Consider the following 72089-nt stretch of genomic DNA (forward strand, 5'->3'; position numbering starts at 1 on the left):
TTATATTATATAACTAGGTAAAATAAGCGCGCTTCGCACAGTGGTAAACTTCGTCTATTAACTTGTGTCTCTTTTGAGTTTAATGAAAAAACATATGACCATTTGAATTGACATCTGAGCAACTCCATCAAAATTGTTGGTGGTACTAATTTGCAATGTCAAAAGAAATTGTTACTTCTTTTTTTGAGTTTCGAATAGCACATTCAAAACATGTAAAGCTTTGTGAATATTAATCTAACATAATAAAACATGTTTATTTATGTTGGCTCTGACTAATTTGGATCCATGAAAATAGATATTATAACTTCAATACAATATGCATTTTGTTTTTGACCTTTATTTGATAGAATATGAGAATGTTATGAAACTGCCGTCATTATTTTTTTGCGGGATATTATATAGAAATACACTTAAGCTTGACTTCAAATGATACTCTTGTAATGTATCTAATTTTTCATAAAATAGCAAATGAATCATTAAAAATGTGGTAAAGCACTGGCTATCTTAATTCTTTTCAAATATAACTGAAAATACCAATTTCTAAAAGTATTTCGATTAATACTTTGACAATGCAAGTATTTTCTATTTTCACTTACTAAAATACTTTATTTGCCTCAAATGTTATCGTTATTTTCCTCTATATGAGATATGAGTGAATTTGGAAATAATGTCCTTAATTTACCACATAAATGCTTGAGTGTGGGTTCATACGTGAAAATAATGAAGACAACACTACCGGATGAAACATCTTTAATTTACAAAAGTTTGTCAATATGTTACATTCTTAGTCTATTTGGTTTGATTGTTTTGAGAAGAGAGATATATATTGAATAACTACAATTTTATTTGAACTTGAAACATAAATAGGAAAAAACATGAATACAACTAAAAAATTATCAATTAGTTAAATATAATAATCCCTCACAAATTAATCAGATTCGAACATTGTAACTACTTTATAACAAAGACTACGTAAGAACAAACAAAAAGAGAAATTCCAACTAACCTTCATTGTTTCAACAATAGACAAAGATGAAATAACATATTTTTTTTACATGTGTTACAATCGTAAAAGATAATGCAAAGTAAATAGTCAGTACCTCAGTTGAGGATTGTAAAATTGCCAAGCTTCATGCAATGCGGCTATGTATTCAAATTTTAAAGGTTGAAGTGCACTACTTCAAATTCATTGACTATGTTAGCTTAAATGTCAACCACTACTTCTTTGACCTTCATTTCTTTATGCTTTTTATCTTGCTTGATTATCTCAAATTACATCTGACCACAACGATCCCATGCTTTTCCAAGTCCCAAACTACGGACTGCAAAATCACTTGTTAACCAAAACAATCTGCCTTCACAATTCAATGGGCTTCAATAGTAAAAATCAGACAAAGCAAAAGTTATACAAGAGTAAGCAAACTGAGAAGCTCCAAATATCCTTCTTTCACTGCGTATGCATGTTTATAGACTTATTAATTATCCGTATTAATTTTACCCATGATGGATATGTTTTTGACTTGGTACACCATTTACAGTAAAGGTATCTTGTATGGCCAAAGAAAACGCAAAATGTATGTGATATACCTTGTCTCTTCTTACAATTCTATGACATACATTCTGAAATACTTATTCTAATGTTCAGATTCCCTCTCGCTGAAGCTTATTACTATCGACATACTATATTAGATACGCAAGGAAAGTTACAAAAAAGAACATTGCCAAGGAAGGAATAAAATCTCTTGTCGTCTCCTACACTTATGCATCAATGATTATTAAAAATTACCTAAAAGTTGTACAATTTTGTAGCAATGCAAAAAGATTGAAAATGAAAATTGCGTAAATTTTAATCAGACCGATAGCAAATCATGTAATGAACTCTAGTTTACTCTTCGTTTTCAAAACACCATTATAATATTGTGGAATAGTTATGAGTTTCTAGGGTATATTTTAAATTGAAAATAGAGGATAAAAAAAATATGAACTACCTTGTAGATGAGTCATAAATGTGATAATTAATAAAACCTACATACATTTTCATTGCAAAAAACAATTATATTGGAGACAGATTCAATGCAACCCCAAATTCCGCTCACAAAAAAGTAATTTCTACTTACTAAAAATAAAAACTACTCAATTGATGAAGGGTAAAGATCCTTGCTTCCCTGAATAACAGTTGTAAAGAGAAATAAATAAGGTAGTGGGTATTTTATTTAGTAAAAAAATAAACCTTAGATTTTGATTGTATATTCATTTTTCTTTTTTGAAAACATATGAGACATTGACCTATAAGTAAAGGAAAAAGTTTGTGCAAATTTACATAGAGAATGAACATGGTGAAAATTTTAAAAATCAGCACAAAATTACCCGGGCTTCCGGGGTGAATCTACTAATTCTTAAAATTTATCGGACACTAAAACTAAAGCACTCTAGTATCTTACATAAAAATTAATAATGTAAACAAAAATGAAAATTATTACATCTTATCATTTAACCAAAATTACATAAAGATAAATTGATGACGGTAAAATACATACCAAGATCTCTAACATAAGCAATGTGTCACTGAGCCACTAACCTGAGCACTGTACACAAATATAGAATTTTGAAGAAGAAAATAAAAAAAAAAAGATGTTCAAGATTTTCGTTGTTTTTAAATGAGAGGGAACACCTCTATTTTTCGAAAAGAAATAATTGTATAAACAAATACTTATTATGCCTTATCGGAAAGGTTGTGACTATTTACAAAGGTTTCAACCCTTTAGAAAGGTCACAACCTTTCATAAAAGTCACAACTTTTCATAAAAGTTGCAACTCTTCTTTAAAGTCACAACTTTTCGTAAAAGACACAACTTTTTATTAAAGTTACAACTCTTCATTAAAGTCGCAACTATTTATAAAAGTCATAATTTTTTATAATTGTCACATCATTTCATGAAAGAAGATGACTATTTTATGGGTAACTATTCTTAAAAGACGTAACTATTAACAAAAATCACAGTTTTTCATAAAAGTCACTTATTTTCATTAAAGGATAACGCTATTTTTGTAAATAAATAAATTTAGAAGAAAATTCTAGTTTGTGGAGGCTCCACGTAGGCGGGCCTAGGGTTCTCTTTTTTATAAATATATGATTTTTATTGAAAATAATTATATTGTTTACATTCTTACTCTATAACTCTAGTATCTTTCCTCTCTGGACCTCATTTGTATATCTAGATGGAGTATGATATAATAATTCAATTTGTATTGTCAACTAAGGCCTTAGGCCCCCAAACTTGTTCAGATGACCCTGGTTGTTGGTTTTATTACTAAAGGCTAAAATGTCTCATTTTACACACACCGACAAAGAGAAAAAATATTGTGTGATATGTATGGTGAGTTTATTTAAATATATTCTTTATTTTTTTCCAATATTATTTTATACTAAACTGGGGTACAATTATCTGTTATCAAATAGAGAACAGAAAGGAATCATATCAATTTTTACTTTGCATATTTACAGTGTTTTTTTTAACTATTGAACTTGTTCGTGCTTTGAGCGTTTATAAAAATGATAAGCAATGAATAATTTTAGAAGTTCGTCACGACCCAAATCCAAGCCGTGACTGGCACCCACACTTACCCTCCTATGTGAGCGAACCAACCAATCTAAACCTTAACATTTCAATGTAACATCAACATAAAGTAATGCGGAAGACTTAAACTCATTTGTAAAAACCAATTCAATAACTATTATTTCCCATAATCTGGAAGTCATCACCACAAGAACATCTATGATCAAATTTCTAAACTAAGAGTATTCTAAAAGCTAAAACAAGTAAAAGCTACTCCATGCCAGAACTTCAAGGCATCAAGACATGAAGAGGAAGATCCAGTCCAAGCTAGAAGCATTAGCTCACCCTGATATCCGGAGTAATGAAGACTGGCTAGAGTTACTGTTGAGTCGAAGATGACGGCACGTTTGCTGCACTCCACAAATAAACAAGAAGAAAACAATAAAAGTAGGGGTCAGTACAAAACACGGGTACTGAGTAGATATCATCGGCCAACTCAAAATAGCAATCAATATATACCAAGTAATATCATAAAATCAACTATGATACTCAACATGCAGCAACAGCAAGTACTATATCATTAACAATTACCGTCAAGTTCACACATGAGGACTCAAGCCTCAATACCGTACTCATTTTGGAATTATGTTCATTAGATTGAGTATATTAACATCTTTTAAGATTCATTATCTTTATTTCTCTTTGTGTCGGTACGTGACACTCCGCTCCCTCATATTCAATAATCCTCTTGTGTCGGTACGTGAAACTCCGATCCCCTAAATCTACGTGTCGGTTCGTGACACCCGATCCCCTAATACTACGTGTCGGTTCGTGACACCCGATCCCCTAATTCTACTTATCGGTTCGTGACACTCGATCTCCTAAATCTACGTGTCGGTTCGTGACACCCGATCCCCTAAATCTACGGGTCGGTTCGTGATACCCGATCCCCTAAATCTACGTGTCGGTTCGTGACACCCGATCCCCTAAATCTACGTGTCAGTTCGTGACACCCGATCCCCTAATTCTACGTGTCGGTACATGACACCCGATCCCCTAATCTCATGCTATCAACTCATCAAGCCTTCTTTCTTACCAAGGCATCATTAATCCCAATATTTTAGTTCATCACGCCTTCTTATATACCAAGGCCTCATTATTAACAAAGAGATTAGGATTTTGCAAGATTTGGGATTCAATAACTTTATCATGCTTATATAATCATAATTATATAATTACATTCATGCAAGCATACAATTAAGCACATAGCAGGGTTTACAATATTATCAATACATATCGTTCGCTATTAAGAGTTTACTACGAATATCGTAAGAGAAACCATAACCTACCTCCACCGAAGATTCGTGACCAAGCAAGTAGTTTCCCAAGCTTTGTTTCTCTCTTCCTCGTTCGATTCTCCCTCTTTCTCTTGTTCTTTCTACTTTTCTTTATTCAAACCCTCTTTCTTTTACCCTAATTAGTATATAATTAAGAATAAAAGATGACAATAATAACCCACTAATTAACTTAAGGTTACCTCTTTTAACCCCCAAGTAATTAGACTTATTAACATTAACCCTCTAACTTTATAATTAAAGTAGGAATAGTCCAAAACGTCCCTTAAAACGTGTAAAGAAATACGACCCAGACTGGGATTTCGCAGTCTGTGACGGCGCGTCGCGCCTGCGACAGTCCGTCCTACTGCCCGTTACAGAGTTCAGAGACTCAATTTCTCTGAAGAGTCTGTGATGGTCCGTCCTGCCATTTAGTCACGAAGTTCAGAGAGTCGATTTTCAGTACCCAATTTCAGATTTTCTAAGTGTTTTGAAACGAGACCCTACGACGGTCCATCATGCCCATGACGGTCCGCCGTGAAATCCGTCGTTTCTGCCAGCTTTTCCAGAATTGAAATCTGCTGCTCAAAATGACTAAACAGGTCGTTACAATAGATACCAATTAACCCATCGTTCATCCCCGAACGATCACAAGAAGGAAAACAAGGGCAAAAAAGAGTACCTGAATCTGTAAACAGATGTGGGTATTTTTCTCGCATATCCACCTCCTTCTCCCAAGTGGCTTCTTAACCGGGTCAATTCTTCCATTGAACTTTGATGGATGCAATCTCCCTTGATCTCAACTTGCGAGTTTCTCTATCTAGAATGGCAACAGGTTCCTCCTCATAAGACAAATTCTCGTTAAGCAAAACTGAATCCCAACAGATAATGTAGTTTCCATCCCCATGGTATCTTTTTAACATCGACATATGGAATACCGGATGCACTCCGGACAGTCCTGGAGGAAAGGCTAAATCTTAAGCCAACTCCCCTACTCGATTAAGTACTTCAAATGGACCAATATACCTTGGGCAAAGTTTACCTCGCTTACCAAACCGCATCACCCCTTTCATTGGCGAAACTTTCAACAAGACTTGTTCACGCTCCTCGAACTCTAAGTCTCTAACCTTTCGATCTGCATATTCTTTCTATCTACTTTGCGCCGCTAGAAGCTTTTCTTGAATAGATTTCACTTTCTCTATCGAATCCCTCAAAAGATCAGTACCCCAAGGTCTAACCTCGAATGCATCAAACCACCCAATGGGGGACCTACATCTCCTACCATACAATGCTTCAAATGAAGATCCATATCAATGCTTGAGTTATAGCTATTATTGTATAAAAACTCCGCTAAGGGTAAGAAGCTACCCCAATGGCCACAAAACTCTATCACACATGCGCGAAGCATATCCTCCAACACTTGAATCGTTCGCTCATACTAACCATCGGTCTGAGGATGGAACGCAGCACTAAGGTCCAACCTAGTACCCAATTCCGCATGCAATGTTTTCCAAAACTTAGAAGTAAACTGCGTACCTCTATCTGATATGATGGATAGTGGAACCCCATACAACCGAACGATTTCTGAGATATAAAGCTTGGCTAACTTCTCGGCATTGTAAGTTACCTTAACCAGAATAAAATGAGCAGACTTAGTTAAACTATCAACAATCACCAAAATAGAGTCGTACTTACCCATCGTCTTTGGAAGACCAACCACGAAGTACATTGCGATTCTCTCCCATTTCCATTCCGGAATGGGCATCCTCTGAAGTGTTCCTCCGGGCCTTTGGTGTTCATACTTTATTTGTTGACAATTTGGACATTTGGCAATAAAATCCACAATATCACGCTTCATTCTACCCCACCAAAAGATTTAGGTCACGGTACATCTTGGTTGCACCGGGATGTATAGAATACCTTGAACTATGAGCCTCTGTCAAAATAGTGTTGATCAAATCATCGACGCGGGGTACACATACCCTTCACTTGATCCTCAAAACACCTTCCTCATCGATTTGTGCTTCCTTAGCCTCTCCTCGCAATACCTTATCTTGGATTCTGCGCGGTTTCTCATCATCAGACTGTCTTCCCTTAATCTTGTCAAGAAAGGAAGATCTTGCCTCCACAGAACCCAACAATCCTCCCTTCTCATTTACTTCTAATCTCATCAAGTCATTAGCAGAGTCTGAACCTCTCTATCCAATGGGCGTCTGGAAGCTTGCAAGTTAGCTAGACTTCCCATGCTTCCCGCCTTTCTACTTAAAGCATCCGCTACAACGTTCGCCTTCCCCGGATGATACAAAATAGTGATGTCGTAGTCCTTCAGTAGTTCCATCCATCTCCTCTGTCTCAAATTAAAATCTTTCTGAATAAAGACATATTGTAGGCTACGATGATCCGTATAGACCTCACACTTAACCCCATATAAATAGTGTCTCCATTGCTTTAATGCAAACACTACCGCGGCCAATTCCAAATCATGAGTTAGATAGTTACGTTCATGCACTTTTAATTGTCTTGAAGCATAGGCAATCACATTCTTCTCTTGCATTAGTATTGCACCCAAATCCGAATAAAATGCATCACAATAGACAATGAAATTCTTACCTTCCACTGGCAAGGTGAGAATAGGTGCGGTAGTCAACAAAGTCTTGAGCTTCTGAAAGCTTTCCTCACACTCATCCGACCATACAAATGGAACATTTTGCTTAGTCAAGTTCGTCAGTTGGGAAGCAATAGAAGATAATACCTTGACAAACCGACGGTAGTAGCTAGCTAACCCAACAAAGCTCCTTATTTCTGACACATTAGTAGGTCTTACCGAATTCTTTACTGTCTAAATCTTAGAAGGATCCACCATCACTCCATCCTTAGAAACCACGTGCCGCAAGAAGGATACTGCATCTAGCCAAAACTCACATTTAGAGAACTTGGCATAAAGTTTTTTCTCCCTCAACATTTCTAATACAATCTTCAAATGCTCCTCATGTTCCTTCTTACTTTTAGAGTATATCAGTATATCATCAATAAATACGATCACGAAGAGGTCCAAATATGGCTTTAAAATCCCGTTCATCAAGCTCATGAACGCAGCAGGGGCATTCGTAAGACCAAAAGACATCACTACAAATTTGTAATGCCCATACCTCGTTCGAATAGCAGTCTTTGGCACATCCGTTGCCCGTATTTTCAATTGATGATAACCGGATCTCAAGTCAATCTTAGAGAAGACACAAGCACCTTGTAACTGATCGAACAAGTCATCAATGCGAGTAAGAGGATACTTGTTCTTTATGGTTACCTTGTTTAGTTGTCTGTAGTCTATACACATTCGAAAACTCCCATCCTTCTTCTTCACAAACAATACCGGAGCACCCCAAGGAGATGCACTTGGTCTAATAAAGCCTTTTTTTAACAACTCTTGAAGTTGGGCTTTTAACTCTATTAACTCCGCGGGAGCTATTCTATAAGGGGGTATAGAAATGGGGCGATTACCCGGTTCAAGATCAATACAGAAGTCAATATCCCTATCTGGTGGCACACCAGGAAGATCTGCAGGGAACACATCCAGAAACTCACGGACCACCGAAACCGACTCAAATGAAGGTACTTGGGTAGTGTCATCCTTGAGATGTGCCAAGAAAGCTAAACACCCTTTAATAACCATTTTCTTAGCATGAAGAAAGGAGATTATACGCACTGGATTGGAAGTGTAGTCACCCTCCCACACTAACGGATCTGTCCTAGGCTTGGCTAACGTCACCGTTTTAGCATTACAATCCAAAATCGCAAATTGCGGAGAAAGCCAAGTCATACCCAGGATTACATCAAAATCATCCATTTCTAAGATAACCAAATCTACATAAGTGTTGCTCCCCACAAAGTTCACCAAACAAGACCTATATACCTTTTCAACTACCACAGACTCACCCACCGGAGTAGAAACACGAATAGGCATATCAAGTAATTCACAATGTAAATATAGACCATTAGCAAATGATGAAGATACATAAGAAAATGTGGATCCAGGATCAAACAATACAGAAGCCATGCAATCACAAACCAGAAGATTACCTGTGATGACAACATCAGATGCCTCCGCTTCAGACCGCCCAGGGAAAGCGTAACAATGGGCCCTATCGTTTGTCTGTCCATTGCCCCTACCATGTTGTGATGTAGCGGCTCCAGTTTGCCCATCACCTCGGCCATTTTGGTGACCACCATTACCTCGACCACCACGTCCTCCTGAATAACGGCCTCTACCATGACCACCTCTACCTCTAACCATTGGGGGTCTATAACTCTGTTTTGGACAATTCCTCCTAATATGTCCAGTCTCCCCACATCCATAACACTCTCTAGAGTCAAGCATAGGTCTCTCAGAGTAGTGTTGACCGGTTTGAGGTGGACCCCCAACTACAGTCTGTAGTGAAGACTGAATGGGTCGAACCGAGTAACCTTCGGAACCCTGTCCTCTAGAGTAAGAACCATTAAACTCACCTCCTTTTCGAAACCTCTTTGATGTCGATGCCATGGTGAATTCATCTGGCTTCACTCCTTCCATCTCTACCACGAAATCTACCACTTCTTGGAAGGATTTTGCCGTAGCCGCTACCTGTAAGGCTGAAATCCGCAACTCTGACCTCAACCCCTTCACAAAACGACGAATCCGCTCTTGTGGACTGAAACAAAGTTGAGTGGCATATCTAGATAGTGCACGAAACTTAGCCTCATATGCATTGACCGACATCCTACCTTGCTTTAGGCTCAAAAACTCATCCCTTTTCCTATCCCTCAAAGTCCGGGGGATATACTTCTCCATAAACAAACTAGAGAATGAGGCCCAAGTTATAGGTGGTGCCTCTGTTGGTTGACACTCAACATGTGACCGCCACCACATTTTGGCGTTCCCTTGAAACTGATAACTCACGAACTCAATACCGAACCGTTCTACTATACCCATCTTGTGTAGTAGCTCATGACAGTCAATCAGAAAATCGTAAGCATCCTCAGATTCCGCACCCTTGAAGACTGTAGGTTTCAATTTCAAGAACTTACTGAAAAGTTCATGCTGATCATTTGTCATTATAGGCCCAGTAGTCAGACGTGGAAACGTGCCTATGTCCAATGAGGCATCCATACGAGGAGCCATAGTGGCAGCATGTTGTACCTCTGAAACCGGAGGTGTTGGTGCAGATAACACTGGAGGTGCCTGACCCTGATCAGACAACCCACTAAGATAAGCGAGCACCTGATTTATCATCTCTGGGGTAGGCTCGGGTGGCAATCCCTCATTCTGCACTTGTTCATTTTCCCAATCCTCCCCTTCTCTTATTACCTCCTCAGTCGGTGGAGGAGTCACTGCCCTAGTATCATATGGACTAGGTGCTCGTCCTCTTCCCCTAGAGGACGTCCTCCCACGACCTCTACCACGGCCTCTTGCCTCTGCTCTTCCTCGAGCTACAGCCCCAGTGGCTTGCTAAGATGCACCCTGTCCCGCTGGTGCTAGTGTTGGTGTTGGCGTAGTTGTTGCTCTAGTTCTAACCATCTCCCAAAGAGAGTAAAGATGGTCAAATACCAATTTGTATCACCAAGATACCAATTGGATTCAAGTAATAGCACGAAAGTAGAAAGAAAGAATGGAATTTTTCTAAAGTCTTATAGCCTCTCAAAGAAAAGTAAAGGCGTCTCCCTACCGTTCCTTAAGACTCTACTAGACTCGTTCTTGGGTGATGAGACCGACGAATCTAATGCTCTGATGCCAAGTTTGTCACGACCCAAATCCGAGCCGTGACTAGCACACACACTTACCCTTCTATGTGAACGAACCAACCAATCTAAACCTTAACATTTCAATGTAACATCAAAATAAAGTAATGCGGAAGACTTAAACTCATTTGTAAAAACCACCAAAATCTGGAAGTCATCACCACAAGAACATCTATGATCAAATTTCTAAACTAAGAGTATTTTAAAAGCTTAAACAAGTAAAAGCTAGTCCATGCCGGAACTTCAAGGCATCAAGACATGAAGAGGAAGATCCAATCCAAGCTAGAAGCATTAGCTCACCCTGATATCCGGAGTAATGAAGACTGACTAGAGTTACTGTTGAGTCGAAGATGACGGCATCGTTTGCTGCACTCCACAAATAAACGACAAGAAAACAATAAAAGTAGGGTCAGTACAAAACACAGGTACTGAGTAGATATCATCGGCCAACTCAAAATAGAAATCAATATATACCAAGTAATATCATAAAATCAACTATGATACTCAACATGCAGCAACAGCAAGTACTATATCATTAACAATTACCGTCAAGTTCACATATGAGGACTGAAGCCTCAATACCGTACTCATTTGGGAATTATGTTCATTAGATTGAGTATATTAACATCTTTCAAGATTCATTATCTTTATTTCTCTTTATGTCGGTACGTGACACTCCGCTCCCTCATATTCATGAATCCTCTTGTGTCGGTACGTGACACTCCGATCCCCTAATACTACGTGTTTGTTCGTGACACCCGATCTCCTAAATCTACGTGTCGGTTCGTGACACCCGATCCCCTAATTCTACGTGTCGGTTCATGACACCCGATCCCCTAAATCTACGTGTTGGTTCGTGACACCCGATCCCCTAATACTACGTGTCCGTTCGTGACACCCAATCCCCTAAATCTATGTGTCGGTTCGTGACACCCGATCCCCTAATTCTACGTGTCGGTTCGTGACACCCGATCCCCTAAATCTACGTGTCGGTTCGTGACACCCAATCTCCTAAATCTACATGTCGGTTCATGACACCCAATACCCTAAATCTACGTGTCAGTTCGTGACACCCGATCCCCTAAATCTACGTGTCGGTTCGTGACACCCGACCCCCTAATTCTACGTGTCGGTTCATGACACCCGATCCCCTAATCTCATGCTATCAATTAATCAAGCCTTCTTTTTTACCAAGGCATCATAAATCCCATTATTTTAGTTCATCACGCCTTCTTTTATACCAAGGCCTCATTATTAACAAAGAGATTAGGATTTTGCAAGATTTGGGATTCAATAACTTTATCATGCTTATATAATCATAATTATATAATTACATTCATGCAAGCATACAATTAAGCACATAGCAGGGTTTACAATATTATCAATACATATCGTTCGCTATTAAGAGTTTACTACGAATATCGTATGAGAAACCATAACCTACCTCCACCGAAGATTCGTGACCAAGCAAGTAGTTTTCCAAGCTTTGTTTCTCTCTTCCTCGTTCGATTCTCCTTCTCTCTCTTGTTCTTTCTATTTTTCTTTATTCAAACCCTCTTTCTTTTACCCTAATTAGTATATAATTAAGAATAAAAGATGACAATAAAAACCCACTAATTAACTTTAGGTTACCTCTTTTAACCCCCAAGTAATTAGACTTATTAACATTAACCCTCTAACTTTATAATTAAAGTAGGAATAGTCCAAAACGTCCCTTAAAATGTGTAAAGAAATCCGACCCAGACTGGGATTTCGCAGTCTGTGACAGCCCGTCGTGCCTGCGACGGTTCGTCCTGCTGCCCGTCACAGAGTTCAGAGACTCAATTTCTCTGAAGAGTCTGTGACGGTCCGTCACACCTGTGACGGTCCGTCCTGCCATTCCGTCACAAAGTTCAAAGAGTCGATTTTCAGTACCCAATTTTAGATTTTCTAAGTGTTTTGAAACGAGACCCTGCGACGGTCCGTCGTGGGGTTCGTCGCTTCTGCCAGTTTTTCCAGAATAGAAATCTGCTGCTCAAAACGACTAAACAGGTCATTGCAATAGACACCAATTTACCCATCGTTCATCCCCGAACGATCACAAGAAGGAAAATAGGGGAGAAAAGGAGTACCTGAATCTGTAAACAGATGTGGGTATTTTTCTCGCATATCCGCCTCCTTCTCCCAAGTGGCTTCTTCAACTGGTCAATTCTTCCATTGAACTTTGATGGATGCAATCTTCCTTGATCTCAACTTGCGAATTACTCTATCTAGAATGGCAACAGGTTCCTCCTCATAAGACAAATTCTCGTCAAGCAAAACTGAATCCCAACAGATAATGTAGTTTCCTTCCCCATGGTATCTTTTCAACATCGACACATGGAATACCGGATGCACTCCGGACAGTCCTGGAGGCAAGGCTAACTAATAAGCCACCTCCCCTACTCGCTTAAGTACTTCAAATGGACCAATATACCTTGGGCTAAGTTTACCTCGCTTACCAAACCGCATCACCCCTTTCATTGGCGAAACTTTCAACAAGACTTGTTCACCCTCCATGAACTCTAAGTCTCTAACCTTTCGATCTGCATATTCTTTCTGTCTACTTAGCGCCGCTAGAAGCTTTTCTTGAATAGATTTCACTTTCTCTATCGAATCCCTCAAAAGATCAATACCCCAAGGTCTAACCTCGAATGCATCAAACCACCCAATGGGGGACCTACATCTCCTACCATACAATGCTTCAAATGGAGCCATATCAATGCTTGAGTGATAGCTATTATTGTATGAAAACTCCGCTAAGGGTAAGAAGCTATCCCAATGGCCACCAAACTCTATCACACATGCGTGAAGCATATCCTCCAACACTTGAATCGTTCGCTCAGACTGACCATCGGTCTGAGGATAGAACGCAGTACTAAGGTCTAACCTAGTACCCAATTCCGCATGCAATGTTTTCCAAAACTTAGTAGTAAACTGCGTACCTCTATCTAATATGATGGATAGTGGAACCCCATGCAACCGAACGATTTCTGAGATATAGATCTAGGCTAACTTCTCGGCATTGTAAGTTACCTTAACCAGAATAAAATGAGCAGACTTAGTTAACCTATCAACAATCACCCAAATAGAGTCGTACTTACCCATCGTCTTTGGAAGACCAACCACGAAGTCCATTGCGATTCTCTCCCATTTCCATTTCGGAATGGGCATCCTCTAAAGTGTTCCTCCGGGGCTTTGGTGTACATACTTTACTTGTTGACAGTTTGGACATTTGGCAATAAAATCCACAATATCACGGTTCATTCTACCCCACCAAAAGTGTTGATTTAGGTCACGGTACATCTTGGTTGCACCGGGATGTATAGAATACATTGAACTATGAGCCTCTGTCAGAATAGTGTTGATCAAATAATCGACGCGGGGTACGCATACCCTTCCCTTAATCGTCAAAACACCTTCCTCATTGATTTGTGCTTCCTTATCCTCTCCTCGCAATACCTTATCTTGGATTCTGCGCAGTTTCTCATCATCAGACTGTCTTCCCTTAATCTTGTCAAGAAAGGAAGATCTTGCTTCCACAAAAGCCAACAATCCTCCCTTCTCATTTACTTCTAATCTCATCAAGTCATTAGCAAGAGTCTAAACCACTCTAGACAATGGGCGTCTGGAAGCTTGCAAGTGAGCTAGACTTTCCATGCTTCCCGCCTTTCTACTTAAAGCATCCGCTACAACGTTCGCCTATCCCGGATGATACAAAATAGTGATGTCGTAGTCCTTCAGTAGTTCCATCCATCTCCTCTGTCTCAAGTTCAAATCTTTCTGAGTAAAGACATATTGTAGGCTAGGATGATCCGTATAGACCTCACACTTAACCCCATATAAATAGTGTCTCCATTACTTTAATGCAAACACTACCGCGGCCAATTTCAAATCATGAGTTGGATAGTTACGTTCATGCACTTTTAATTGTCTTGAAGCATAGGCAATCACATTCTTCTCTTGCATTAGTACTGCACCAAAACCCGACTAAGATGCATCACAATAGACAATGAAATTCTTACCTTCCACTGGAAAGGTGAGAATGGGTGCGGTAGTCAACAAAGTCTTGAGCTTCTTATAGATTTCCTCACACTCATCCGACCATACAAATGGAACATTTTGCTTAGTCAAGTTCGTCAGTTGGGAAACAATAGAAGAGAATCCCTTGACAAACCGGCGGTAGAAGCTAGCTAACCCAACAAAGCTCCTTATTTCTGACACATTAGTAGGTCTTACCGAATTCTTTACTGTCTCAATCTTAGAAGGATCCACCATCACTCCATCCTTAGATACCACGTGCCCCAAGAAGGACACTACATCTAGCAAAAACTCACACTTAGAGAACTTGGCATAAAGTTTTTTCTCCCTCAACATTGCTAATACAATCTTCAAATGCTACTCATGTTCCTTCTTACTTTTAGAGTATATCAGTATATCATCAATAAATACGATCACAAAGAGGTCCAAATATGGCTTTAAAATCCCGTTCATCAAGCTCATGAACGCAGCAGGGGCATTCGTAAGACCAAAAGACATCACTACAAATTCGTAATGCCCATACCTCGTTCTAAAAGCAGTCTTTGGCACATCCGTTGCCCGTATTTTCAATTGATGATAACCGGATCTCAAGTCAATCTTAGAGAAGACACAAGCACCTTGTAACTGATCGAACAACTCATCAATGCGAGGAAGAGGATACTTGTTCTTTATGGTTACCTTGTTTAGTTGTCTGTAGTCTATACACATTCAAAAACTCCCATCCTTCTTTTTCACAAACAAAACCGGAGCACCCCAAGGAGATGCACTTGGTCTAATAAAGCCTTTGCTTAACAACTCTTGAAGTTGGGCTTTTAACTCACTTAACTCCGCGGGAGCCATTCTATAAGGGGGTATAGAAATGGGGCGAGTACCCGGTTCAAGATCAATACAGAAGTCAATATCCCTATCTGGTGGCACACCAGGAAGATCTGCAGGGAACACATCCAGAAACTCACGGACCACCGAAACCGACTCAATTGAAGGTACTTGGGTAGTTTCATCCTTGAGATGTGCCAAGAAAGCTAAACACCCTTTACAAACCATTTTCTTAGCACGAAAAAAGGAGATGATACGCACCGGATTGGAAGTATAGTAACCCTCCCACACTAACGGATCTGTCCCAGGCTTGGCTAACGTCACCATTTTAGCATTACAATCCAAAATCGCAAATTGCGGAGAAAGCCAAGTCATACCTAGGATTACATCAAAATCATCCATTTCTAAGATAACCAAATCTACATAAGTGTTGCTCCCCACAAAGTTCACCAAACAAGACCTATATACCTTTTCAACTACCACAGACTCACCCATCGGAGTAGAAACACGAATAGGCATATCAAGTAATTCACAATGTAAATTTAGACCATTATCAAATGAGGAAGATACATAAGAAAATGTGGATCCAGGATCAAACCATAGAGAAGCCATGCAATCACAAATCAGAAGATTACCTGTAATGACAGCATCAGATACCTCCGCTTCAGACCGCCTAGGGAAAGCGTAACAATCGGCCCTATCGTTTGTCTGTCCATTTCCCCTACTATGTTGTGATGTAGCGGCTCCAGTTTGCCCATCACCTCGGCCATTTTGGTGACCACCATTACCTCGACCACCACATCCTCCAGAATAACGGCCTCTACCATGACCACCTCTACCTCTAGCCATTGGGGGTCTATAACTCTGTTTTGGACAATTCCTCCTAATATGTCCAGTCTCCCCACATCCATAACACTCTCTAGAGTCAAGCATAGGTCTCTCAGAGAAGTGCTGACCGGTTTGAGGTGGACCCCCAACTACAGTCTGTAGTGAAGACTGAATGGGTTGAACTGAGTAACCTCTGGAACCCTGTCCTCTAGAGTAAGAACCATTAAACTCACCTCCTTTTCGAAACCTCTTTGATGTCGATGCCATGGTGAATTCATCTGGCTTCACTCCTTCCACCTCTACCACGAAATGTACCACTTCTTGGAAGGATTTTACCGTAGCCGCTACCTGTAAGGCTGAAATCCGCAACTCTGACCTCAACCCCTTCACAAAACGACGAATCCGCTCTTGTGGACTGAAACAAAGTTGAGTGGCATATCTGGATAGTGCACGAAACTTAGCCTCATATGCATTGACCGACATCCTACATTGCTCTAGGCTCAAAAACTTATCCCTTTTCCTATCCCTCAAAGTCCGGGGGATATACTTCTCCATAAACAAACTAGAGAATGAGGCCCAAGTCATAGGTGGTGCCTCTGTTGGTTGACACTCAACATGTGACCGCCACCACATTTTGGCGTTCCCTTGAAACTGATAACTCACGAACTCAACACCGAACCATTCTACTATACCCATCTTGTGTAGTAGCTCATGACAGTCAACCAGAAAATCGTAAGCATCCTCAGATTCCGCACCCTTGAAGACTGGAGGTTTCAATTTCAAGAACTTACTGAAAATTTCATGTTGATCATTTGTCATTATAGGCCCAATAGTCAGACGTGGAAACGTGCTTATGTGCGATGAGGCATCCATACGAGGAGCCATAGTGGCAGCATGTTGTACCTCTGAAACCGGAGGTGTTGGTGCCGAAAACACTGGAGGTGCCTCACCCTGATCAGACAACCCACCAAGATAAGCGAGCACCTGATTTATCATCTCTGGGGTAGGCTGGGGTGGCAATCCCTCATTCTGCACTTTTTCATTTTCCCCATCCTCCCCTTCACTTATTACCTCCTCAGTCGGTGGAGGAGTCACTGCCCTAGTATCAGATGGACTAGGTGCTCGTCCTCTTCCCCTAGAGGACGTCCTCCCACGACCTCTACCACGGCCTCTTGCCGCTGCTCTTCCTCGAGCTACAGCCCAAGTGGCTGGCTCAAACGCACCCTGTCCCGTTGGTGCTGGTGTTGGTGTTGGCGTAGTCGTTGCTCTAGTTCTAACCATCTGCAAAAGAGAGTGAAGATGGTCAGATACCAATTTGTATCACCTAGATACCAATTGGATTCAAGTTATAGCACGAATGAAGAAAGAAAGAATGGAACTTTCCTAAAGTCTTATAGCCTCTCAAAGAAAAGTAAAGGCGTCCCCCTACCGTTCCTTAAGACTAGACTCGTTCTTGGGTGATAAGACCAACGAACCTAATGCTCTGATACCAAATTTGTCACGACCCAAATCCGAGCCGTGACTGGCACCCACACTTACCCTCCTATGTGAGCGAACCAACCAATCTAAACCTTAACATTTCAATGTAACATCAACATAAAGTATTGCGGAAGAATTAAACTCATTTGTAAAAACCTATTCAATAACTATTATTTCCCAAAATCTGGAAGTCATTACCACAAGAACATCTATGATCAAATTTCTAAACTAAGAGTATTCTAAATGCTAAAACAAGTAAAATCTAGTCCATGCCGGAACATCAAGGAATCAAGACATGAAGAGGAAGATCCAGTCCAAGCTAGAAGCATTAGCTCACCCTGATATCCGGAGTAATGAAGACTGACTAGAGTTACTGTTGAGTCGAAGATGACGGCACGTTTGCTGCACTCCACAAATAAACAAGAAGAAAACAATAAAAGTAGGGGTTAGTACCAAACACGGGTATTGAGTAGATATCATCGGCCAACTCAAAATAGAAATCAATATATACCAAGTAATATCATAAAATCAACTATGATACTCAACATGCAGCAACAGCAAGTACTATATCATTAACAATTACCGTCAAGTTCACACATGAGGACTCAAGCCTAAATACCGTACTCATTTGGGATTTATGTTCATTAGATTGAGTATATTAACATCTTTCAAGATTCATTATCTTTATTTCTCTTTGTGTCGGTACATGACACTCTGCTCCCTCATATTCATTAATCCTCTTGTGTCGGTACATGACACTCCGATCCCCTAAATCTACGTGTCGGTTCGTGACACCCGATCCCCTAATACTACGTGTCCGTTCGTGACACCCGATCCCCTAAATCTACGTGTCGGTTCATGACACCCGATCCCCTAATTCTACGTGTCGGTTCGTGACACCCGATCCCCTAAATCTACGTGTCGGTTCGTGACACCCGATCTCCTAAATCTACGTGTCGGTTCGTGACACCCGATCTCTAAAATCTACGTGTCGGTTCGTGACACCCGATCCCCTAAATCTACATGTCGGTTTGTGACACCCGACCCCCTAATTCTACGTGTCGGTTCGTGACATCCGATCCCCTAATCTCATGCTATCAACTCATCAAGCCTTCTTTCTTACCAAGGCATCATCAATCCCATTATTTTAGTTCATCACGTCTTCTTTATACCAAGGCCTCATTATTAACAAAGAGATTAGGACTTTGCAAGATTTGGGATTCAATAACTTTATCATGCTTATATAATCATAATTATATAATTACATTCATGCAAGCATACAATTAAGCACATAGCAGGGTTTACAATATTATCAATACATATCGTTCGCTATTAAGACTTTACTACGAATATCGTAATAGAAACCATAACCTACCTCCACCATAGATTCGTGACCGAGCAAGCAGTTTCCCAAGCTTTGTTTCACTCTTCCTCATTCGATTCTCCCTCTCTCTCTTGTTCTTTCTATTTTTCTTTATTCAAACCCTCTTTCTTTTACCCTAATTAGTATATAATTAAGAATAAAAGATGACAATAATAACCCACTAATTATCTTAAGGTTACCTCTTTTAACCCCCAAGTAATTAGACTTATTAACATTAACCCGCTAACTTTATAATTAAAGTAGGAATAGTCCAAAACGTCCCTTAAAATGTGTAAAGAAATCCGACCCAGACTGGGATTTTGCAGTCTGTGACAGCCCATCGCGCCTGCGACGGTTCGTCTTGCTGCCCGTCACAGAGTTCAGAGACTCAATTTCTCTGAAGAGTCTGTGACGGTCAGTCACACCTGTGAAGGTCCGTCCTCCCATTCCGTCACGAAGTTCAGAGAGTCGATTTTCAGTACCTTATTTCAGATTTTCTAAGTGTTTTGAAATGAGACCCTGCGACGGTCCGTCATGCCCATGACGGTCCGTTGTGGGGTCCGTCGCTTCTGCCAGTTTTTCCAAAATTGAAATCTGCTGCTCAAAATGACTAAACAGGTCGTTACAAAATTTTTTATAGATAAACATGTGTTTACAATATAATCATTATTTCTTAATTCTTTGAATCGAAAAATAACATAAATTCAATGCATAATTAATCTTTGGAATTTTGTAATGACATTCACTTTTATAAGTTTATCTTAATTCAATAGCTTGCATATAAATTTTTGAGTCAAATTAGAATAAGAAAATAATGAGCATCTTCGTGTTCCTAACAATTGGGCGGTATAGCATTGCTTTGCAAACCTGTTCGGCGATGAACCAATTGATCCTTTCATAATTTTATGTTCCACTTCCTTACAGGCTTCACATGTTCTACGTTCTTTTCAGCCTTTTTGTTCCTTTTTGCGTGTAAGTGAACATGCATTCACATAACTTCAAATACCTGAAATATAAGAGTTTTCATTAGATATTGAGACAAAATAACCATTGGAGAACACTATCTTTATTAAAACAAAGCGCTAAATAAGTCCAATTTAAGGACTCATCAACACCGTCAACTTAATCTTTTTCTTGTCCTCAAGTAAAACACAAGTTCAACAGTTCAAAAACTATGTCTAATATAGTGCTACACAAGACTCAATCATGAATGTACATAGAAAGACTCAAATACTCAAGCAAATATCTGTTGTGTACTCAATGATTGAAGTTGTGACAAACCATGGCCAAAGATTCTCATGCTCACAATATTTGCAACTAATTCAAGTTCAACTTTAACAACAGTATCAGAATGCCCTAACATAAAGAATGATTTCATATTCACACACATAAGTAAATCATATTAAGATCAGGAATCAGATGCAACACTCACACTAAAAATGAGGAACACAATGCATGTTTTCAACTATAGGCTTGCCTTTATTTTCTAATCAATCTTCGATTCGGGTTACTAAAGATAAAAAACGGTATTTATAATGCTTGTAACGGGTTTGAGTACAAAGGTATTGTAATTTAAGATTAGTGACTAAAACTCCTCATGAATTGAGAAGCCCACAAACACTTCATGTTCTCCACCTTCTTATACCAATTTTCTTTTAGTGCTTCTAAGTCATCCTATCATTCGTTTCCATGGATTAATTGGAAAACCAAATGTATTTTGGACTTTTATTCCATAATATTTCTTTTTCGTTCATTCATGGTTTTTTGGACGGTTTCCATTTCATTGCAATATCATGGTTGAATGTGACTTCTTGAACTTCCTGCATTCTTCTTTCTCTTTTCACCATAGCCCAACTGAAGCTTTTGTATTAAGTTGTTTATTCATTCAATAAATAGTCATGAGGATTATAGGTGGTTGTTGAATAAAGATCTACATTTTCACAAGTTTGCTTTCGAAGAAGAGTAAGACTCAAGGTTTGTTAAAAAGAGTTTCACATGCTCACGGGTAGGTTACAAAAGCGATATATGTCAAATTTGGCTTACACTCTTTAAAATTTCATAAGATCATTTCAAGACGACACCTTTCTAAATCAATCAAACTAACTTGGCTAATTCTAGGTTTATTCATGCATGGTTAAAAATAAGATCATCACACAAGGTATTGATACTAAAGACAAACAAGAGTACACACTTTAGTTAGTGTGCAATGATCATCACAAGAGAAATCAATTTGATACATGGAAAATCACAACGTGATGAAAAGAGTTCACATATTGCATTTGTAACTTCATTTGGGGGCCGTTTTGTAGAGGCCCAACCTAGCCCAATGTAGTTGGATTTGACTTAAGGCACCCCCCCCCTTCTTCCACTCCGCCCCGAAGAGTAACTAGGACCAATTTAGTCACGTTTTCATGTTCCAATTGAACACTGTCCTTTTTTGATTATTCTCAAAGGAATAACAATCAATAGAACTATTCAATTCATCGGCATTCATAAAAACTAAGACTTTAATTCGTAGTTGAACATTCACTATCAACATAATAGGTGGCGAAATTTTTGAAAAAATGAAAACTTTTGAAAAGGGCAAAATAGTTTGCAATTAAACAAAAAAAAGAGCCATAAGCTTAACTAATTTCTCAGATGTTTGAAAACACAACGAAAAGAGAGGATCCAATTGCACACAGAACACTAATATCCATCACTAGCAAACAAAGGTGAGCCTCATCCCACCACTAGAAAATGTGTTTTTCCTCAAATGCAAGTGATAAGACATTCAATAACAAAAGTAAAGAAAATTAACGAGGGAGGTAAATAGGGGATCCTATTTATATGTTTTCTTCATCCTTTGGGATATCAGTGCCTGATGCATCAACTTTGAATACAACAATGGTCCCCGAGTTATCAGTTCGGTTCTCATTTTGTCCAAAATGCATAGTTTCTGCAGCAATAGTAGTTGCAATGATTTTGCCCAATTCATGGCCATCCATAAAGGCATATACACTTGCGTAGAATCCACGTTTCCGTTAATGAATAGTGCGATCAATAGGGATCCTCCTGCTAGCACTTCCTTTCTTTCTCTCCTTTAATTCTTTGGCCAGTTCTTCTTTCTTTTTGTTTCTTTTCAATTCCCGTGCTCTTATGTGTCGGGGTGGCACACTATTTCCTGCAACTTTTGGTCTCCTCATTAATGTAAAAAACTTCAATAAAAAATTACACAATATTTTAAACTGGAGGAGTAAAATCATAGTTGGGAAATTTCTTCACCCAATTAGTTGGTGGTGTGTTCATTCATTTAAACAGTGAGCTGAAAATAATGCATAGATGGTACAAGGTGCATACAAAGGGAGAACAAGAGGTCTTTCAGTGTGTGGGCAAGTGTATTCAGCGTCATAAGGTTGTTAGCCAAAATATAGATCATTACTATGCTAATGGCGTTAAATTAAAGGCAAAATGGAGACTCTACGTGAATAGTCGAGCAGTTCGGCGAGCTGTAATCATCTCACCAAATAGCCCAACATGCCTATTTTCAACCAATTCTTTCAACTTCATTGTTGCAACCCCTAAAAATGAAATTCAAGCCTCTTAAACACAAACTTCGACTAAAACCTATAGCATTTCCACAATTTCAACATATAAAAATTTAACTCAAAGCCCAATTGAGTGGGATCTACCAATTATGCAAGAAGCACGGAATAATAATTGATGTTATATTCTATACCATCAACTCAGTGACTCAACAAAGATTTAACAAGACCTATCATGATGCATATAAGAAAAAATTTTAATAAAATAAGTGATTGGTTTTGTTACAAACCATAGATGTCAGTTTCGATACTAAACAAGTGCTAAGAAGTAAAGTAATCTGAATCGGACCAATGTTTGACAACTAAAATACTCTAAAAGGGCGAGAAATATAAAGTTAGAGGGCTGGGGTGAGTTTGTGAAGATGGAAAAGTGAGAGAGATTATTGAAAAGGGGTGTTTAAACCTCCCACTCGTAGTGACCGTCCAGTTTCAGTACTTTTAGTGATATAAGTCAAATCGCCCATTCACTCGACGAGCGCCAAGTAGTCGTTGTGTTTTGCGAATGTGACAAACTTACAACTCATGTAAGGTTCCCAAAGGTGGTGTTCATAGAGATCGCCAACATGTTTGCAATAATTCTCTACAAACTGCTCAGTTTTAAAGGGTACAAGATGGAGATACCTAAGTAATATGGCGGAGGAGGTCGGTTTTGCCGATCAAGTTGGCGGTTCGCCTGCAATACATTTTTCTATCCGCATGCACTTTTTCAATCACTTCTCTACTTCTGCACTGTATAAACAAGCACACTATTATTTTATTCATATAACAAAAAGCAAGTATAGGCTTTACATTTGCCTCCCAAACAATGCATTAATTAACATCATGTCACAATAGAAGTAAACTTTCAAACCTCACTCTTTGGGTTAGCCATATTATCACTAGGAAACCTCCCCCCGTTCCCCCTTTTTGTCTCGAGTTGAGATGAGACGAGATTTGAATATTTGGGTCTCTAACTACTTGATTGAAATTGAATTAAAGGTGACGTTCTGGCGAAGGGTGGGTACATCTTATTTCATGCCTTTCAGCATCTTGCTCAATCCATCAACTTTGTTAAGGATACGCGAGAGCATGTCCGCAGACCTTCCTCCATCTAAAATCTTTGGACTTCTGATACTCCTAAGGAGGAACGCATCTATCCTCATCCCCATATTTCCAATTCGGACTATGGTCTCTCTATTTAGGATCTCTATCGTTCCATCCTTCATCTATACACCAACCTTGATTTCCATTTTATCTAGGGTATTTTGACGATAGGAACCGCCTTCATTGGCTAGAGATTTTACCTCCTCGTTATACATATCTTGAATTTTCATTTCCTCAAGACTAGTTCTCCCGACCCCCAAAACATTGGCACTACGGGCAGAAGCCCCCATGATGTTCTTTGAAAAATATAAGGTATCATAATATTTTCCATGTTTTGGTCTCTCTCATTGTCCTTTTCAATCTTCTCCTTTGATAGTTGAAATATGACAAGAGAGACCCGATACTCGCGACTGTACCATACCCGGTTGATTGTTGTCATGCTATAAAGAAGTTGAGCTTTTATCGCGTAGAGTTGTTGCATTAGCATCCCGGTGAGAGTTGGTCAGCAACACCTTTGTTTACCAACTCTAAACAACGCTAGAAGTATTGAAGGAGCTCATTATCACAAAAATCATGGCTTGGGCGTTGTTGGACCATATTCTTGAACCTTATCTAAGTATCGTATAGAGGCTTTACATTAAGGCGCTTAAAGCTTTGAATACTATCTCGAATAGTCATTATCTTCAAGGGAGGAAAATATTTCCTGTAACCAGCTCTTCACATGAAGTCATGATATTTCCGGTTAATTTCGCTAACCACTTAAGAGATTCCCCATTTGTGCAAATGTGAATAATAATTGTCTAACTGACTCTTGAGAGATGCTATTTGAAAAATAATGGACCATAAACATATATAATGTTTTGATCATGCTCATGGGAATCCTCATGAGCCAATCCAATGAAGATTCCTTTTAGTTGCAAGAGCTGCAACATAGTGCTTGTTTTATGGAACATTGCATTCCCTTCGGCTGGGGTCATTGACATTTGTCTCTTTCACATCATTAAGGTAATAAAAGTTATCTTGGTGGACCACGTGGATACCATTACTACTATTACTCTCATAGTTCCTGCTTACAACACAAACACTTACAACAAAAATGAAAAATAAGTAAGTAGACTACCACTAATAAGAATAAAAACACTACTGAAAGGCTTTTTTCATGTAACACCACTCAACGGCAGCAGTGCCATTTTGTTTCATATTATGGAAAATGACACTACCCTATGGTATGAGTGTCTATGATCATCGATAGTTTGGTAAACTAAGCAAGGGTTGAGGTCGTGTCACGAGGGAGCAGTTTTGAGAAAATTTAGTTAAATTAGAATTTCATTCTAATCAGTTATCTCTAAAGAGCTTAATGAATAAAAATATTGTAAATTAAAGGGGTGACAATAAAGTGTCAAATATTGATGGTGGGTTTTGTCACAAGAACAGTAAAAATGATAAAAATGCGAAAGGGAATCACGTATGGGGAAAAGTTCTTAGGGTGTGACCGCAATACAAGTTGAGATAAGTAGTTGGGTACATGATTGATAGGTAATCTGCGAGATAATAGTGACTAGCCTAATGTTTAGATGGAAATATGTTCCCTATCAGACAACTTACCGCGCTTCAAATGCATTCCTATCAGACACCCATTTGCCGAATAAAGTATAGCCTACGCCTTACCCCACTTACTCTCTCGAGCTCAGTGTTAGGATACGGGACTAGGGTTCACCCTCTCTGACTGAGCCTCGTGTTGACCCACTCTTTAGGGCATTAGTCTAGCAGTTTTGGTTTCACGATCTCTCTCTCAAGAAAGTCGAATACACATGGATGAGTTTATTTTTGCAACAACAAATCAATTAAGTTGAACTACAACCACTAGGTGTAATAACCGTTACAGTACATCTAACCTCTCAAAAATCAATACCCAACAATAATATCAACACAAATTTGCTAAATCACACCCCAAGGATGGGGTTTTTAGCCATACATCAAACAATAAAAAATTACACTTAAAATTATAACGAAATCATATGGGAATAAGAAATTACACCTTAATATGAGAAAAGGAAGATGAATAAAGAACACCCACTTCCAACATGGAAAAGATGAAACCCTTCCTTCTTCAAGTCTCCCACAAAAGCCTCTTCAAACTTGAGAGATAATGCAATGAAAATTAATTTAAAGCCTATAAACTATAGAAATGTTTTGATCTCTAAAAATAATACATACGACTAGTATTTATAGATTTAAAATAATGTTCTTTGGCGAACCACTTGACGATATTAGTCGTGAGCAAGGATGTACTCGAAGAATCACCGCTCTTCTAGTTCATCGCCGTTTTGTGCTTGCCTTCAACATCTTCGTATTCTGGACCATTGGGCAGGATTGCATTGTCTCGCGATCTTGTTCGGTGATGCATCAACTAGTCCTTTCTTTTTAATCTTCTTTCTTCTAGGCTTCTCATGTTTGTTACAAAGGGTGGCGTATGTCAACTAGGTGACTCGCCAACTGTTCTTGGTGATGCTCATCAGCCTTAAGTTTCTATTAAAACAAATCCCTAAAATGTCCAATTTGAGGATTATTCAACTTACATTCTTCAAATAGTAAAACAACAAATTTTTCTCTTGAAGAAATAATCTTTAGAAAAACTTGTGGAAAATATTCTAAAACAATGTCTTATTGTGCTTGAGAAAAATAATGAGTTATTGATGAATATTATATATCAATCATTCAAATAATAAGGTTTCATTTCCGAAAGAAATAAAAGATATACCACTGTTTGTCTACTGAAGAGATAAAATCACAAAGTGTCACGACCCAAATCGGGTCGCGATTGGCACCCACACTTACCCTCCTATGTGAGCGAACCAACCAATCTAAACCTTAACATTTCAATATAATATCAATAGAATGTAATGCGAAAGACATAAACTCATTAATAAAACCAATTCAATAACTTCTAAAAACTCAACAACTATTATTATCCCCAAAATCTAGAAGTCATCATCATAAGAACATCTACTTCAAATTACTAAATCTAAGAGTATCTAAGAAGCTAAAATACAAAAATAGCTAGTCCATGCCGGAACTTCAAGGCATCAAGACATGAAGAGGAGGATCCAGTCCAAGCTAGAAGCATTAGCTCACCCTGATATCCGGAGTAATGAAGACTGGCTAGAGTTGCGGTTGAGTTGAAGACGACGGTACGTTTGCTGCACTCCACAATTTACTAAGAAAACAAATACAAGTAGGGGTCAGTACAAACACAAGTACTGAGTAGGTATCATCGGCCAACTCAAAATAGAAAATAGTATATATCAGATAACATCATAAAATCAACTAATATCCTTAGCAGGCAGCATTTACAATCACCATAACCCTTGATTACAACACCAAGCACATCAATGAGGACTCACGCCTCCTCATCATACTCATTTGGGAATTAGGTTCATTAGATTGAGTATATTAACATCTTTCAAGATTTATTATCTTTATTCCTCTCGTGCCGGTACGTGACACTCCACTCCTCATATACTATCCTGGTGTCGGAACGTGACACTCCGATCCTTATTCTATCCTGGTGTCGGAACATGACACCCGATCCATATTCTATCCTAGTACCGGAAAGTGGCACCCGATCCATATACTATCCTGGTGTCGGAACGTGACACTCCGATCCTCATATACTATACTGGTGTCGAAACGTGACACTCCGATCCTCATATACTATCCTGGTACCGGAACGTGGCACCCGATCCCCTAATCTCACTACTTTCGCTCATCAAGCCTTCTTTTACACTAAGGCATCCTCATTAACAAAGTAGATTAGGGTTTCTCAAGATTTAGGATTCAATAGCTTCATCATGCTTATTTTATCACAATTACATAATCACATTCATGCAAGCATACGATTAAGCATATAGAAGGGTTTGCAATACTACCCATACATATTATTCTCTATTAAGAGTTTACTACGAATAGTATAAAAACCATAACCTACCTCCACCGAAGATTAGTGATCAAGCAAGCAATTTCCCCAAGCTTTGTTCTTTGTTTTCTCTCTTCCTCGTTTCGTTCCTCTCTCTCTTTGTTCTTTATACTTTTCTTATTCAAACCCTCTTTCTTTTACCCTAATTAGTATATAATTAAGAATAAAAGATGGCAATAATAACACACTAATTAACTTAAAGTTACCTCTTTTAATCCCCAAGTAATTAGACTTATTAAAATTAACCCACTAACTTTATAATTAAAGCAGGAATAGACCAAAACGTCCCTTAAAACATTTAAAGAAATCCGACCCCGCTTGGGATTACGCAGCCTGTGACGGCCCGTCGTGCCTGCAATGGTCCGTCCTGCTGCTCCGTCACAGAGTTCAGAGACTCAATTTCTCTAAAGAGTCCATGACGGTCCATCCTGCCATTCCATTACGAAGTTCAGAGAGTCGATTTCAGTGCCTATTTTTCAGAATTCTAAGTATTTTGGAACGAGACCCCCTCAATGATATCGCCGTGCCCATGATGGTCCGTCGTGGGGTCCGTTGTTTCTTCCAGTTTTTCCAGAATCAAAGTCTGCTGCTCAAAACGACTAAACAAGTCGTTACAATAGATACCAATTTACCCATCGTTCGTCCTCGAACGATCATAAGAAGAAAAACAAGGGCGAAAAGAAGTACTTGAATCTGTAAACAGGTGTGGGTATCTTTCTTTCATAGCAGCCTCTTTCTCCCAAGTAGCTTCTTCGACTGGTCGATTCTTCCATTGAACTTTGATGGATGCAATCTCCCTTGACCTCAACTTGCGAACTTCTCTATCTAAAATGGCAACAGGCTCCTCCACATAAGAAAAATTTTCGTCAAGCAGAACTGAATCCCAACGAATGATGTAGTTTCCATCCCCATGGTATCTTTTCAACATAGACACGTGAAATACCGCATGCACTCCGAACAGCCCTGGAGGCAAGGCTAACTCATAAGCCACCTCCCCTACTCACTTAAGTACTTAAAAGGAACCAATATACCTTGTGCTCAATTTACCCCTTTTTCCAAAACGCATCACCCCTTTCATGGGTGAAACCTTCAGCAAGACTTGTTCACCCTCCATGAACTCCAAGTCTCTAACTTTTCTATCTTCATATTCCTTTTGCCTACTTTGCGCCGCTAACAGCTTTTCTTGAATAGATTTCACTTTCTCTAATGAATCCATCAAAAGTTAAGTACCCCAAGGTCTAACCTCAAATGCATCAAACCAACCAATGGGAGACCTACATCTCCTCCCATACAATGCTTCGAATGGAGCCATATCAATACTGGAGTGATAGCTATTGTTGTAGGAGAACTCTTCTAAGGGTAAGAAACTATACCAATGACCACCAAATTCTATCACACACGCACGAAGCATATCCTTCAACACTTGAATTGTTCTCTCAGACTGACCATCGGTCTGAGGATGGAACGCAGTACTAAGGTCCAACCTAGTACCCAATTTCGCATGCAATGTTTTCCAAAACTTAGAAGTAAATTGCGTACCTCTATCTGATATAATGGAGAGCGGAACCCCATGCAATCGCACAATTTCTGAGATATACATTTTGGCTAACTTCTCCGCATTGTAAGTCACCTTGACTGGAATGAAATGAGCAGACTTAGTTAACCTATAAACAATCACCCTAATAGAGTCATACTTACCCATTTTCTTTGGAAGACCAACCACGAAATCCATTGCAATCCTTTCCCACTTCCATAAAGGAATGGGCATTCTCTGAAGTGTTCCTCCGGGCCTCTGGTGTTCATACTTTACTTGTTGACAGTTTGGACATTTGACAATAAAATCAACAATATCACGCTTCATTCTACTCCACCAAAAGTGTTGCTTTAGGTCACGATACATCTTGGTTGCACCAGGATGTATAGAATACCTTGAACTATGAGCCTCTATCAGAATAGTGTTGATCAAATCACCAACGCGGGGTACACATACCCTTCCCTTGATTCTCAAAACACCTTCCTCATCGATTTGTGCTTCCTTAGCCTCTCCTCGCAATACTTTATCTTGGATTCTGCTTAGTTTCTCATCATCAAACTATTTTCCCTTAATCCTGTCAAGGAAAGAAGATCTTGCCTCCACACAAGCCACTAGTCCTCCCTTCTCCTTTACTTCTGACCTTATAAAGTCGTTAGCCAGAGTCTGAACCTCTCTAGCCAATGGACGTCTAGAAACTTGCAAGTGAGCTAGACTTCCCATGCTCCCTACCTTTCTACTTAAGGCATCTGCCACAACATTAGCCTTTCCCGGATGATACAAGATAGTGGTATCGTAGTCCTTCAGTAGTTCCATCCATCTCCTCTGTCTCAAATTCAAATCTTTTTGAGTAAAGACGTACTGTAGGCTACGATGATCCGTGTATACTTCACACTTAACCCCATACAGATAGTGTCTCCATTGCTTTAATGCAAATACTACCGCAGCCAACTCCAAATCATGGGTCGGATAATTACGTTCATGCACCTTTTATTGCCTCGAAGCATAAGCAATTACATTCTTCCCTTGCGTTTGCACTGCACCCAAACCAGAATAGGATGCATCACAATAAACAATGAAGTTCTTACCTTCCACGGGCAAGGTGAGAATTGGTGCAGTAGTCAGCAAAGTCTTGAGTTTCTAAAGCTTCCCTCACATTCGTCCGACCATACAAATGGAACATTCCGCTTATTCAATTTCGTCAATTGGGAAGCAATGGAAGAGAATCCCTTGACAAATCGATGATAATAGCTAGCTAAACCAACAAAGCTCCTTATTTCTGACACATTAGTAGGTCTTACCCAATTCTTCACTGTCTCAATCTTAGAAGGATCCACCATCACTCCATCCTTAGACACTACGTGACCCAAGAAGGACACTGAATCTAGCCAAAACTCACACTTGGAGAATTTGGCATAAAGATTTTTCTCCCTCAACATTTCCAATACCATTCTCAAATGCTCCTCATGTTCTTTCTTGCTCTTTGAATATATCAGTATATCATCAATAAATACGATCACAAAGAGATCCAAATATGGCTTAAAAATCCCGTTCATCAAGCTCATGAAGGAAGCAGGGGCATTCGTAAGACCAAAAGACATCACTACAAATTCGTAATGCCCATACCTGGTCCGAAAAGTAGTCTTTGGCACATTCGTTGCTCGTATTTTCAATTGATGATAACCGGATCTCAAGTCAATCTTAGAGAAGACACAAGCACCTTGTAACTGATCGAACAAGTCATCAATGCAAGGAATGGGATATTTGTTCTAAATAGTTACCTTGTTCAACTGCCGCTAGTCTATGCACATCCGGAAACTCCCATCCTTCTTCTTCAGAAATAACACCGGAGCACCCCAAGGAGATGCACTTGGTCTAATGAAGCCTTTGCTCAATAACTCTTGAAGTTGGGACTTTAACTCTCTTAACTCCATGGGAGCCATTCTATAAGACGGTATAGAAATGGGGTGAGTGCCCGGTTCAAGATCAATGCAGAAGTCAATATCCCTATCTGGTGGCATACCAGGAAGATCTGCAGGGAACACATCCAAAAACTCACGGACTATCGAAACCGACTCAATCGAAGGTACTAGAGTAGTGTCATCCCTGAGATGTGCCAAGAAAGCTAAACACCCTTTACTAACCATTTTCTTAGCAAGAAGAAAGGAGACGATACGAACCGGATTGGAAGTGTAGTCGCCCTCCCACACTAACGGATCCGTCCCAGATTTGGCTAACGTCACAGTTTTAGCATTACAATCCAAGATCGCAAAATTCAGAGAAAGCCATGTCATACCCAGAATTACATCAAAATCAACCATTTCTAAGATAACCAAGTCTACATAAGTGTTGCTCCCCACAAAAGTTACCAAACAACACCTATATACTTTTTCAACTATCACAAACTCACCCACCGGAGTAGAAATACGAATAGGCATGTCAAGTAATTCACAAGGTAAATTAAGACCAGTATCAAATGAAGAAGATACATAAGAAAACGTGGATCTAGGATCAAACAATACAGAAGCCATGCAATCACAAACCGAAAGATTACCTGTGATGACGGTATCAGATGTCTCCGCTTTAGATCTCCCAGGGAAAGCATAACAATGGGCCCTCTCACCTGTCTGTCCGTTGCCCCTACCATGTTGTGATGTAGTGGCTCCAGTTTGCCCATCACCCCGACCGTTTTGGTGACCACCATTACCTCGACCACCGCGTCCTCCAGAATGACGGCCTCTTCCATAACCACCTCTACCTCTAACATTTGGAGGTCTATAACTCTGTTTTGGACAATACCTCTTAATCTGTCCAGTCTCCCCACATCCATAACACTCTCTGGATTCCAACATAGGTCTCTCAGAGAAGTGTTGACCGGTCTGAGGTGGACCCCCAACTACAGTCTATAGTGAAGACTAAATTGGTCGGACTGAGTAACCTCCTAAACCCTGTCCTCTAGAGTAAGAACCATTAAACTCACCTCCCTTTCGAAACCTTTTTGATGTAGTTGCCATGGTGAAGTCATCTGGCTTCACTCCCTCTACCTCTATCACGAAGTCTACCACTTCTTGAAAAGATTTTGCTGTAGCCGCTACCTGTAAGGTAGAAATCCGCAACTCTGATCTCAACCCCTTCACAAAACGGCAAATCCGCTCTTGTGGACTGAAACATAGTTGGGTGGCATACAGGGATAATGCATGAAACTTAGCCTCATATGCAGTAACTGACATCCTACCTTGCTCTAGGCTCAAAAACTTAATCCCTTTTCCTATCCCTCAAAGTGCGGGGGATATACTTCTCCATAAACAAGCTAGAGAATGATGCCCAAGTCATAGGTGGTGCCTCTGTTGGTTGACACTCAACATGTGACCGCCACCACATTTTGGCGTTCCCTTGAAACTGGTAAGTCACAAACTCAACACCAAACCGTTCTACTATACCCATCCTGTGTAGTAGCTCATGACACTCAACCAAAAAATCGTAGGCATCCTCAGATTCAGCACCCTTGAAGACTGGAGGTTTCAATTTCAAGAACTTACTGAAAATTTCATGTTGATCGTTTGTCATTATAGGCCCTGTAGTCAGACGAGGAAATGTGCTTATTTCCAATGAGGCATCCATGTGGGGAGCCACAGTAGCCGCATGTTGTACCTTCGGAGCCTGAGGTGCTGGTGTAGAAAACACTGGAGGCGCTTGGCCTTGATCAGATAACCCGCTAAGATAAGGAAGAACCTGATTGATCATCTCTGGGGTAGGTTGGGGTGGCAATCCCTCATTCTGTACTTGTTCATTCTCCCCATCCTCACCCTCTCTTACTACTTCCTCAGTTGGTGGAGGAGTCACCGCCCTAGTGCCAGATGGGCCAGGCGTTCTTCCTCTTCCTCTAGAGGACGTCCTCCCACGACCTCTTCCGCGGCCTCTTGCCACTGCTCCTCTTCGAGCTACAGTCTCAGTAGCTGGCTCAGATGCTTCTTGTCTTGCCGATGTTGATGTTGGCGCGGTTGTTGCTCTAGTTCTAACCATCTACAAAATAGAGTGAAGATGGTCATATACCAATTTGTATCACCTAGATACCAATTGGATCCAAGTAATAGCACGAAAGAAAGAAAGAAAGAATGGAATTTTCCTAAAGTCTTATAGCCTCTCAAAGAAAAGTAAAGGTGCCCCCCTACCGTTCCTTAAGACTCTACTAGACTCGTTCTTGTGTGATGAGACCAACGAACCTAATGCTCTGATACCATGTTTGTCATGACCCAAATCGGGTCGCGGATGGCACCCACACTTACCCTCCTATGCGAGCGAACCAACCAATCTAAACCTTAACATTTCAATATAATATCAACAGAAAGTAATGCGGAAGACTTAAACTCATTAATAAAAACCAATTCAATAACTTCTAAAAACTCAACAACTATTATTATCCCCAGAATCTGGAAGTCATCATCACAAGAACATCTACTTCAAATTACTAAATCTAAGAGTATCTAAGAAGCTAAAATGCATAAACAGCTAGTCCATGCCGGAACTTCAAGGCATCAAGACATGAAGAGGAGGATCCAGTCCAAGCTAGAAGCATTAGCTCACCCTGATATCCAGAGTAATGAAGACTGACTAGAGTTGCGGTTGAGTTGAAGACGACGGTATGTTTGCTGCACTCCACAATTTACAAAGAAAACAAATACAAAGAGGGGTCAGTACAAACACAAGTACTGAGTAGGTATCATCGGCCAACTCAAAATAGAAAACAGTATATATCAGATAACATCATAAAATCAACTAATATCCTTAGCATGCAGCATTTACAATCACCATAACCCTTGGTTACAACACCAAGCACATCAATGAGGACTCACGCCTCCTCATCATACTCATTTGGGAATTAGGTTCATTAGATTGAGTATATTAACATCTTTCAAGATTCATTATCTTTATTCCACTCGTGTCGGTACGTGACACTCCGCTCCTCATATACTATCCTGGTGTCGGAATGTGACACTCCGATCCTCATTCTATCCTGGTGTCAGAACGTGACACCCGATCCATATTCTATCCTTATACCGGAACGTGTCACCCGATCCATATACTATCCTGGTGTCGGAACGTGACACTCCGATCCTCATATACTATCCTTGTTTCGGAACGTGACACTCCGACCCTCATATACTATCCTGGTACCGGAACGTCGCACCCGATCCCCTAATCTCACTACTTTCGCTCATCAAGCCTTCTTTTACACTAAGGCATCATCATTAACAAAGTAGATTAGGGCTTCTCAAGATTTAGGATTCAATAGCTTCATCATGCTTATTTTATCACAATTACATAATCACATTCATGCAAGCATACAATTAAGCATATAGAAGGGTTTACAATACTACCCATACATATTATTCGCTATTAAGAGTTTACTACGAATAGTATAAAAATCATAACCTACCTCCACCGAAGATTAGTGATCAAGCAAGCAATTTCCCCAAGCTTTGTTCTTTGTTTTCTCTCTTCCTCGTTTCGTTCCTCTCTCTCTCTTTGTTCTTTATACTTTTCTTATTCAAACCTCTTTCTTTTACCCTAATTAGCATATAATTAAGAATAAAAGATGGCAATAATAACCCACTAATTAACTTAAAGTTACCTTTTTTAACCCCCAAGTAATTAGACTTATTAAAATTAACCCACTAACTTTATAATTAAAGCAGGAATAGTCCAAAACGTCCCTTAAAACATTTAAAGAAATCCGACCCCGCCTGGGATTATGTAGCCTGTGACGGCCCGTCGTGCCTGTGACGGCCCATCGCGCCTGCGACGGTCCGTCCTGCTGCTCCGTCACAGAGTTCAGAGACTCGATTTCTCTGAAGAGTCTGTGACGGTCCGTCACACCCTGCCAATCCATTACGAAGTTCAGAGAGTCAATTTCAGTGCCCATTTTTCAGAATTCTAAGTATTTTGGAACGAGACCCCCTCGACGATCCGTCGTTCCCATGACGGTCGTCGTGGGGTCTGTCGTTTCTGCCAGTTTTTCCAGAATCAAAGTCTGCTGCTCAAAACGACTAAACAGGTCGTTACACAAAGCATGCACATTTTATTTTGTGTCTGAATGTTACTGCAATATGTACCTATCGTGAATAAAATATCTAGAAAAACTTTAGTAAAGCAACATTGTAAGGTGGGAGAAATGAATCTTGTTGGCTTCTTTCAATTGTATGTTCTATTTATTTCCATGAAGGAAATAACAATTCATAAAATTTCCTAAATGAAGTGACAATAATGTCAAAATTACCGCTTTGATAAAAAAAATTAAGTATTAATCACGAAAGATAATGGAATTCTAAAGATCTGCATATTATCTATTCAAAATATATTGAAGAACTAGGAAATTCTTCAAAATTCATTTATATTGTTTGTTCTTATGAAAAATATAAAAGGTCAATATAAACATGTGATATTTTAATGAAATTCATCTATATGAGATAGTCATATGTGTGTTTACTATATACATGCACTTTGACATTCATAGAGATGAATTATCGAGTTAAGATAATTCATTAGTGAGAGTTATGTTTCTTACCTTGCAATCTCCTCTTTCATTTTCCCTCTCAAGACCCCTATATTTTTAAGAATTTCTTTAAAATACATATACATAAAAGTATCACAAAAAATTATATTTAAAAATAGTGTCATCAAATATAAATTTGTTAGTTGAAAATTAAAGGAATAATAAACAAAAAAGAAACACCACTAATTGTCTACAGGAAATTACAACTTATCATAAAGATGCTTTTTAATTTTGTGCCAAAGGTCCAGAATGTCACTTTACTTATGTGATTTGTAACATTTTTTGTTCTTTCAATGGAGTAAAAATAGGAATATTTCTTTTTAAGCAACAATGACTCTTATATTAATGTATGATTATTCTCCCCTTGTTATTATTAGCGCTTTGTTGTTTCTTAACAAAAGAAAAAGTAGCATGTCAACCATGAGTGTGAAAGACAAATTCCCTAGTAGTTATGGTAATGATGGAAACTCTTAACGTTTTTTTATTGGAAACTCACCTCAAAAATATTGAGATAGAATGCGAACAAAATAACCTCATTGATAGAATCAGTCAGTTGCCTAACGCTAATATTGTTAAAATTCTTTCTCGATTGACCATAATAGATGCCTTCAGAGTAACTAATCTCTCTAAACATTGGAAATACTTCTTGACTTCTATTGTCCGTTAAGGAAATGAATTTGTGTACCCCCAAGCCATGTGCATAACAATGCTCCTTTTTGTCATAAACAATGTTGTCAATAGAAGTCCAGAAGTATTTCCAATGTTTAGAGGGAATAGTCAAGGCATCTAATATCGCCAATCGAGAAAGAATTAGAACAAAATAAGAGCGTTAGGCAGTTGCTGAGGTTAGTTTTAAATAAAAATAACTTTCAGAGTTTCCATCATCACCACTACTTCTAAGAAACTGGTGTTTCTTACTGATGGTTTTCATGCGACTTTTTATTTTCTTGAGAAACAACAAAGCTATTATAGCTAAAAGGGGAAATTTATCATACATTAATAATGAGAATAATTATTGCTAAAAATGAATTATTCATATTTTTAGGCCATCAATAGAAAGAATAATGTTAATCACAAAAGCAAAGTAACATTCTAGACCTTTTGGCAAAATAAAAAAGAAACCTTCATGATAAGTTAACTTGTAATTAGTTATAGATAATTATATATTTGGATGGGGAATATGAAAGAGGAGATAACAAGGCGAGGAACATAAGTCTCACCAATGTAATAATGCCGTTTGACAATCATTATTTTCACATAAAGACCAGTCATTTCATTGATGTTTATTTATACCCAAGCTAGCTAGATTGACATTGAATATCTTTAATAAATAGCTAAATCACTGCTTATGAAAATAAAATTGTGTTGTCTAGTATATAATATAGTGTATAGAATAAGACTATTATGCCTCTGACCAACAATTATGGCATATTTGGTGTCATATTAATATATTTAAGGCCGGGTTACAAAATATTTTCCACCTAAAAGCATGTTACATGCGAAATATGAATTTATTCAATAAACATGGGAGTGGCCTATGTTTAGGGAACCGAGACTAGATCATTCCGACACGCAAATAGGGGTGAATTGACAAACTAGTGAGGAGGTGTTAGGAGTTGCATCTAGAGGTTATGAGGATACTCATTCAAAAGATAATTAAAGTCAAATGATAGAAGCATTTGTTGAATTAAAATTAATCTCATAATTCAATTTCAAATGCTCCTTTTATATATCCCGAAAGGTCATAGTATACGACATGAATTAAACATAGAAAACCAGTTGGTTCCAATTGCAATAATCCTTACAACGGGGGAAAAGAGGAAATAATCATAATAAGTAGGCAATATGCTCTCGAAAAGATCATGCTTTCTGAAACCTCATGCAAGCTTCAGGTACCGCATTAGTATGATACTTTTTAAAAAGTTAATTCAAGTCAAATGCTCTACAAATTTGCTGACACAAAGTTAACTCATATTTCAGTTGCAAAATATCTCATTAAATGTTCCAGAAGGACAGTCTATAACATGCACAAATCATGATAAAATAGTAGGTTTCGATTGATATAATCCTTAGAAATGGAAAAAAGAAAATTATCAAAATAAGGACACAATGTGTTCTAAAGTGTCATTCTTAGATCTCCTTTGTTTGCATTTAATGTTTTATGAGTGTTCAAATGTAATGTTTTATTAACTCCATTTGTTTACATTAAATCTAAGCACTTATTTGATAAGAATAGGCCTTCGTTATTCAGATCTTTTTAAGAGGTTTTGTTTGTGTATATTCACCCCCGCTCCATTCACAATCACTAAACACCACCACAACCATTACCATCGCCAACAACCATTGCACTCGCCAGCCACATCAATATAATTGTATCCACCCCACCCCTACTAGAGCTATTGTTGTTAATCCTCACTAACAATGACCTCGGTCATCTCAACTACCACCAACACATTATCAGCCACAACATGCTCTTTAACCCTCAACAACAACACTAGCGACTACTAAGATCAACTAAATTCTACAAATACAACCACCTCTACCACCACAATTATTAAAAACTAAAACCAACCATTACCCCTACTACTATTGAAAAACCATTTTCATAATCACTAGAAAGCATATATATTATATATATTTATCACATAATGTTTTTATTTTATTAATTTAAATTTTCAATATTAAATACTTTTTTTTGAATTTTATATTTATTATTTATTCAATGTTCGGAGCTAAAGAAAATATAATGATCATTAGAACATGCATTCATATTGAAATATCTTAATCTTGATGAGAACAAACAATTCCTTATGAGTCCTCAAGCTATTGACTAGTAATTAATTCAGAAAAATTGATAAAAAAAATTGGTAATTGGAGAGTTGAACAACAACACGTAAATCAGTGGCCTTCTGTATTTATGCTAGCTACTCAAGTTAGATATTGGAAAAATCCAATTTTTATCGTTATCAACAAATGAATCAATTATATAATGCTGTTTTTTCTTTTATTTTTAATATGGAAAGGTCTTTCAAGAAAAAAAATGGATTTATAGAATAACAGATATAAAAATACCTTAGTTTCCCCAATTTTGACATTCTCTTTTTGTCCGACTCCAACACATAGTTTTGCTCCTTTCGAAACACCACCTCTTCTAATACATCCTCCTATGACACGTCCAAATAGTCCACCTTTATTTCTTCCTCGTTACTATCCTCCGGCCCAGAAGTAGTTCCATAGGATATAAGTTCAATTATCATATCTTAGGTTCAGTTTTCAGTTTTAAAAGGAAGTTTTAGAAAAGTAAAACATGACGAAGAAAGAAAGAGTTTATCAAAGGGAAAGTTTGTCAAAACTCTTAGTGGTTGTTTGGATTGACTTAAAAAAACCAAAGTCCCCTTTCGCGAAAAAATCAATATTATGAGGATTCTATGTTGGTATGCACGACACCGCATATATAGGATATTTGACAACATAAATATATAGAACAGAAAACAATCAAAATAAGAGTATTTCATAAATATATAGAATAGAAAACAATCAAAATAAGAGTATTTTTTCCTAATTTCAAATTTCAAGTGAAAATGTGAAATACAAAGCATGAATTTTCATTGTTCACCCGGAATATGGGCATTCTTACTATTACTTGCAGTATTGGAATGTAAACAATTAAGAGTGTCAGCTTTTTAAAGGACACTTTCCACAGATAATCATAGTGCAATATTAAATAAATTTGAGTTATAATGCATTCAACGCGTCAAGATAACTTGAAAACGAATGCAAATTTATACCAATATGAATAAATAGAAAAGAGTTAGACCACATATCTCCCTCAAACCTCACTACAATTTCCCTGAGATCATCTGCTCTATGTCTTTCCCAAAGATAGGAAAGTGCTTCTGAATGTCCTCTATTCGATACAACCATATCAACAAAAGTTCAGGTTTAAATGAAAGACTTGATAAGAATGCAATATAGATAAATGCTTCTAAAATATTAATATATGTTGACATCACATTTTGTTGTGAAAGACTAAAACTTATTTTATCTAAAGAATTTAAGTAGTTATAATCCCATTACTCCACCAACTAGAAGTAATAGAACTCCCCCAATTCACTTGCAGAACAAAGTTTTAAAAAAATTAAGTCTGATAAAACAGGTTATTCCACATTAAACTGATAAAAAACAAAAGAACCCTAGATCCAGATCTGAAATCTCTAACATAAACACAAGAAAAAGGTGAATTTTTTAAAAAAAAATTACACATTGTTGACAATTTTTTGACGTGTATAGAGAGAACTTTCGGTTCGCCAATCACCAAAATCCCTATCTTCGGCAGTAGCTTCACCTCCATGAGCCTTAGCAGCCATCTATTTTTTACCATACATCTCAGTTTCTGACCTAATCGAATATTTTTTCTTCACGGTCGAAATATCAAAAAGATAAGCATGTTACTAAATTTTAAAAAAAAATTACAAAATCAGAGATAGATTACAAGAGTTTTATATGTGTAGAATGGGCTTAGTCTTAAGGGCAGGGTCACCTCGACCATAAGGCCACTAAAGCAATCGCTTCGACCCCAAATTTTTTGGGCCTCAATTTTCTCCCATATATATATATATATATCTAATTTTATATATATATATATATATATATATATATATATATATATATATATATATATATATATATATATATATATATATATATTCTTTCATTATTAAATATTCTAAAGTCGCATCTCAAGCACTCAAACCTTCTACATCATGTAAAATTTATTGTTGTGTATTTATAAAAAGATCACTAATCAACACCATTTTGATATTATTATATGTTCTTATTAAATTAATCATAACACTACTTTCATATCCTCATATTTTTAAAAAATATTGAGTCGTGTCTTATTATTCTTACTTTCTATTATATAACTAGGTAAAATAACCGCGCTTCGCATGGTGGTGAACTTTATCTATTAACTTGCGTCTCTTTTGAGTTTAATGAAATAACATATGACCATTTGAATTGAAATCTCAACAACTCCTTCAAAATCGTTGATGGTCCTAATTTGCATTGTCAAATGAAATTGTTACTTCTTTTTTTGGGTTTCGAATAGCACATTCAAAACATGTAAAGCTTTGTGAATTTTAATCTAATATAAAAAAACATGTTTATTTATGTTGGGTTTGACTAATTTGGATCCATGAAAATAGATATTTTAACTTCAATACAATATGCATTATGTTTGTGACCTTTATTTGATAGAATATGAGAATGTTATGAAACTGTCGTCATTATTATTTTGCGGGATATTATATAGAAATACACTTAATCTTGACTTCAAATGTTAAATTAAAAAATACTCTGATTTCGAGTCTCTATATACAAATGCATTAATTCATCTCCTCCTTGTTAATTAAACACTCCCACTTGTAAAATCATACTCTTGTAATGTATCTAATTTTTTATTAAGTAGCAAATGAATCATTAAAAATGTGGTAAAGCACTGGCTATCTTAATTCTTTTCAAATATAACCGAAATTACCATTTTCTAATATTGTTTCGAGTAATACTTTGACAATGCAAGTATTTTGTATTTTTACTTACAAAAATGCTTTATTTTCCTCAAATGTTTTCGTATCTTCCTCTATATTAGATATGAGGGAATTTGGAAATAATGTCCTTAATTTACCACACAAATGCTTGAGCATGGGTTCATACGTGAAAATAATGAAGACAACTCTACCAGATAAAACATCTTTAATTTATAAAAGTTTGTCAATATGTTACATTCGTAGTTTATTTGGTTTAACTATTTTGAGAAGAGAGATATATATTGAATAACTATAATTTTATTTGAACTTCAAACATAAATAGGAAAAAACATGAATACAAAACTAAAAAATTATCAATTAGTTATATATAATAATCCCTCACAAATTAATGGATTCGAACCTTATAACTACTTTATAACAAAGACTACAAAAGAACAAACAAAGAGAGAAATTCAAACTAACCTTCATCGTTTCAACAATGGACAAAGATAAGATAACATATTATTTTTTACATGTCTTACAAATGTTAAAGATAATGCAAAGTAACTAGTCAGTACCTAACTTGAGGATAGGAAAATTGCAAAGCTTCATGCAATGTGGCTATGCATTCAAATTTTAAAGGTTGAATTGCACTACTTCAAATTCATTGAATATGTTTGCTAAATGCCAACCATTATTTCTTTGACCTTCATTTCTTTATTCTTGTTATCTTGCTTGATTATCTCAAATTATATCTGACCACAACGATCCCATGCTTCTCCAAGTCCCAAACTACGGACTGCAAAATCACTTGTTAACCAAAACAATCTGCCTTCACAATTCAATGGGCTTCAATAGTAAAAATCAGACAAAGCAAAAGTTATACAAGAGTAAGCAAACTAAGAAGCTCCAAATATCCTTCTTTCACTACGTATGCATGTTTATAGAATTTGTAATGATCCATAGTAATTTTACCCATGATGGATATGTTTTTGACTTTGTACACCATTTACAGTAAAGGTATCTTTTATGGCCAAAGAAAACGCAAAATGTATGTGATATACCTCGTCTCTTCCTACAATTATATGACATACATTCTGAAATACTTATTCTAAAGTTGAGATTCCCTCTCGCTGAAGCTGATTACTATCGACATACTATATTAGATACGCAAGAAAAATTACAAAAATGAACATTGCCAAGGAGGGAATAAAATCTCTTGTCGACTCCTACACTTATGCATCAATAATTATAAAAAAAATACCTAATATCTGTACAATTTGTAGCAACGCAAAAAATATTGAAAATGAAAATTGCATAAATTTTAATCAGACCGATAGCAAATCATGTAATGAACTCTAGTTTACTCTTCGTTTTTTAAACACCATTGTAATAATGTGGAATAGTTGTGAGTTTCTGGGGTACATTTTAAATTGAAAATAGAGGATAAAAAAATATGAACTACCTTGTAGATGAGTCATAAATGTGATAATGAATAAAAACCTACATATGTTTTCATTGCAAAAATAATTATTTGGAGACAGATTCAATGCAACCCCAAAGTCCGCTCACGAAAAAGTGATTTCTACTTACTAAAAATAAAAACTACTCAATTGATGAAGGGTGACGACCCTTGCTGCCCTGAATAAAAGTTATAAAGAAAAATATATAAGGTAGTAAGTATTTTATTTAGTAAAAAAATAAACCTTAGATTTTTATTGTACATTCATTTTTCTTGAAAACATATGAGACATTGACCTGTAAGTAAAGGAAAAAGTTTGTGCAAATTTACATAGAGAATGAACATGGTGAAAATTTAAAAAATCGGCATAAAATTACCCGCGCTTCCGGCGAGAATCTACTAATTCTTAAAATATATCGGTCACTAAAACTAAAACACTCTAGTATCTTACATAAAAAATTAATAATGTAAACAAAAATGAAAATTATTACATCTTATCATTTAACCTTAATTACATAAAGATAAATTAATGACGGTAAAATACATACCAAGATCTCTAACATAACCAATGTGTCACTGAGCCACTTAATCTGAGCACTGTACACAAATATAGAATTTTGAAGAAGAAGATTAAAAAAAAAGAGGTTCAAGATTTTCGTTATTTTAAAATGTGAGGGAACACCTCTATTTATTGAAAAGAAATGGTAGTGTAAACAAATACTTATTGTGCCTTATCGGAAAGGTTTTGACTATTTAGAAAGGTTGCAACCCTTTAGAAAGGGCACAACCTTTTATAAAAGTCACAACTTTTCATAAAAGTCGCAACTCTTCTTTAAAGTAGCAACTTTTCATAAAAGACACAACTTTTCATAAAAGTTACAACTCTTCATTAAAGTCGCAACTATTCATAAAAGTTATAACTTTTTATAATAGTCACATCATTTCATGAAAGAAGATGACTATTTTATGGGTAAGTATTCATAAACGACGTAACTATTAACAAAAATCACAATTTTTCATAAAAGTCACATATTTTCAATAAAGGATAAGGCTATTTTTGTGAATAAACAAATTTAGAAGAAAATTCTAGTTTGTGGAGGCGTCACGTAGGCGGGCCTAGGGTTCTCTTTTACATAAATATATGATTTTTATTAAAAATAATTTAAATTGTTTACATTCTTACTTTATAATTCTAGTATCTTGCCTCTCTGGACCTCATTTGTATATCTAGATGGAGTATGATATAATAATTCAATTTGTATTGTCAACTAAGGCCTTAAGCCCCCAAACTTGTTGAGATGACCCAGGTTGTTGGGTTTATGACTAAAGTCTAAAATATCTCAATTTACACACACACAGAGAGTAAAAATATTGTGTGATATGCATGGTGAATTTATTTAAATATATTCTTTATATTTTTTCTAATATAATTTTATACTAAACTGTGGTACGATTATGTGTTATCAAATAGAGAACTGAAAGGAATAATATCAATTTTTACTTTGCAGATTTACAGCTTTTTTTTAACTATTGAACTTCTTTATTCTTTGAGCGTGTATAAAAATGATAAGCAATAAATAATTTTAGAAAATTTTGTATAGATGAACATGTGTTTACAATATAGTCATTAGGCCTTAATTATTTAAAACGAAAAATAATATAAATTCAATGCATAATTAATCTTTGGAATTTTTTAATGACATTCACTTTTATAAGTTTATCTTAATTCAATAGTTTGCATCTAAATTTTTGAGTCAAATTAGCATAAGAAAATAATGAGCATTTTCGTGAAACGCAAGTTAAGGACATTATAACCATTTGAGGACACTATTTCTATTAAAACAAAGCCCTAAATAAGTCCAATTTAAGGACTCATCAACACCGTCAACTTAATCTTTTTCTTGTCCTCAAGTAAAACACAAGTTCAACGGTTCAAAAAAGATGTCTAATATAGTGCTACACAAGAATCAATCATGAATGTACATAGCAAGACTCAAATACTCAAGCAAATATCTATTGTGTACTCAATGATTCAAGTTGTGACAAACCATTGCCAAAGATTCTCATGCGCACAATATTTGCTACAAATTCAAATTCAAGTTTAACAACAGTATCAGCATGCCCCCACACAAAGAATGATTTCATATTCACACACATAAGTAAATCATATTAAGATCAGGAATCAGATGAAACACTCACTCTAAAAACGAGGAACACAATTCATGTTTTCACCCATAGGCTTGCCCTTATTTTCCAATCAATCTTCGATTCGGGTTACTAAGGATAAAAAAGGTATTTGTAATGCTTGTAATGGGTCTGAGTGCAAAGGTATGGTAATTTAATATTAGTGACTAAAACTCCTCATGAATTGAGAAGCCCACAAACACTTCATGTTCTCCACCTTCTTATACCAATTTTCTTCTAATGCTTCTAAGTCATCCTATCATTTGTTTCCATTGATTAATTGGAAAAGCAAATTTATTTTAGACTTTTATTCCATAATATTTCTTTTTCATTTATTCATGGTTTTTTGGACGGTTTCCATTTCATTGCAATATCATGGTATAAGGTGACTTTTCTTGAACTTCCTGCATTCTCCTTTCTCTCCATAGCCCTACTTAAGCTTTTGGCTTAAGTTGTCTATTCATTAAATAAAAAGTCATGAGGATTATAGGTGGTGGTTGAATAAAGGTCTACATTTTCACAATTTTTCTTTCCAAGAAGAGTAAGGCTCAAGGTGCGGTAAAAAGAGTTTCACACGCTCAGGGGTAGGTCACAAAAGAGATAAATATCAAATTTGACTCGCACTCGTTAAAATTTCCTAAGATCATTTCAAGACGACTCCTTTCTAAATCAATCAAACTAACTAGGCAAATTCTAGGTTTATTCGCATAGCTAAAAGTAAGATTATTACAAAAGGTATCGATACTAAAGCCAAACAAGAGAACACTTTTCCTAGTGTGTACTCATCATCACAAGAGAAATCAATTCGATAGATGAAAAATCACAACGAGATGAAAAGAGTTCACATATTGCATTTGTAACTTCATTTGGTCTCATTGTAGTCGTATATTCATGTTTTTCCAATAGAGAACACTATACAATTCATAAACATTGGTCGAAACTGAGACATAAATTCGTAGGAGAACAATCATTGTCAAGATAAGAGGTGGCGAGGACTTACGACAAATGAAATCTTTTCAAAAGGGCAAAATTATTTTCAATTATATGAAAAAAAATGAGCCATGAGCTCAACTAATTGCTCAGAAGTTTAAAAACACAATTTATACAGACGATCCAATTGCACAAAAAACACAAATATCCATCACAAGAAATTAAAGGTGAGCCTCATCCCACCACAAAAAATGTGTTTGTCCTCAAATGCAAGTGATAAAACATTCAACCACAAAAGTAAAGAAAATTAGTGAGGGAGGTAAAGAGGGGATCCTGTTTATCTGTTTGCTTCATCCTTCGGGACATCAGTGCCTGATGCATCAGCTTAGAATACAAAAATGGTTCCCTAGTTATCAATTCGGTTCTAATTTTATCCAAAATCGATAATTTCTTCAACAATGTTAGCCGCAATAACTTTTTCCAATTCATGGGCATCCATAAAGGCATCTACACCTGGGTAGAATCCATGTTTCCATGTAGGAATAGTGTGATTAATAGGGATCTTCCTGATAGCACTTGTTTTCTTTCTCTCTTTTCATTCTTTTGCCAATTTTCTATTTTTTTGTTTCTTTCGAATTCCCGTACTCTTTCCTGCGACTTTTGTTCTAGTAATTTATGTTAAAGACTTGAAGAAAAAATTAGAAAATATTTTAAACTGGAGGAGGGACGTCATGGTTGGGACATTGCTTCACCCAACTAGTTAGTGGTGTGCTCATCCATTTAAACGGTGCGCTGAAAATGATGCATACATGGTAAAAGGGTGTATACAAAGGGAGAACAAGTGGTCTTTAATTGTGTCGCCAAGTGCATTCGGCATCATAAGCTTGTTTGCCAAAAGATAGATCATTACTATTCTAATGATGTAATTTAAAAGCAAAATTGAGACTCTACACGGATTGTCGAGCATTATAGCGAGCTATAATTAGCACAGAAAATAGCCCAACGTTCCTGTTTTCAACCCATTCTTTCAAATTCAATAATGCAACCCCTAATACTGAAATTCAAGACTCTTAAACACAAACTTCGACCAAGGCCTATAGCATTTCCATAATTTCAACACACAAAATTTAACTCAAAGCCCAATTGAGTGGGATTCTACCAATGATCCAAGAAGCACCGAATAATAATTGGTATTATATTCTACACCATAAACCCAATGACTCAACAAAGATTTAACAAAATCTATCATGAGGAAAATAAGTAAATATTTGAATCAAATAATTGAGGGATTTGGTTATTAACGTTAGATGTCAATTCTGATACTAAAAAAGTGCTAGGAAGCAATGTAATACGAATCGGAGCATTGTTTGTCAACTAAAATAAGCTAAGAAAGTAAGAATTGTAAAGTTAAAGTGCTAATGTAAGTTTGTGCAGAGGGCAAAGTGAGAGAGATTATTGAAAAATGGTTCTTAAACCTCTCACTCGCAGTGACCGACCAATTTCAGTACTTTCGGCAATATTAGTCAGATTCGCCCATTCACTCGACGAAGTGCCAAATAGTTGGTGTCTTCTGCGAATGTGACAAACTTTACAACTCACATCAGGTTCCCAATGGTGGTGTTCATCGAGATCGCCAACATGTTGGCGATAATTTTCTACAAAAATGCTGAGTTTTAAAGGGTCCATGATGGAGATGCCTGAGTAATACGGCGGAGGAGGTCGAGTTCGCCGATTAAGTCGGCGGTTCGCCTATAATACATTGTGCTACCTATATGCAGTTTTTCAATCACTTCCCTACTTCTGCACTTTACAAACACTACTTCTGCACTTTACAAACAAGCACACTATTATTTTATTTATATAACAAAAAGCAAGTATATGGTTTATAGTTGCCTCAAAAACAATGCCTTAGTTAACAAAGTGTCACGACACAAGTTAAATTTTAAACCTCACTCTTGGGGTTAGCCTTATTATCACTAGGAAAACCCCTCTATTGTCTCGGGTTGAGATGATACAAGATATGATCATTTCGGTCTCTAACTACTTGATTGAAATTGAAATGAAGGTGACGTTCTGGCGAAGGGTGGATGTATCTTCTTTCATGCCTTTCGGCATCTTATCTAACTCTTCAACTTTGTTGAGGATACGCGAGAGCATATCCTCAAACCTTCCTCCATCTAAATCTTTGGGCTTCTTATGCTCCTAGGGATGCACGTATCTATCCTTCTCCCCATATTTCCAATTCGGATTACGGTCTCTCCATTCGCGATCTCTATCTTTCCTACCTTCATCTCTGAACCAACCTCGATTTCCACTTTGTCTAGGGTATTTTTACTGATAGCCACTACCTTGATTGGCAAGAAAATTTACCTCCTCGTTTTACAGAGCTTGAAATTTAATTTCCTCAAGACTAGTTCTCTCAACCCCCACGACATTTGTACTACGGCCGAATTTCCCCATGACGTTAATCGAAAGAATATGAGGATGTGTCATAATCTTTTCCATGTTTTGTTCTCCCTCAGTGTTCTTTTCAATCTTCTCCTTTGATAGCTGAAATATGACAGCAGAGACATACTCGTGAGTGTACCATACCTTGTTGATGTTTGTCATGTCATAAAGAAGTTGAGCTTCTATTGCGTATAGTTTCTACATTAGCCTCCGGGTGAGGGTTGGTCAGCGAAACCTTTGTTTACCGAATCTAAACTCTGGTAAAAGTATTGAAGGAGTAAATTATCAGGAAAACCATAGGTTGGGCACTGTAGAACCATCTTGTTGAACCTTAGCCAAGTTTCATGCAGAGGCTCTCCATTAAGGCGCTTAAAGCTTTGAATATTATCTCGAATAGTCATTATCTTCAAGGGAGGCAAAAATCACACACTGAATGCGTTAACCATCTTTTCACATGAAGTGATGAAATTTCAGGTTAATTCATCTAACCACGTAAGAGCTTCCCCCATCAGGGAAAATGGGAATAATCATAGTCTAACTGACTCTTGAGAGATGCTATTTGAAAGAGAATGGCCCATAAACAACTACAAAGTTTTGAAGATGCTCGTGGCGATCCTTATGAGCCAATCCACTGAAGATTCATTTTAGTTGCTAGAACTTAAACATAGTGCTCGTTTTATGAAACATTGCATTCCCCTCCACTGGGATAAATTTATGGCTCCAATACCTCTCATAAGCTAGGGGGTCATTGACATTTTGCTCTTTGACATCGTTGAGGTTATCGAAGTAATCTTGGTGGCCAACCTGGCTACCATTACTGATATTTACACTCATAGTTCCTGCTTACAACACAAACACTAAAAACTAAAATGAAAAATAAGTATGTAGACTACCACTAATAAGAATAAAAACTCTACTGAAATGCATTTTCACGTGACACCACTCCTCGGAGGTGGTGCAATTTTGTTTCTTATTATGGCCAATGACACTACCCCACAGTATGAGTGTCTCTGAGCGTCGATAGTTTGGTAACCCATCAAATGGTTGAGGCCGTGTCCTAAGGGAGCAGTTTCAAGAAAATGTAGTTAAATTAGAACTTCATTCTAATTAGTCATCGTTTAAGAGAATTTGAATAAAAATATAATTAATTAAAGGGGTGACAACAAAATATCAAATATTGATGGCAGGTTTTGTAAAAGTATAGTAAAAATTATAAAAATCCGAAAGGGAATCAAGCATGGGAAAAGTTCCTGGGGTATGACCGTAATAAAAGTTGAGATAAGTAGTTGGGTACATGATTGATAGGAAATCTGCGAGATAATAGTGACTAGCCTAAACTTTAGATGGAAATAAGTTCCCTATCACAGGACCTACCAGGTTTCAAACGCTTTCCTCTCGGACACCCATTTGTCAAATAAAGGCTAGCTTACGCCTTGCCCAACTTACTCTCTCGAGCTCAATGATAGGATACGGGACTATGGTTCACCCTCTCTGGCTGAACCTCATGTTGGCCCACTCTTTAGGGCATTAGTCTAGAAGTTTTGGTTTCACGATCTCTCTCTCTCTCGGGAAAGCCAAAAATACATGGGTGAGTTTATATTTGCATCTATAAACCAATTAAGTTACACCACAACCACTAGGTGTAATCACCATAAAAATACATCTAACCTCTAACAAATCAAGATCCAACAATAATATCAACACAAATTTGCTAAATCACACCCTAAGAATGGGGTTTTTAGCCACACATCAAGCAATAAAAAAATTACACCTATAATGAATGAAATCATATGGGAATAAGAAATCAAACCTTAATATGAGCAAAGGAAAATGAATAGAGAAGACCCACTTAAAACATGGAAAAAATGAAACCCTTCCTTCTTCAATTCTCCCACAAAATCCTCTCCAAATCTAAGAGAATATATGAATAAAAATTATCTAAAGTCTCTAAGATATAAAAAAGGTTCGTATCTCTAAAAATAAAACCTACACTAGTATTTATAGATTTCAGATTCAGTTCTTCGGTAAACCACTCGACGAAGTTAGTCTTGATCGTGGAACTACTCGATGAATCACCCTTCTTCTAGTTAATCTCTATTTTGTGCTTTCCTTCAACATCTTCGTATTCAGGACCATTGGGTTGTATTGCATTCTTTCGCGAACTTGTGTGGTGATGTGACGAGTACTCGTTTCATTGCCTTTTGATCTTCTTTCTACTAGGTTTCACATGTTTGGAACAAATGGCGGCGTATGTCCATTTAGTGACTCGACAAGTAATACACTTAGCAACATAATCCTTTCCACAGTCATTAATTAATCCATTTCTTTCATAATAAGTTGAATGGATCTAAAATTCACATTACTAAGACGTTCATGCCATAAATCTAAAGACTCCACAACATAAGCAAAAATATTTTCATTTTCAATATTGAATTTGAACATGCCATTTGTAGCATACTATTTTCCAACAAACATGCCTTGTTTAAAAAAAATTTATTTGCCTCAAAAATCATTTTAAAGTCATGCTCGAAAGAAGCATACCTAACACTAAGTTCTTTCGAGTATAAGGAACATGCAATACGTCTATCAGTGTGACCATTTTTCCAGAAGTGAATTTCAATTCAATAGTTCCTTTTCCCACAACCTTAGTGGAGGATGAGTTTCCCATATGCAAAACATTATCGCCCCCCCCCCCCCCTCACTAATTCATAGGTTGTGAAAGAATTATGATTACCTGATATATGACGAGTTTCCCCAATGTCTATCGACCATTCCACTTGATCTCCCGCTACAAATGCTTCTGTGACCATTGCCACCAGTACCTTTTTTGTTTTGTTATTTGTCTTTTCATTCTTCTTTTCGGCTTTACGAATTTTTACAATCACGTGCATAGTGATCAATTTTATGAAAATTATAATATTCAATCAACTTAGAATTAAAATTAGTACGTTGAAATTTTTACTCTTCTTTGCCTTCAAAAATTTATTATTGGCAGGTTCTTTCTTGATCTTTTTTTCAACAACATGAGATTTTATGATGGGCTCCTTCAAGATGTTATTGTTGCAGTATCGTGTCTCTTGTTCAATTTGTAAGTGCAATAATTGTTCAAGAGTCAAATGTTCCTTCTTGTGCAAGAGTTTTCTGTTGTACTCCTTCCAAGATGGAGGAAATTTTGAAACAATAGCACCAACATGAAAGTTTTCATCAAGAGCAATTTCAGATATAGAAATTTTATTAGCTATAAGTTTAAATTCTTGTACTTGTTCAGTGAATAACTTGTCATCAACCATTTTGAACTCTATATAATTTGAATCAATAAATTTCTTTGAACTCGCCTCTTCTGCTAAACGAATAGCTTTAAGAGTATCTCAAATCTCCTCAGCAAATTTGCACTTAATATAATATTGATCATAATATTTATTGGACATTTCTCCAAGAATATTATTCTTGCATATTTGATCATCATCTTGCCACTTGGAAATTTGTTCTTTAATTAAAGTAGTCTCGTCCTTTGCTACATCAGAACCAGGAGCATTAGGATAAGGTTTCTCAAGAACATATGCCAACTTTAATCGTCTTAAAAGAATTTAATCTTTCCACGCCGTCTGGAAAAGTCTTTGCCATCAAATATTTCAAAATTAGAATTAGGCAAATTTGGAAAATTGTTTGTTATTTATGTGGATGTCATAGAGACAACTATCTTCAAATTGTTATAACAAATGAACAAGAAAGATAAAAATACAAGGAATCCAAAACAAAGTTTGCTTGACTTAGAGGCACATTAATACGTTTCTTGAAAATAGTTGGAGTGCCTTCCACGAGCAATCCGAAGAATAAATAACAACTCTATCTTTGGGTCAGCTAAGCCACAAAACAAGAAGCATTCAAGAATGTCGCTCTTTTATTCTTGAATTGGTGATTTCACCTTTTGATTAATGTCTCACAAGTGTTTTTCAAGAGAAAATAGTTTTATTTTTTGGCTCATCTTTTTTAACCAAAAGAAAATCAATTTATAGGATAAAAGTTTTGCAAGAAAAAGACTTTTAATTAATAGAATTTGTTATAGTTTCATGAATTGAAAATAAAAGTTATCTTTCAAAAAATCCATAACGTAGAATGAAAAATCCTCTTTTAAAATCCTATAACATAGAATTAAAAAAAAGAATGTTACAACTCACATTCATTATTTTGTTATTTCAAAACTTTAATGAATGAATTTTGTTTCAAAATTAATTGAAACACTAACTCTTACACCTATAAATAACGCAAAGTTTTCTACAAAGAAATTTGCATACTTACATAGAGAGACAAGCAGAGCACAATCAAGTACGAGAGAGTTCATATTTAAGAGAGTCTGATTGAAGAGTTTGTGGGGCTCTGAATCTAAAAGAAGATTGTACCATACTAGTTAAATATTCTAGTTAGGTTTTTTACTGACTTTTTGTCTTGTAGTTTAGGTGTTCTTCGGGTTGGTGCAGCTTGAAGAATTTTTATGTGCCAAAAATAGACGTGATGACACTTGTGTAGCCTATCAAGATAAGTAATCCTCAAATCCAAAAATACAAAGGAAAAGTGGAAAGTAAAACAAGAATAACATAAGAGCGAAAAATTTAGTCATTCTATAAAATCCTCAAAACCTGGTTGTCACGTGAACAAGTCACTAATGTATTAATACATTATTGAAAGATATCTACGAGTCTCCAAGTTTTTGTTGGTCAAACATAAATAAGCATAACATAAAGGAAAAAGAGGGTTTGCCGGGATGACAAGTAGCTATCAAAGTCCTTTGAGAAGTCTCAAAAAAAGACAAAGGAAGAGAAGCAGATCACACGGGTCCGGGCTAAGAACCTAAACAAGTAAAAAAGCAAGAAGTGAGTACCAAACAACACGGTACTCATCAAGCAACCTACTAAACAAATCAAAACTAGCCTAGAATATGAGTACTTCTTTCATCCCAATCGAACTTTCTCAAACTAAAACATGTATAGAGTTCAGTCTAACCTAACAGTTTTACAATACATAGTTCACAAGGCTTAACAATCTCAGTCCAACAATCACAATTGAAAAACCAATAAGTTTCAAGTATATCAATTACACATATCAAGTAGGTATTCACGAGTATTAAGTAGATCAATAATAAGTATCAAGTAGATCAATCACAAGAGTCAAAATGCATCTAATTACAATACTCAAGCTCTTGCCGGAACTATTTCCATTTGGCATAACATCACTAGCCGAAATAATTTTCCTTCAATATTATATCATATAAAAAAGACCTTCTGAATCATTATATTGAAATGAACTTGAGCATGTGTTAACCGCACATTAACAGACCAATGCTATTTTTAAGTTGTTACTCGGAGTGTGAATCACATTTGTCCAAGTACAGACCAATGCTATTTTTCTAAACCAATGCTTTTCTATAAATATCTAATTCCTCCTCACATACTAAGTATTTTTCAAACATTGAGATATTTGAAATTCTGTAAAAATTTGAGGTACCCTACTTTGTTTAAGTGAATCGGTCTATTTTAAAAGGGTATGTTCTATAATCTCAGGGGCTTAAGAGGAATAATTTCCTAAAGGCTAACTGTAAATTTAGTGGGATTGATTTTTTATTTTTTCATCTTGTATAACTGTTATTGTATCATAATAGTCTTTCCCATTATATTATCGAATAAAATTTAGCACTAATAACAAATAACAAACTTAAGCAAATTATCTTTTTTTTTATTTTTTTTATATCAATATTTGTTTTCTACGGATTAAAGCCTTATAATTCTCAGCTCTATTTGAGTTTTATTCTAATTTGAATTATATAAAAACATCGACAGTTCTAAAAGTTTATGAAGTTAATGATTGGAATAATATAAATAAAATAACGGAGTCTTTATTGTAAACCAAAAACGATGTGAATAAAGATAAAAGTCTTTATTGTTAGTATTCTTTAATACTACGTTGAGTGTCAAATTGTTCTAGGAAAATGTCTAATGAAACTAGTGTTAGTGTTGAAATGGGAAATTTTAATAAAATGCAGGCCTCAACATTAATGTTCTATTAGGAAGAACTTAGTTTCTACTGAACTTCTTATTCAAAGCGAATTTAAGTGTGTTTTTATCTTAGAAAAACTTGTCTTAATTCTTTGTAGAATGCCAAGTGGCCAACAATTAATTTGACAATGTTAATTATGTATTCAATTTATTTCTTGTTTATTTTAGAAAAGTATAATTCCTGTTAGTTTAGGAGACCCTTTTTCCTAACAAATTTGAAAAGTTAAATATTTTCCTTCCAGGATCTGGAAATCCTTTTCCTTATAAGTTAAGGACAACTTGAGATCTTTATATAAGGGACATAGTTGGAGATTCTCTAGCTTGGTAGACGATACACAATGTAGTTCTAAGGAATTCTAAATTATTATTATATGTTTCTTCTTTTTTCATAGTGAAAAATTTTCTCTGCTTTTACTAGAAGGAGTAGGCCTGGCTGAACCTAATTAAATACATGTGTTATTCTTCTTCTCTTTATTTCTTTCTTTGCGATTTGTACTAGTTAATCCACAATTAATGATATTAAATATTAAGATTTTGCAAATTAAATATTATAATCATTAAGCTTACCATAAATTGTACATAGAATTTAAACACTAGCAATTACTTTACTACTATATATAATTAAAAATAGAAATGTTTTCGTCATATTCAAATTCTGAATCAACTTTTACATCAACCACCACAATAAGCCTTGAAACTATCATGGCCTTGTCTTTGACCAGCCTCTGATTTATATATTTTATACCATCAAATGGCTTGTAAAGCAAAGGGTGATCTTCATCTACAAGCTCTTTAGGGACATTCACAAGATAACCTTCTTTGGAAAATGTAAAAAACCCTATAGAGAACCTTTCTTCATCCTTTTTAGACATTAGCACTTTATGAATTGGACCATGTAATCTACCATTTGTCTATGCCTGCAAAAATATTTTAAAATGTTAAAAGAAATATTATTAGTTGTGCATAAAATATTTAAATATTTGACTAGCTCCAGTATGATTGTTACTCCAAATATATACACAGAAAATTTTTATAGTTATATATATTATAGATGTAGTTTAATTTATTATTACTTATCACTTCTTTTGATCAACCAATTCATGTTAACATTATTTGTAATTATCTTTTGAATGATTTGACTTTTTATAACTTAATTGTGGTACACCAAAACTTAAACTCATCTAATAAAAGTATCATTTGAACAAAGTAAAAGTAACTTTTCTTGACTTAAGTAGTTAACACACTTAGAGAGAAACAAACATGTATAAACATATTAAGATGTTGGTTTACCTAAACAAACGATGCAATAGTAGTAATTGAAAATCTTTTGAAGTGATATTTCATTTCCAAAAGGTTGTATCCTCTTTTCTTGTATCACTTACTCATTAAGATATTTCCCAAGGGGCTCCATTGAAAATATTCTATGAAGCAGATAGTGACATATTTACCTAATGTAGCAGATAGTGACATATTTACCTAATGGCTAATATTAAAAGAAAACAATAATAACATATCAATATGATCGATATAACAAGTAAAGTTTAAGAATATCTAAGTATAAGACAACCTTAAATCTAGATGGTGAGAAAAGTTTAAAAAGACCCAAGTATAAGCAAACCTTATAACTAGATGGGGTGAAAGAGAGCTTACAATTCAATGAACTCTCTGCCCAAGAAAAGTAATATTATAAACAAAATGTTTAAACTTTTTTTATGTATAGAACATCCTCCAAATATAAAGTAAAGACCATAAAAGAATAAGAAACAAGTACCTTAAAAACATTTCCAACAAGGACTAGAAAAGAATTAGGTGAGAATTCAACATCAACCCATTGTCCATTATCCCTTTGAATTTGCTGTCCATTTACTTGAGTGAGGTACAACAAGGCCATTTCTGTCCACCGTCCTTCTCATGGAGCTGTATTGGCCTAGTCTCTCGCCCAGCCTTCGCCTTCTTCACTGGCCAAGTTGAAGCGTTCAACGTAGGCCTATCACCTTTATTTTTCTCTTCTTCCCTGTCTGATCGGTCGAGCTCTCGAATTTGGATTAAAATAGTTAGTATATTTTTGTCTCTGTGCGGAGCCAATCCAATTCCCTTCTCATCCCTTGTAGGTTTTCTATATTTATTGAAAATAAGTACATAATTTGATGATTCATTCTGCTCCTCAATGTATTTCTCTACTCCCAAAATCTCCATAACCATTCTTCTTATTGTTTTTTCTAACATTGACAATTGCTTTGAGTAGGAAAGTACCATGTCACGGTTAAAATTACAAGAAAATTAAGTTACATTAAAGTATTATGAGTAGAGACACACAAAGGTAATTGAGTGTAGTGAGAAAAAAAATAATACATAGTTGACACTACAACAAAAGAGATATTTAATTTAATTGCAATAGATATTCTATTGTTGTAAAAATATTTAACAATAATTAAGTTAATATCCTTATTTGCATTCAAAGTTACTATAATTTTTAGCAGCATTACATTGAATGTTGGTTATAAATATGCCGCAAAATACAAGATACGGTAATTATATTATTGCTGCAATATCCTTTATTTGTTATAGTGGGCTAATTAAGGTGAATTTCAAAATATAAGATTAAATGAGTATAGTTGGTAACTTTGTAAGCTTAGTTTAATTTCTTAAACTTAAACTTTTGAAATGTCTAAGTTTCTCCTCATTGTTAAAGGAAAAATTGATCCTAACAAAGTCAAATATCCAAACACTAAAAATGAAAAAAAAAAAATACATTATAAAACAACATGAAATTAAAAAATTTCGTCACTAGAGTATAGTCCAATCCATCGTTAAATTGATTTTGTTGTTTAGCAACAGAGTATTTTATTTAAGAATATGATATGAACTAGAAAGTAACATACCAAACTATAGGATTTCCATTTGGCCAGAAAAGATGAACAAATTTTTTAGCAACTCCACGAGAAAGAACATCTTGAATTGTCCATCTTTCATAGAGAGGCAATGCTGGATTTTGTCCCAAGTAACCAAACATAGTAGATGATTTACTTATTTTGAGTTCTAATGGAAAGTTAAAAATCTCTTTAATTTCTTCATGTAAGGCTCTTGGTTTCATTTTATGATAAATTATCTATATACATATTTTTTCTTTTCATAATTTTTATTATTCCCTACCAGTTTTAAAATTTTTCAAAATTCTTTATTTTACTTCCAAACTCTAAACATTTAATACATAAATCTTAACTCCCAAGATTAATATTTATTCTTTCCTTATTTCAATCCACAAATCACTCCCCATACCACACCAAAAATGGAATCAAAATTTCAAAAAATAATTTTTTATTTCTAAAAATTCTAATTTCAGATTATAATAATAAAAACTAAAAATAACATCAAAGTAGATAAAAACCAATCGTTATTTCTAAAAAAAATCAAATTAAGAAAATGAAAAAATAAGATCAAAGCAAAACTTATAGAAAAAGCAAAAAAATTAAAATTGATTGAATCATAAAAAAATTATATGTTAAATCAAGATTTAGAAAAATTCTTATACTTTTTGGTGATGAATCTTTTTTTAAAAAAATAACAAATGATTGAGATTTGAGAATAACGTGGAGAAAGAAATAGAAAAAATAATAACAACAAAAATAAAAATCAACTAATAGAAAGAAAATCAATTGATTGATATACCTTATCAATCACAAATTACTATATTGTGTTATTTAAGTATATTAGGATTTCTTTTCATATTTGATTATTTTATTATTAAATAATATTTTTCTTATTTCATACATATTGTTAGAAATCTTTTGTTATAAATCAAAAACTAGAAAGTCATATTTGATTTGTAATGTTTATACATGTTCGAAATCTAAATCTACATTGAAAAACAAGTTCAATAAAAAGAGAAAGAAATAGTTGGATCAGTCATTACACGATTATCACTGCCAAAGGCACAATGTATCTCATTTATTTTGATTCTTAAATTAGTCTTTGTTAGTGTTATTATTGATTCGATACATCACTGCTACAATCGCTGTTTGTTCCAAGCGTCTGATACTTAATTTTCAATGTATCTAGTTATTTTGATAAAAATACTATGTATCAAATTAAATATCTTGATACATAAATACATAAACATTTATAATCTTATTGTATCAAATACATAATCAACTACTAAATGATACATTTATAGATACACTTTATTTCAGCTTACACACACTATTCTTTCACAACCTTATTGTATCAGATACATTATTATCAACAAAATCAAATTATAGAAAAAGCATCTGATCAGCTTGAAATCTTCCACAATTGTATATTTATCTTTCAAGGCAAACAATATATTTTCTGTAACGACCTGTTTAGTCGTTTTGAGCAGCAGATTTTATTTCTAGAAAAACAGGCTGAGATGACGGAACCCACGACGGAACGTCATGGGCACGACGGACCGTCGAGGGTGTCTCGTCCCAAAACACTTAGAAATTCTGAAATTTGGGTGCTGAAATCGACTCTCTGAACTTTGTAACGAAATGCCAGGACGGACCGTCACAGGTGTGACGGACCGTCACAGGCCCTTGGTGGAAATTTGGGTCTCTGAACTTTGCGACAACCTGCAGAACGGACCGTCGCAGGCACGACGGCCCATCACAGGTTGCACAATCCCAGTCCGGGTCGGATTTCTTTATACGTTTTAAGGGACGTTTTTGACTATTCCTGCTTTAATTATAAAGTTAGTGGGTTAATGTTAATAAGTCTAATTACTTGGGGGTTAAAAGAGGTAACCTTAAGTTAATTAGTGGACTATTATTGTCATCTTTTATTCTTAATTATATGCTAATTAGGGTAAAAGAAAGAGGGTTTGAATAAAGAAAATAGAAAGAACAAGAGAAAGAGAGAGAAGGGAATCGATAGAGAGAGAGACGATCGAGAAGGGGAAAAACACAAAGCTTTGGGAAAATTTGCTTGCTTGATCACGAATCTTCGGTGGAGGTAGGTTATGGTTTTCATGTTTTCATAGTAAACTCTTAATAGAGAATGATATGTATTGGTAGTATTGTAAACCCTGCTATGTGCTTAAATATATGCATGCATGAACGTGATTATATAATTGTGATTATATTAAGCATGATGAAGTTATTGAATCCTAAATCTTGATAAAAACCTAATCTCTTTTTAATGATGATGCCTTGGTAAGGGAGAAGGCTTGATGAACTAAAGTAATGAGATTGATGATGCCTTGGTAAGAAAGAAGGCTTGATGAATTGATGGAAGGAGATTTAGGGGATAGGGTGTCACGAACCGACACGTAGATTTAGGGGATCGGGTGTCACGAACCGACACGTAGAATTAGGGGATCGGGTGTCACGAACCGACACGTAGAATTAGGGAATCGGGGTCACGAACCGACACGTAGAATTAGGGGATCGGGTGTCACGAATCGACACGTAGAATTAGGGGATCGGGTGTCACGAACCGACACGTAGATTTAGGGGATCGGGTGTCACGAACCGACACGTAGACTTAGGGGATCGGAGTGTCACGTACCGACACAAGAGGATTAATGAATATGAGGGATCGGAGTGTCACGTACCGACACAAGAGGATTAATGAATATGAGGGAGCGGAGTGTCACGTACCGACACAAGAGAAATAAAGATAATGAATCTTGAAAGATGTTAATATACTCAATCTAATGAACATAATTCCCAAATGAGTATGGTATTGAGGCTTGAGTCCTCATGTGTGAACTTGACGGTAATTGTTAATGATATAGTACTTGTTGTTGCTACATGTTGAGTATCATGGTTGATTTTATGATATTATTGGTATATATTGATTTCTATTTTGAGTTGGCCGATGATATCTACTCAGTACCCGTGTTTTGTACTGACCCCTACTTTTATGTTTTCTTCTTGTTTATTTGTGGAGTGCAGCAAACGTGCCGTCGTCTTCGACTCAACAGTAATTCTAGCCAGTCTTCGTCACACCGGATCTTCAGGGTGAGCTAACGCTTCTAGCTTGGACTGGATCTTCTTCTTCAAGTCTTGATGCCTTGAACTTCCGGCATGGACTAGCTTCTTATGTATTTTTAGCTTTTAGAATACTCTTAGTCTAGTCGTTTGATCGTAGATGTTCTTGTGATGATGACTTCCAGATTTTGGGGAATAATAGATGTTGAATTTTAGAAGTTAATTAATTGGTCTTTATTTAATGAGTTTAAGTCTTCCGCATTACTTTCTGTTGATATTATATTGAAATGTTAAGGTTAGATTGGTTGGTTCGCTCACATGGGAGGGTAAGTGTGGGTGCCAGTCGCGGCCCGATTTGGGTCGTGAAAAACTTGGTATCAGAGCAATAGGTTCGTTGGTCTCATCACACAAGAACGAGTCTAGTAGATTCTTAAGGAACGGTAGGGGGACGCCCTTACTTATCTTTGAGAGGCTATAAGACATTAGGAAAATTCCATTCTTTCTTTCTTTCGTGCTATTACTTGGATCCAATTGGTATCTAGGTTATACAAATTGGTATTTGACCATCTTCACTCTATTTCGCAGATGGTTAGAACTAGAGCAACGACTACGCCAACACCAACACCAGCACCGGCGGGACAGGGTGCGTCTGAGCAAGCCACTGGGGCTGTAGCTCGAGGAAGAGCAGCGGCAAGAGGCCGTGGTAGAGGTCGTGGGAGGACGTCCTCTAGGGGAAGAGGACGAGCACCTAGCCCATCTGATACTAGGGCAGTGACTCCTCCACCGACTGAGGAAGTAATAAGAGAAGGGGAGGATGGGGAAACTGAACAAGTGCAGAATGAGGGATTGCCACCCCAACCTACCCCAGAGATGATCAATCAGGTTCTCGCCTATCTCAGTGGGTTGTCTGATCAAGGTCAGGCACCTCCAGTGTTTTCTGCGCCAACACCTCCGGTTTCAGAAGTACAACATGCAGCCACTATGGCTCCTCGTATGGATGCCTCATTGGACATAGGCACATTTCCACGTCTGACTACTGGGCCTATAATGACAAATGATCAGCATGAACTTTTCAGTAAGTTCGTGAAATTGAAACCTCCGGTCTTCAAGGGTGCTGAATCGGAGGATGCTTATGATTTTCTGGTTGACTGTCACGAGCTACTACACAAGATGGGTATAGTAGAACGGTTTGGTGTGGAGTTTGTGACTTATCAGTTTCAAGGGAACGCCAAAATGTGGTGGCGGTCACATATTGAGTGTCAACCAGCAGAGGCACCACCTATGACTTGGGCCTCATTCTCTAGCTTGTTTATGGAGAAGTATATCCCCCGAACTTTGAGGGATAGGAAAAGGGATGAGTTCTTGAGCCTAGAGCAAGGTAGGATGTCGGTCAATGCATATGAGGCTAAGTTTCGTGCATTATCCCGGTATGCCACCCAACTATGTTTCAGTCCACAAGAGCGGATTCGCCGTTTTGTGAAGGGGTTGAGGTCAGAGTTGCGAATTTCAGCCTTACATGTAGCGGCTACGGCAAAATACTTCCAAGAGGTGGTAGACTTCGTGATAGAGGTGGAAGGAGTGAAGCCAGATGACTTCACCTCGACATCGACATCAAAAAGGTTTCGAAAGGGAGGTGAGTTTAATGGTTCTTACTCTAGAGGACAAGGTTCCGGAGGTTACGCAGTTTGACCCATTCAGTCTTCACTACAGACTGTAGTTGGGGGTCCACCTCAGACCGGTCAACACTTCTCTGAGAGACCTATGCTTGACTCTAGAGAGTGTTATGGGTGTGGGGAGACTGGGCATATTAGGAGAAATTGTCCAAAACAGAGTTATAGACCCCCAATGGCTAGAGGTAGAGGTGGTCATGGTAGAGGCCGTCATTCTGGAGGACATGGTGGTCGAGGTAATGGTGGTCACCAAAACGGCCGAGGTGATGGGCAAACTGGAGCCACTACATCACACCATGGTAGGGGCAACGGACAGATGAACGATAGGGCCCATTGTTACGCTTTCCCTGTGCGGTCTGAAGCGGAGGCATCTGATGTCGTCATCACAGGTAATCTTCTGGTTTGTGATTGCATGGCTTCTGTATTGTTTGATCCTGGATCCACATTTTCTTATGTATCTTCCTCATTTGCTAATGGTCTAAATTTACATTGTGAATTACTTGATATGCCTATTCGTGTTTCTACTCCGGTGGGTGAGTCTGTGGTAGTTGAAAAGGTGTATAGGTCTTGTTTGATGAACTTTGTGGGGAGCAACACTTATGTAGATTTGGTTATCTTAGAAATGGATGATTTTGATGTAATTCTGGGTATGACTTGGCTTTCTCCGCAATTTGCGATTTTGGATTGTAATGCTAAAATGGTGACGTTAGCCAAGTCTGGGACAGATCCGTTAGTTTGGGAGGGTGACTACACTTCCAATCCGGTGTGTATCATCTCCTTTCTTTGTGCTAAGAAAATGGTTAGTAAAGGGTGTTTAGCTTTCTTAGCACATCTCAAGGATGACACTACCCAAGTACCCTCGATTGAGTCGGTTTCGGTGGTCCGTGAGTTTCTGGATGTGTTCCCTGCAGATCTTCCTGGTATGCCACCAGATAGGGATATTGATTTTTGTATTGACCTTGAACCGGGTACTCGCCCCATTTCGATACCCCCTTATAGAATGGCTCCCGCGGATTTAAGAGAGTTAAAAGCCCAACTTCAAGAGTTGTTAAACAAAGGCTTTATTAGACCAAGTGCATCTCCTTGGGGTGCTCCGGTTTTGTTTGTAAAGAAGAAGGATGGGAGTTTTCGAATGTGTATAGACTATAGACAACTAAACAAGGTAAACATAAAGAACAAGTATCCTCTTCCCCGCATTGATGACTTGTTCGATCAGTTACAAGGTGCTTGTGTCTTCTCTAAGATTGACTTGAGATTCGGTTATCATCAATTTAAAATACAGGCAACGGATGTGCCAAAGACTGCTTTTCGAACGAGGTATGGGCATTACGAATTTGTAGTGATGTCTTTTGGTTTTACGAATGCCCCTGCTGCGTTCATGAGCTTGATTAACGGGATTTTTAAGCCATATTTGGACCTCTTCGTGATCGTATTTATTGATGATATATTGGTATACTCAAAGAGCAAGAAGGAACATGAAGAGCATTTGAGAATGGTATTGGAAATGTTGAGGGAGAAAAAGCTTTATGCCAAGTTCTCTAAGTGTGAGTTTTGGCTAGATGCAGTGTCCTTCTTGGGGCACGTGGTTTCTAAGGATGGAGTGATGGTGGATCCTTCTAAGATTGAGACAGTGAAGAATTGGGTAAGACCTACTAATGTGTCAAAAATAAGGAGCTTTGTTGGGTTAGCTAGCTACTACCGTCGATTTGTCAAGGGATTCTCTTCTATTGCTTCCCAATTGACGAACTTGACTAAGCAGAATGTTCCATTTGTATGGTCGGACGAATGTGAGGAAAGCTTTCAGAAGCTCAAGACTTTGTTGACTACCGCACCTATCCTTACCTTGCCAGTAGAGGGTAAGAACTTCATTGTTTATTGTGATGCATCCTATTCTGGTTTGGGTGCAGTACTAATGCAAGAGAAGAGTGTGATTGCTTATGCTTCAAGGCAACTAAAGGTGCATGAACGTAACTATCCGACCCACGATTTGGAATTGGCTGCGGTGGTGTTTGCATTAAATCAATGGAGACACTATTTATATGGGGTTAAGTGTGAGATCTATACGGATCATCGTAGCCTACAGTATGTCTTTACTCAGAAAGATTTGAACTTGAGACAGAGGAGATGGATGGAACTACTGAAAGACTACGACATTACTATTTTGTATCATCCGGGGAAGGAGAATGTTATAGCGGATGTTTTAAGTAGAAAGGTGGGAAGCATGGGAAGTCTAGCTCACTTGCAAGCTTCTAGACGCCCATTGGCTAGAGAGGTTCAGACTCTAGCTAATGACTTGATGAGATTAGAAGTAAATGAGAAGGGAGGATTGTTGGCTAGTGTGGAGTCAAGATCTTCTTTTCTTGACCAAATTAAGGGAAAACAGTTTGATGATGAGAAACTAAGGAGAATTCAAGATAAGGTATTGCGAGGAAAGGCTAAGGAAGCACAAATCAATGAGGAAGGTGTTTTGAGGATCAAGGGAAGGGTATGTGTACCCCGCGTCAATGATTTGATCAACACTATTCTGATAGAGGCTCATAATTCAAGGTATTCTATACATCCGGGTGCAACTAAGATGTATCGTGACCTAAAACAACACTTTTGGTGGAGTAGAATGAAGCGTGATATTGTTGACTTTATTGCCAAGTGTCCAAACTGTCAACAAGTAAAGTATGAACACCAAAGGCCCGGAGGAACACTTCAGAGAATGCCCATTCCAGAATGGAAGTGGGAAAGAATTGCAATGGACTTTGTGGTTGGTCTTCCAAGGACAATAGGTAAGTATGACTCCATTTGGGTGATTGTTGATAGGTTAACTAAATCTGCTCATTTCATTCCGGTAAAGGTGACTTACAATGCAGAGAAGTTAGCCAAGATCTATATCTCAGAAATCGTTCGATTGCATGGGGTTCCACTATCCATCATATCAGATAGAGGTACGCAGTTTACTTCTAAGTTTTGGAAAACATTGCATGCGGAATTGGGTACTAGGTTGGACCTTAGTACTGCGTTCCATCCTCAGACCGATGGTCAGTCTGAAAGGACGATTCAAGTGTTGGAGGATATGCTTCGTGCATGTGTGATAGAGTTTGGTGGCCATTGGGATAGCTTCCTACCCTTAGCGGAGTTTTCATACAATAATAGCTATCACTCAAGTATTGATATGGCCCCATTTAAAGCATTGTATGGGAGGAGATGTAGGTCTCCCATTGGTTGGTTTGATGCATTCGAGGTTAGACCTTGGGGTACTGACCTTTTGAGGGATCCGATAGAAAAAGTGAAGTCTATTCAAGAAAAGCTTCTAGCGGCGCAAAGTAGACAAAAAGAATATGCAGATCGAAAGGTTAGAGACTTAGAGTTCATGGAAGGTGAACAAGTCTTGTTGAAGGTTTCGCCAATGAAAGGGGTGATGCGATTTGGTAAGCGAGGTAAACTTAGCCCAAGGTATATTGGTCCATTTGAAGTACTTAAGCGAGTAGGAGAGGTGGCTTATGAGTTAGCCTTGCCTCCAGGGCTGTCCGGAGTGCATCCGGTATTCCATGTGTCTATGTTGAAAAGATATCATGGGGATGGAAATTACATTATCCGTTGGGATTCAGTTTTGCTTGATGAGAATTTGTCTTATGAGGAGGATCCTGTTGCTATTTTAGATAGAGAAGTTCGCAAGTTGAGGTCAAGAGAGATTGCATCCATCAAGGTGCAATGGAAGAATCGACCAGTTGAAGAAGCCACTTGGGAGAAGGAGGCGGATATGCGAGAAAAATACCCATATCTGTTTACAGATTCAGGTACTCCTTTTCGCCCTTGTTTTCCTTCTTGTGATCGTTCGGGGACGAAAAATGGGTAAATTGGTATCTAATGTAACGACCTGTTTAGTCGTTTTGAGCAGCAGATTTTATTTCTGGAAAAACAGGCTGAGACGACGGAACCCACGACGGAACGTCATGGGCACGACGGACCGTCGAGGGTGTCTCATCCCAAAACACTTAGAAATTATGAAATTTGGGTGCTGAAATCGACTCTCTGAACTTTGTAACGAAATGCCAGGACGGACCGTCACAGGCCCTTGGTGGAAATTTGGGTCTCTGAACTTTGCGACGAACTGCAGGACGGACCGTCGCAGGCACGATGGCCCGTCACAGGTTGCGCAATCCCAGTCCGGGTCGGACTTCTTTATACGTTTTAAGGGACGTTTTTGACTATTCCTGCTTTAATTATAAAGTTAGTGGGTTAATGTTAATAAGTCTAATTACTTGGGGGTTAAAAGAGGTAACCTTAAGTTAATTAGTGGACTATTATTGTCATCTTTTATTCTTAATTATATACTAATTAGGGTAAAAGAAAGAGGGTTTGAATAAAGAAAATAGAAAGAACAAGAGAAAGAGAGAGAAGAGAATCGATAGAGAGAGAGACGATCGAGAAGGGGGGAAACACAAAGCTTTGGGAAAATTTGCTTGCTTGATCACGAATCTTCGGTGGAGGTAGGTTATGGTTTTCATGCTTTCATAGTAAACTCTTAATAGAGAATGATATGTATTGGTAGTATTGTAAACCCTGCTATGTGCTTAATTGTATGCATGCATGAACGTGATTATATAATTGCGATTATATTAATCATGATGAAGTTATTGAATCCCAAATCTTGATAAAAACCTTATCTCTTTTTAATGATGATGCTTTGGTAAGGGAGAAGGCTTGATGAACTAAAGTAATGAGATTGATGATGCCTTGGTAAGAAAGAAGGCTTGATGAATTGATGGAAGGAGATTTAGGGGATCGGGTGTCACGAACCGACACGTAGATTTAGGGGATCGGGTGTCACGAACCGACATATAGAATTAGGGGATCGGGTGTCACGAATCGACACATAGAATTAGGGGATCGGGTGTCACGAACCGACACGTAGAATTAGGGGATCGGGTGTCACGAACCGACACGTAGAATTAGGGGATCGGTTGTCACGAACCGACACGTAGATTTAGGGGATCGGGTGTCACGAACCGACACGTGTACTTAGGGGATCGGAGTGTCACGTACCGACACAAGAGGATTAATGAATATGAGGGATCGGAGTGTCACGTACCGACACAAGAGGATTAATGAATATGAGGGAGCGGAGTGTCACGTACCGACACAAGAGAAATAAAGATAATGAATCTCGAAAGATGTTAATATACTCAATATAATGAACATAATTCTTAAATGAGTATGGTATTGAGGCTTGAGTCCTCATGTGTGAACTTGACGGTAATTGTTAATGATATAGTACTTGTTGTTGCTACATGTTGAGTATCATGGTTGCTTTTATGATATTATTGGTATATATTGATTTCTATTTTGAGTTGGCCGATGATATCTACTCAGAACCCGTGTTTTGTACTGACCCCTACTTTTATGTTTTCTTCTTGTTTATTTGTGGAGTGCAGCAAACGTACCGTCGTCTTTGACTCAACAGTAATTCTAGCCAGTCTTCGTCACACCGGATCTTCAGGGTGAGCTAACGCTTCTAGCTTGGACTGGATCTTCTTCTTCAAGTCTTGATGCCTTGAACTTCCGGCATGGACTAGCTTCTTATGTATTTTTAGCTTTTAGAATACTCTTAGTCTAGTCGTTTGATCGTAGATGTTCTTGTGATGATGACTTCCAGATTTTGGGAATAATAGATGTTGAATTTTAGAAGTTAATGAATTGGTCTTTATTTAATGAGTTTAAGTCTTCCGCATTAATTTCTGTTGATATTATATTGAAATGTTAAGGTTAGATTGGTTGGTTCGCTCACATAGGAGGGTAAGTGTGGGTGCCAGTCGTGGCCCGATTTGGGTCGTGACATTTTCTTCCAGAATCATAGACTGAATAAAGATACTCTGACGATTCAAAACCTGTTAACATTAAAGAAAATTAGTGATACATTCTGTAAAACAGTTATTTCTATGTATCAATCACAAACAATCAAACAACTAAACTTATATACTTATATCAGGTACTAAATATAACTTTAATCTGATACATATCTCATTCTTGAATATTTTGATGCTTTTACAACAAAATATATGCATAATGTATCATCTATAAGTATAGTATTCTACAAACAACAAGATATACAAATAGTAATGTATCATGTTAGATATTTGGTAATGATACAATAATTTAAATTAATATTACGTGTATCACACATTAACTTGTTGATCTTTAATTAAAAAATTACTTATTTAATGAATCTAATTAATAGGAGTATATTACTTATCAATTTATACAAGTAACACAAATATCAATGCATCACGATTGTATGGTCCTCTAAAAAATACAAATAAAAATCGCATTAACAACACAATATATGTAGTTTCTGTTGAGTTAGTTTTTCTTCAGTTTTAGTTTAATTCAACAAAGACCTATTCTTCAGGGTTGGAACAATTCAATTTCTATTTCTTATTTTTCTGTGTGGAGTTAGTTGAGTCACGTCCTGTATTTTCATTTTTATTTAAATTTCATGTATTTCATATAAAAAGGCATTGGAACCTATGAATAAAGGTAGATTATTCTGGTGCATTTGCTAAGTCTCAAACTTACAGTTCACATTTGGTATCAGAGCCAGAGCAAACAGAGTGATCTAAGAGAAAGAAAAATGAGCGACGACAAAACACTCACCAAGATTCCACAATTTGATGGTCACTATGACCACTGGAGTGAACTGATGGAAAATCTCTTACGTGCCAAGGGTGTGTGGAATCTAGTGGATGAGGGTTACGACAAACCAGCAGAAGGATTTGAAATGACAACAACAGAAAATAAGAGTCTTGATGAGATCATGATGAAGGACCATCAAGTGAAGCACTACCAGTTCCAGGCAATTAACCCGGGTTGTGTTTGAACAAATCTTGAATCGCAAAACATCCAAGATCATTTGGGATTCGATGAAGAAAAAGTTTGGAGGCAACGAAAGGGTGAAGCGATCTCTTCTCCAAACCTTAAGAAGAGATTTTGAGGTTCTTGAAATGAAGAATGAAGAGAGCATTGATGATTACTTTGGAAGAGTAATGTCTGTCTCCAACAAGATGAGAAGCAACGGAGAAGACATGACAAATTCAAAGATTGTTGAGAAAATACTTCGAACTCTGACTGACAAATTCACATATGTAGTGGTGTCTATCGAGGAGTCAAAAGACACAGAAAGGATGACGATTGATGAACTGCAAAGCTCTCTGTCTGTACATGAAAAAAAATTTAAGAAGATCAGTCATGAAGAAGATGATCAGGCTCTAAATGTTAGAGGCAGAGGCAGAGGATCATACAGAGGCCGAGGCAGGGGCAGAGGACGCTCATTCAACAAAGCAACAATCGAGTGTTACAACTGTCGTAATCTTGGACATTTCCAATATGAATGTCCAAATGGGAATAGTGGAGCAAATTTTGCAGAGATTGAAGAAAAGGATGAAGTTCTTCTTATGACGTATATGGAGCTTCAAGGTGCTCGAAGAAGAGATGTGTGGTTCGTGGACTCTGGATGTTCAAACCATATGTGTGGAGAAAGAGGTATGTTCTCAAGTTTAGAAACTAGCTTCACACATAATGTTAAGCTTGGGAACAATCACAAACTGATGGTTGGTGCGAAAGGAGTGGTAAAAATAATGCTTAAAGGAAAAAACTATGTGATCAACGATGTGTATTATATTCCTCAATTGAAGAACAACCTGCTGAGTGTTGGACAACTTCAAGAAAGGGGTCTAGATGTGCTATTCAAAGGAGGAGATCGGAACACATGCAACATCTTTCATCCCTCAAGAGGAAAGATAGCAGAATCTGTTATGAGTGCTAATAGAATGTTTATCTTGCTAGGTGAATCAAATGACAAAACAAAAGAGGAGAAATGCTTGCAGGTTGATATCTCAGACGAGGCAGAGTTGTGGCACCATCGATATGGGCATCTCAGCTACAAGGGACTTCACACATATGCAGTAAAGAGATGGTTGTGGTATTACTTGAAATTGGAGATGTGAAAACCACCTGTGAGGCATGTGTCAAAGGGAAACACCATCGTGCTCCATTTCTGAAGCAGAGCAAGTGGAGAGCCACTGAAAGATTGCAGCTTATTCACTCTGATCTTTGTGGTCCGATCAATCCACCATCAAACAGTCAAATAAGGTACTTGATAAGCTTCATTGACGATTTCTCAAGAAAAACATGGATATATTTTGTGCTAGAAAAATCAAAAGCATTTCATCAGTTCAAGACATTCAAAGCATTTGTGGAAAAGCAAATTGGATTGTTCATCAAATGTCTAAGAACATATAGAGGAGGAGAATACAACTCAAATGAGTTCAAGGAATTCTGTAGAGAGCATGGAATCAAACGACAGCTGACCACAGCCTTTACACCCCAGCAGAATGGCGTTGCTGAACGCAAAAACCGTACAATCATGAACATGATGAGAGCAGCTTTGTTAGAGAAGGATGTACCAAGAGTTTTCTGGCCAGATGCTGTGCAATGGGTGAATCATGTTCTTAATAGATCTCCTACACTCATTGTAAGAGACATGACCCCAGAAGAAGCATGGAGTGGAAGAAAACCATCAGTCGAACACTTCAGGGTTTTTGGATGTATTGGTTATGTTCATATCCCAGATGTTAAAAGAAGCAAGCTTGATGATAAAAGCGTGAAGTGTATCCTATTAGGTTTCAGCAGTGAATCCAAGGCTTTTATGATATTCGATCCAGTGGAGAAAAGAATTCACATTAGCCGAGATGTGATATTTGAGGAAGATAAGAAGGGGAATTGGGAAGCTGTTTGTTATTCTGGTGAAGAAAGCATTAAACTCGAGTGGGAAAACAATTATGAAAGTGTTGAGGAAGCGGAAGAAACAGAAGAATACACTGATGATGTTCCTTCACCAAATAATCCATCAACTGAAGAAACGATAACAACAACTAGCAGGGTGAGAAAACCACCAATATGGTCTGCAGATTATACCACAGGAGAAGGGCTATCAGATATAGAGGAAGAAGTAAACATGGCTAGAGTCGAGAGTGAAACTCTAGCTTTCATGATCATATCAGATCCAACCAGTTTTCAAGAAGCCATCAGACATCAGAGTTGGAAACAAGCGATGGATGCTGAAATACAGTCCATCGAACGGAACCACACGTGGTCACTAACTACACTTCCCGTTGGAGCCAAGGCTATTGGGGTTAAGTGGATTTACAAGACAAAATTAAATGAACTGGGAGAGATAGACAAGTTCAAAGCTCGGCTGGTTGTAAAAGGATATGCTCAAGAGTACGGAGTAGATTACACAGAGGTATTCGCACCAGTGGCTCGAATGGATACAGTAAGGATGATCATTGTTGTAGCAGCACAAAGAGGATGGGGAATCTATTAACTAGATGTCAAATCTGCTTTCTTACATGGTGAGCTGAAGGAAGATGTATTTGTAGAGCAGCCACAAGGTTATGAAGTAGCAGGGAAGAAGGACATGGTTTATAAGCTACATAAGGCCCTTTACGGACTAAATCCAGCACCCAGAGCTTGGTTCAGTCGCATTGAGGCTTATATCGTCAAGGAAGGTTTTGTAAGCAGCTCTAGTGAACAAACATTATTCATCAAGCAAAAGGGAGGTAAAATCATAATTGTGAGCATTTATGTTGATGATTTATTGTTCACTAGTAATGATGAGGAGTTGTTGAATGAGTTTAAGCGCTCCATGAAGGATGAATTCGACATGACTGATTTGGGGAAGATGAGATATTTTCTTGGCATTGAAGTGATACAGAAGGCTGATGGCATCTTTATATGTCAAAGAAAATATGTTGCTGAGCTGATCAAGAGGTTTGGGATGCAGAATTACAACTTTGTTTGTAATCCGATAGTCCCTGGACAGAAGGTTGGCCGGGTGTGAAGGTCGACTCAACACTATATAAGCAAATGGTGGGCAGCTTAA

Source organism: Solanum lycopersicum, chromosome 1 (assembly GCF_036512215.1).
Source record: "Solanum lycopersicum chromosome 1, SLM_r2.1".
NCBI classification, from domain to species: domain Eukaryota; kingdom Viridiplantae; phylum Streptophyta; class Magnoliopsida; order Solanales; family Solanaceae; genus Solanum; species Solanum lycopersicum.